General features: G+C 35.6%; 1 long non-coding RNA gene across 1 annotated transcript; it reads left to right on the top strand.

Moving 5' to 3' along the window:
- The first annotated feature begins 24,649 nt into the window (after positions 1-24,649).
- Positions 24,650-55,595, top strand: LOC135579041 (uncharacterized). Its single transcript, XR_010471307.1, has 5 exons — positions 24,650-24,720; positions 29,812-29,898; positions 45,735-45,851; positions 50,967-51,008; positions 51,767-55,595. It is a non-coding gene; the product is annotated as an uncharacterized LOC135579041 (long non-coding RNA).
- The last annotated feature ends 16,494 nt before the right edge of the window (positions 55,596-72,089 follow it).

Here is a 72,089-nt window from a genome sequence, read left to right as displayed (position 1 = left end):
CCTTCCCTTTCAATTCTCTCCCATATTTGGGGATGGGAGGTGGGGGAGTGAATGAGCAGCTGTAGTTGTTATATTGCTAGCTCGGTTTAAATCATGACAGACCACAGTCAGCTGCTTTGAGCAATGAGTCAAAAAATTCTGTATCAATTGAAAATAAAGTTAACATTCATTTCTTACAAAGCACAAATACATCATACATAAATCTGTAAACTTGCAAGGTTTTTCAAGAATACCATTAAGATCACAACCTTGCATAAGAGTAGTGATGATTTCTCAGGTAAATAGATATAAAATATAATTTTTAAAACTGTTTTGTTTGCAATAAATGCTGTTAGAAAATGGTCTTGGTTCAGTCCTTTAAAAATCATTACCTGAGAATCTAAATAATGACATCGTAAACTTTATCTGGTGCTATATCCAAAATATATGGAAAAGTGTTCAACTTTTCACTTTGAAAAAATCTGTTATTCTTTCACTTTACACTTTTTTTTTAAGTAATATCATAAAGTTAAAGGAATTCAACATGTTTTTTTTTTCTTTTATTATTTTCCTGTCTTTCTTTAACAGCCTGTTACCTCTAAGTTACCTTATAGTTTTGGTGGATAATGAAACAGTAGTATTCTATATTCCAAAAGACAGGCGTTTGTATAACTGATTTATGGAAATATGCTGAAGCAATTGGCACTGTAAAATATTATGAGTGATAAAGTGCTTTTTTCATTAATCACTGTAAACGGTTCTGACATATTTTAAGGGCAAATTTTATGTGGAAACTACCCAAACCCTTTGGGTAAAATGATTTGTTATTTAAAACCTCTTAACATGGAGAGGTGATACTACTTGAGCTTGTTTCAAGACAGGATTATATAGCCTTTTGAGGGAGAATAATAACTATATCCAAAGAAAGCATTTACTGAATTTAGACAATTTTAGTTATATTTGTTATCAGTAAGTGATACGTCAGCTGTGCTTTTCAATGCAAAAGTACAATTTTTATGGTACAAATGAGAAGAACAACAACCTTTCATTTCAAATATTTATTTTAACAACTTATTAACACATAATGGATTTTCATTAACCTGAGGCGTTCCATGGTTTTGTGAGAGGAATAATAGACAATTTTTACTCACCTACCTACTTACAACACTTTAGTTTGAAAATGTCAGGCTCATACTTTTTTTTTTTTTCATATACCTTAACTTTCCTCTCAGAAAACAAACTTTTACATCCCAAGATTGTCAATTAATTGAAAAAAAATGCTTAAAATAACTGGTTCACGATAAATATATTTACTGTGGGAATTATCTTTTGTGCTATCATTATGTAGATATTTTCAGCTCTTTCACAAATAAAAGGTTAAGTACACATCACATCTGCAAAATGTCCTGGTCTTGCCTACTGAAACTGAATATTCTTTCACTCAGATGACTTAATGAATTTGCCCACTGAAAAAGTCTGAAATGGGCATTAACTGAGATATTTCCCTCAGAGAATGGTAAGAAGAAAAGATCTCATCTCTGATCATCTGGAAATACTAGCATAAATGGCCTCGTAGGGCTAATAAGCACAATGCTTTAAAGGATTTCAAAGCATAAAGATTATAGTTTTACTTCTGCTGCTCCTTTCCTTACAGCACGAAGCGGTAAGCATTACCTCTTAATTTCTCCCTTCTGAGTGGCTTTTCTTCCTCAGTCTTTGGAAGTGAGTCGTTGGGTATAAAGAATATACCCCTGAAAGTGAGTGAGAAAAACGCAGAAAACAGAGAAAGAATTTTCAGAATAGGTTCATGGTCTATCTTCTTTCTAAAGGAAAAGTAATGCTTTCCTTGGCAGTTTCAACTTTGTTTACTTTCTCTAAGTCTTCTGCCTACTCTTCAGACTCAGTTTAGAAGGTCCTCAAGACCACACCAGCTTGCTTCTGTGAAGCCCTATTCTCTTCTTCCTTCAATGTCTGCTATGATACAATCCAACATTCTATTGCATTCTGTTGCAGCCACGTGACTCAAGGCTATCTCTGTGTAAATACAGGCTGTGTCTGTGTAAAAGGGATACAATGAGAATTAATTATTTTGCATTAAAAAAACCCAACTTTGGCAACAACTGATAAAGATCAAGCTTTGATGAAAACTGATAGTTGAGAAAACTTTTTTGTTTGTTTGTAAATTGTTGGATGGTTTTCTTCTATTGTAGCACTTCTCATGTGCAGTCCAAGATCATTCACACTGAAGACTGTGAATACATTACTGTGCTGGTTTTGGCTGGAACAGAGTTAATTGTCTTCATAGTAGCTGTTATAGTATGGGGCTGGTTTGGATTTGTGTTGAAAACTGTTGATAACACAGGGCTGGTTTCCTTATTACTGAGCAGTGCTTACACAGAATCAATGGCTTTTCGGCTTCTCACACCACCGTGCCAGTGAGTAGGCTGGGGGAGCGCAAGAAGGACATAGATGGAACAGCGGACCACAACTGGCCAAAGGGATGTTCCACACCAATAAAAACCTGTGGGAAGGAGGAAGTGGTTATGTCTGGAGTGGTGGTGTTTGTCTTCACAATTAACTGTCATGTGTGATGGAGCCCTCCTTTCCTGGAGATGGCTGAACACCTGCTTGCCCATGTGAAGCAGTGAATGAATTCCATGTTTTGCTTTGCTTGTGTGTGTTGGTTTTTGCTTTACCTATTAAACTGTCTTTATCTCAACCCAAGAGTTTTCTTATTTTAACTTTTCTGATTCTCTCCCCCATACCATGACAGGGAGTGACTGAGCAGCTGTGTGGTGTTTAGTTTCTGTCTGGGGTTAAACTACAGCAGTTACTTTCTCTCAAAATTGCTCTTTAATCCAAGAATAATCTGATGGGTAGGGATTGTACTTCACTCATTGGCCAAATAGCAAAAATGCCTGCCTTAGTTATCTATTTAAGATTATATTTCAGATGAATGTGATCATTGTTCAGCTATATTTAGTGGTTTAGGCAGGAATCAAGAAATCTGATTGTGTCTGTGGACACAATCACAAAATCATTAATAGTCAGTAACACCAGGTTTACTGTAAAATCTTAAAAAAAATACATGGAAAGTGAGTAATGTTAGTAACTCCTTCCAAAGTCTGCCTTTCTTACGGGCTACGGCCTGCAGCTCACACAGCAACCATTAATTTTAATAATCATCTACTCTCCAGCTGTTTGACTGAATCATCTCTGGTAGCTCAGGATGGAGCACATCACCCATCACAATGGGATGCCACATAATGTCTCCAGAAACCAGACTTCCCCAGCAGCACAATTTTAGTGAACACTTTTTCACAGACTTTTCTTCACTCATGTAAGTATGATAAATAGCAAGTGTATCACTTTGTATGAATGTCACATGGTGGGTTAAACTGTTCAGGAACTTGAATCCAGAGAATTCAACTATGTCTACAATTTATGCATTTTTCAATCAATTCTTATTCCATTATTTTAGGAATTCTTCTATTTGGTTAGTATTTTCAATATCATTCTATCATATGCTTTATATTTCTAATTTCTTCTTTGTCCTTAAATAAATATGTAGAAAAGTTTCAGAGACTGGTTGTTTTGTATTCAGTACATGCTAAAGGTCTTTAAAAGTCATATACAGACATTTAGGGGCTTTTGAAACCTCCTCTTCAAAATGCCACTTGTCTGTCAGTAAGCTTACCCTTTCACTGGTAGTTGGCTGCACATCGGAAATCTAACTTCAGTATCTAACTAATCTATCTTACTATAAAGCTGATCTAATTTCAGCACAATTATAATATTTAGCTTTCGTGGTTTTATACATACATAGGTTAAGTTACAATAGTTGAATATTTGAATTGTGAACGTGTCTTTTTAATCTGATTTCTTTTAGCCTAAGGAAATAAAGCTTATGTGATTCCATTCCTGACTGGATGTACAAAACTCTCTGTCTTGCTTCATCTCAGTATCTTTTGAACTCTGGTCAATCTCAATCAGAATTGCTAAAAAGATCAAGACATCGTGCAGGTCAAGATGACTGAGATGTCATTGAGATCATAGACATCAAGATGTGCTTCAAGGTTCTGAAGATAGCCAGCCAAATGAGAAGAAAAACTTACATACTGCCCTCGTACCATAAGACTTAGTGAATGTTTAAACCTAGTTAGACTCTGAAGAAACAAGTTTTTAACCGGATTTTCACCAAATACCAATGAATCCAACCACATGACAAAAAGCCATAGAAAATCAGACTTTGTCAGTTCCTGTGTGTTTGAAAGTCACTTCTATAGAAATCACCTGTAAAATGGTGCCTTCAACATTCACCTAAGGTCATGATGGACACTGCTGAAATAACATAACTAGCATATATTCTCCATTTTGCTGAATTACTTTGCCCAAAACTTCATCTCTAGAATCCTTAGCTTTAGCATTCATTTTTTTTCATTATCCTGCTTTATGCTTCTATTTGTGATGAAGTACATTTATACAAAGATCTGATCCAATAAACAACTACATTATATATATATATATATATATATATATAGTTAGTGATGGCCCAGGATAACTTTGACCTTTGTAACCCTGACAGAATATCAGACAAATGAAATGCCAAGTCCAAAACTCTATAGTGCATGTGACTTGCTGGAAACTGCTGAGTTGGAGAATCAAGGTAGCTGCCTTCAATCAAAGTGAATTGTCCTGAACATGTCAGTTGAGGCAGACCCTGGAGGAATTTAGGAATATCCAACTTTGGAAACAATGAGCTGGATCTAGCTGACAGTGAAGCTGACAGTTGCCATGAGTGTTGCCCAGAGAAGATGGTTTCGTGTTTGTTATTCACGTATAAGTATTTTACTCTCAGAGTTATCTCAGATTATCTATTTAAATTTGGCATAAGAGAAGCATAACTTGATGCATGACATACCAACTGTTTCTAAAGTCTGAATTCCAAACTTTAACTGTTCTTAATATATTTTGTTTCACGCAGGTGCCTGAAAAGCAGAGGAAATCATGCTATCCTAACAACAGGTATCTAAAAACAAAGAAATTCAGAAAGATGTCAGCCCTTTTCATGGTGCCTAGATAAAAGTGGCTTGTACTAATGAGGTGTGTTACTATTATGCTGGATCCACACAATTGGAAAAGCCACAAAATCAGGAGAAAAACGTTGTAAGGGTATTGATTGTAAAGTGAAAAAAACCAAACCAAACCAAAACAAAAACAACAAAAACGCTAACAAAATTCTATCTGCTCAGAAGGGTCAGTATTTTATGCAGGTTTTACATACAACTACTATTTCTGTTTGGTGTATTAAATTGCTCCAGAAAACCATCTGGAAAATACACTTATTTGCAAGTAAAAAACAAATTTAACTTTAGCATTCCTTTCTCTTCAGGAAAGGCGTTTAAACAAAATATTGCTTTTCACACTCAGCTGTCCTCTTTGTGTAACTACAGGTATGTCCCTTCTAACTTTTGCCCTCCTTAAAGTCGAATGTATCGTATATTTACAAACCCTGAGAAAACACATTATGAAATATAGTTGCTCAAAAGTACTTGATTACTAAATTATGTTAAAAGTAGATGTTTCAATGCAATTAGTAACAACTATATCACCCTCAATGTGGTTCAGGCCACTAAACGTGTCAACAGTGTTGTTTGCTTCTGAACCATATCAGCTATCTTCTTTAGGAAAGGCATAGTGCCTTAAAGAGTCAACATCAACATCAAAGACAGATTTGACTAGCTATCACAGCTGTATATTGCAAAAGTTTACGTTTGGACCAACAAAGACACTTTATCACTGAAGGCATCTTTCAAAACTAACATTGGACAAGTAGATTATTCCCTGAAATTAAAAGAGAAGGGTCAAGATTAATGGAATCACTGCCTGTGCCTAATTTTTTCAAGAAATTAAAGGTGCAAGCATAGTGTTGCTATTGTGATTTCAAGGACATCAGTCCATGCCATGGGGTGGTGTTTCATACACTTGGTTTCTAATATTTTGCCATCTCTCAGAACGCCTATTGCAGAGTACTACAATCACAGGTGATTTTCCTTCTTATAGAGGAGATGTTGAAAGAAATGGTAGTATCTAAGTCATGTCTTGGTATGGAGTCATGACATAACTGCAACATGGATCTTAAGCTGGGTTTCTAGGATCAGTTATATGCATGCAGCCTATTACAATAAGAGATACTTTGCAAAGCAAAATATTCTGGTATACGTCATCATATATGTGACACTTCTGGTAAACGTTTCAAGTTCTGTGAAACAGGATTTGTAAGAAAAAAAAAAAAAAACAAATAAAACCAAACAAACAAACAAAAAAAAACCCCTGAAGAATAAAATGTTTTCTGTAGTTACTTTTGTTTGAATTTATATGTGAGCTCCATCTTCTGTAATTTGGCAGCACTTTTTTCCAAGGAGGATATTACTGGGTTTAAAATAAAAAAAGAGAGAAAAACAGAGAGAAATGTGTGGCAAAATGTATTATTTATAGATCTGCTTCAAAAATATCTGGCTACTGCACAGTAGCTGGCAAATAAAAAGCCAGATACCTTTTTGGCCAAAATGCATATGCCGTATGGTTGCCAAAGACAAACCATCTGCAATGGATGTCCTTTGGGTAGGTAATATTCTGTTTCCTGAATTACCAGTTTTACTGTGTCTAGAATAAAGAAATTTATAGAAAACAAATAATAAATTAAAATAAATGTAGAGCAGCTTTCCATATTTGAAAGATAAAAACTATAAAGAAACATTAAAAAAATAAAAATTAAAAAAGGAAACTCTTTAATAATGTTTTCCTAAATACAGATTAAAATTTTAATGACATTTATTTCTGGTAAACCTGGAAAGATTTTAATGCTAATTATCCATTAAAGTTATTTTAACTTCTTTACTGGAAAAAATTCTTAGAGCCTTTACAAAGATTACACAGTAGCTAAATATTGGAGCAGATTTTTGTAATATAATACAGTCATAGAATCATAAAATTGTCTGTGTTGGAAGGGACTTTTAAAGATCGTCTAGCTCAACCCCCTGCTATGAACAGTGATATTTTCCACTATATCAGGTTGCTCAAAGCCCCATCCAACCTGACATTGAACACTCCCAATCATGGGGGAATCCACAGCTTCTCTGAGTAGCCTGGTCCAGTGCCTCACTGCACTCATAATAACAAAAGTTCTTCCTTATGTCTTATCTAGACTTAAAACTCCCCTTTTACAGTTTTAAATCTTTGTCCCTTGTCCTACCACTACAGGCCTTGGTAAACAAATCTCTCCATCTTTCTTATCAACCTTTTTATATATTGAAAGGCCACAATAAGGTCTCCCTGGAGACACTGCTGATTCATTATTTATGTGTTTCAGTAGTCAATAAGACTGTTTGAAATCCTCTTCAAATTCATGGTAAATCCTGCAAATGGATTAGAATGTGCATATTGTATAGAAATATCTATTTTTTAATGAATGAATTAGAAATAATGTACATATTACGTGGCAATTTGTTAAATAAAAATTTCATTTAAGTAATTACTTTTGATCATTTTAGATATCATTACTGTGGTATCATATTGGATATCTATTTCACAGTTTTAATCCACATATGTTTAAATTCTGTGTCCTTACAAATAGTGCTTGTTCTTTGTAGTTTCACACTGGCTTGCAAGATTAAAGAGAGTCTGATATAATGACTTCAGATCAAGCACAGTCATTATTACTGAAGCACGTAAATGTTCAAGTTCAAAAAAATGGTTTACTTGTTGAAATCCATTCTGTATTCTAGATAACTCTATGTTATTATTGTTTCATCTTCTTTTCTGTCTTCCAAGATACAGACAGTCATATGCACATTTTAGATGACTTGTGAAGTATTTACTTATTTCTCTTTTCATATTAGTTTTCAAATCTCATCTACTTTTGCCTTCTAATTTACTCCACCAGCAGTGATTGTTTCAATGTTTTTTTCTATATTGCTCTTGGATTAAAAAACAAAACAAAACCAAAACCCCAAATCACCCAAAACAGCCTCATAAAGGGCTTGCAAATGCATAGCAAATAAAACTACTTGCTAAATGTGGTCAATCTGCACTTTCAGTACATGGAGTAGTACAATTTACATGGTTACATGGTCCTAATTTGAAGATATGAAAATACCAGTTTGTTGGGGGGTTTGTTTGTTTGCTTGTGTTTGTTTGTTTTGGTTTTGGTTTTGGTTTTTGTTGTTTTTGTTTTTAATGAGATCTATTAGAATCATAGAATAATTTCAGTTGGAAGAGACCCTCTAGATCATCTAATCCAACCATAATCTAACTCTAGCATTAAACCATGTCCCTAAGAACCTTGTCTAAACACCTTTTTAAACACCTCCAGGGATGATGACTCAACCACTTGCCTGAGCAGTCTGTTCCCCTGCTTCCCAACCCTTTCCATGAAGAATTTTTTTCCTGATATCCAATCTGAATATCCCTTAACACAACTTGAGGCTATTTCCTCTTGTCCTGTCACTTGCTACTGGTGAGAGGAGACCAGCACCCTCCATGCTACAACCTCCTTTCAGTAGTTGTAGTAAGCAATAAGGTCTCCCCTCAGCCTCATTTTCTCTGGTGGTCTCACTCAAATAACTGTATTGAAAGAAGTCAATTTGAATACTAAGAGAAAAAAAAAGAAAACGCCTTCTGTTTGAATCTGGAAGCAAATATGGTAATAAATTACATATAATTTAAACGATCAAAAATATAGACTACAACTATTTAGTTACACATTTATAATGATATATTCCTATATATTTTAAAAAACAACTTGATTGTCCATAGATAAAAAAAAATGCTGTTGCATAATTCCTTTTTCATCCCATCCTTTCTATAAATAAAACTCACAATTTAAATCCAATATCTTGCTCCATAACATCTTGTTTTCTTCCTTGCTCTATGGACAGTCTACCATGTTGTATCACATGTATCTTCCTCACTTTGTCTTTACTGTTGCACAAGTCTTAACTAGTTCCCTGCCCTCATCAAAATTCAGATTTTTTTTTCAGTATGCATCACTGTTATCTTTAATATATTTCACACTCCTGAATATATCAGAAATACCCCAGAATATATATTTTATCAATCTAATTGTGATCATCCATGACACTTTCAGAAATATGCATCTTGCTTTTCTCTTTACTATGACTTTAAATATCTGAATTGTGACCAGTATTCAAGACCTGAAGTAGGTGGTGAAATAGACTACAGTATGATTTCCTTTATCACATTGTGTGAGGCTAGCAAGTAAACTTTTTATTCTTTGCTCCACATTTCTTAATCTGCTTTCTGTTGTTAAAGCAGGTTCTAAACTGTTGACATATTTTCTCTGAAAAATATCAATTTTTTAATTAATTGATTTTTTTTTTTTTTAGATAAACAAGTGTATTTGTTTCAAAAAGAGAGGGAAAATAAATAAATAAAAAAAAAGATAATATAGCATGCATACATCTATATCTTGAGATAACAGCAGGGGTGGAAATCAAATACCAAGGTATGTAAATTACAGAGCTTCTGTGTTCCACACAGACAAGAATAAAATCCTAGACCACATAGCTGAAAAGTTCCTCTTTGAACCAACATTTTCTGGCAGGCAGGTAACACAAGGTTATATGAATTTTTGAAATATATTGAGATCTTGGTAAAACCTGGTTTACGTGATGGAAATCTGAAAGAACACTATTATAGCTTTGAGGAAGGGAAAAACCATCCCACAAACAAAACAGGGATCTTTCCACAAACATCTTGCACATTGCTGCTAGTTTACAGGTCCTGCAAAAACCAATTTAAACAGATCTCTCTAAACAGTAAAAAAGAGCTTGGCTAAATCCATACTACTTGCAATTATTTGACTGCCACAAGTGTTAAATCTTTCCTAAAATAAAACATAACTATTTTAATTCAGAGGTACTTTAATAAGTATCACCAATATTTTACTGGAAAACTGTAGTGGAAAATATTTGGCTGTCTCTATTAGTAAATTAATTATGTCCAAGAATGTTCTTAAACACTGAAATTGCTTTAACAGGGTGGCCTGTGTCTTCTCTGGGATGTTTTCAGTGTACGGTTACCGCATGAAGACAGCCTATGGTGAATAGTCCCCAGAAATGTAAACCTCCTAGATCATACCCTGAAACTGTTAGGGACAACAGTAGTAGCTATAAGACAAAACATGCTTGTGGCACTAATAATAGAGCAGTAGAAAATGGAGTTGTATTTCAGGAACTGTATTTCAGTTGTACTGAGGAAGAAATTTTTTGCAGTGAGGGTGGTAAAACACTGGAACTGATTACCCAGAGAGGTGGTAGATGCCCCATCCCTGGAGATATTCAAGGCCAAGCTGGACGGGACTCTGAGCAACCTGATCTAGTTGAAGATGTCCCTGCTCATTGCAGGGTGGTTGGACTAGATGACCTTTGAAGATCCCTTGCAACCCAAAATATTCCATGATTCTATGATTCAGGGCACAGGAATGCTCCTGAGCATTGTGTACTTTATTATTAAAGGCATAAACCATGGTGTTTCCCATAAGATTGTGTTTAAATGGGTAATATGTTGTGAACAGTTTCCTCTCCCAAAACACAGTCTTTGCCTGAAAACTGGGCTGTGTTTTGTAAGATTTAATTCTTTCTGATGGCTGAGTCTCTTTTATTTATTTATTTATTTATTTAATTTGTTTCCCCTTCAGTGTGACTCCCTGGTCTATCAGAACTAAAAGAAGCCAAACATAAGAAAACAAAACAAAACAAAAATTAAACACAAATAAACAAACCAACCACACACATACACACACACACAAAAAAACAAAAAACAAAAAAACAAAAACAAAAAAAAAACTCGACATAAGGATTTCATATATGAGAGTTTTTTCATTTGTTTTTCATCTCATTCATTTTCTAGTAAATATCACAATATAATGGCATAGATGTTTTAGTGGTTAGTCAAATAAAGTAACAGAATATATAACTCCCCAGACTTCATATATCCAATAACCACAAAAAGGTTCACATTTTTATTATGAGTGCAGACTTTGCTTCCAATGACACAGAACACTGGTTGCCACAGATGTCATAGCTTAATTTTTGCTTAAAAATGGAAAAAGAGCCCCTTGTCAGTCATGATACAATTAAGAAGGAGAAAATGGGGGCGGGGGGGGGGAAAAGGAAAATCTATTAGTTTCCAGATTCTGCTCCCCTTTCGTGCCTGGATGATTACATTATTCTCATTAATCTTGATGCAACCATCTTAGCTAAGAGAAAACAGAACCTATATGTATGTGTATATGATTGTCTGAAAGTCTTTAAATTCTTTAGAAGACTCCTTATAAATATAAAATGTCTTGAAACAGCCTTGATTTTTCACAAGGTAGTTACAGAATTTTAAATCAGTTTTTCTTAAAAAAATTGAATCTATGGCAAGTAAGAAAAATATTAACCCACTTTTATTCCTCTTGTTACATGGTCCTCCAAAATAGAGGGAAAAAGTGGTCTTTGGTGTTTCATAGATAAGATTTCACAATTTTATCTGAACTTAGGGGAAGGCTTCCTTTTTTCCTCATCTTCTTCCTGTATTGAAAAAAGTCAGACCCCTATTTCAATAAAAATGGATAATTCTAATCTGTGTAACATGACTCTAGACAGGGAAGGAAGTCAAGCCTATCTTGATAATACAATCTACCATAACTGCACAAACATAATATCTGATTTGGATAAAACAGATATAAAACAAAGGCACAGAATAGTCCAAGTACAACAGAAAGTATATTAAACACCAGATTAATGCATTACTCAGCATCAGCAAATAAGTTCTGACTGAAATTTTTCATGGTAGAAATAGTAACATTAATAACACTAAGGTAGTAGAAATTCATTGGTAAAGTGACATGACAAAACAATAAGTGGTTTAATTAATTTCACTTTAATGATCTATTTTGTTTCTGCATCTTATTCCTTTGATTATAGTAATGAGAAATGTATTATTACAAACAACAGAAAAAGACAGAATGTTTAGAATACTGTGAAAAAATATTTTTAACAATTATATTTTGTATGAAATCAAGAAAAGAAAACTCCCAACAGCATCTGGGATAGAAAAAAATGAAAGGCAGTCAAATCTGAAGCAATAGTTTGAAAATTTCACATGAGCAGCAATATGGCCCTGTCACAAAGAAAGCAAATGACTCCCTGGACTGTTTTAGCAAAAGCAGTTTCAGCAGATCAAGGGAGGTGATCCTTCAATCTGCTCAACTGTGCTGAGACCACATCCAGAGTTCTTCATCCAGGTCCACATTTCCAATACAAGAAAGACTTGGACATACTGGAGGGAGTGCAGTGAAGGGCCATGAAGGTGATTAGGGGACTGGAGTGCCTGACATATGATGTGCTGAAAGAGCTGCGACTGTTTAGCCTAGAGAAGACTCAGGGATATATCATAAGAATGTACAACCTCCTGACTGGGAGGAATGATGAAGACAGAGCCAGACCTTTATCACTTGCACCCTGTGACAGGATGAGATGTATAGGTATAAACCAAAATACATGAAATTCCATTCAAACATAAAAGAATCCTTTTTTTACTGTGAGAAAGGTAGGAAGGTAGGAAGGTAGGAAGGAAGGTAGGAAGGTAGGAAGGAAGGTAGGAAGGAAGGAAGGAAAGAAGGAAGGAAGGAAGGAAGGAAGGAAGGAAGGAAGGAAGGAAGGAAGGAAGGAAGGAAGGAAATACATATCAAAGGTTCCTGAGTGTTTTACAAGGAATTTTTTCAAGTCTCTCATTAGAAAGGAACAAACCAAAGCAAAATAAATGTTTTAAAAATAGGCACTCTGTATAGACACATGCGCACCTATGTTTGCTATGTAATTTAGATAATTTCAAAAACATTTTTGAACATTTGCATTTCAAGTCTAATAATTATGAAGATATTGCAGAATCACAGAATGTTAGGGATTGGAAGGGACCTTGAAAATCATGTAGTCCAATCCCCCTGCCGGAGCAGGAACACCCAGATGAGGTTACACAGGAAGGTGTCCAGGTGGGTTTTGAATGTCCCCAGAGAAGAAGACTCCACAACCTTCCTGGGCAGCCTGTTCCAGTGCTCTGGCACCCTCACTGAGAAGAAGTTTTTTCTCAAATTTAAGTAGAACCTCCTGTGTTCCAGTTTGTGTCCATTGCCCCTTGTTACTGAGAAGAGCCTGATTCCATCCTTGTGACACTCACCCTTTACGTATTTATAAATATTAATGAGGTCACTTCTCAGTCTCCTCTTCTCCGAGCTAAAAAGACCCAGCTCCTTCAGCCTTTCCTCATAAGGGAGATGTTCCACTCCCTTAATCATCTTTGCTGCCTTGCGCTGGACTCTCTCCAGCCGTTCCCTGTCCTTCTTGAACTGAGGAGCCCAGAACCGGACACAATATTCCAGATGTGGTCTCACCAGGGCAGAGTAGAGGGAAAGAAGAACCTCTCTCAATCTACTAACCACACCCCTTCTAATACAGCCCAGGATGCCATTGGCCTTCTTGTCCACAAGGGCACAGTGCTGGCTCATGGTCATCCTGCTGTCCACCAGGACCCCCAGGTCCCTTTCCCCTACACTGCTCTCTAATAGGTCATTCTCCAATTTATACTGGAACCTGAGGTTGTTCCTGCCCAGATGCAAGACTCTACACTTGCCCTTGATATATTTCATTAAATTTTTCCCTGCCCAACTCTCCAGCCTGTCCAGGTCTCACTGGGTGGCAGCACAGCCCTCTGGTGTGTCAGCCACTCCTCGCAGCTTGGTGTCATCAGCAAACTTGCTGACACTGCACTCTATTCCCTCATCCAAGTTGTTGATGAATATATTGAATAGTACTGGTCCCAGTACAGACCCTTGAGGCACTCCACTGGATACAAGCCTCCAACTAGACTCTGCTCCATTGACCACAACTCTCTGGCTTCTTTCCTTCAGCCTCTTCACAGTCCACCTCACTACCTGATCGTCCAGACCACACTTTCTCAGTTTAGCAGTGAGGATGCTGTGGGAAACTGTCAAATGTTTTCCTGAAATCAAAATAGACCACATCCACTGCTTTGCCATCATCTATCCACCTCATTATGTCCTCATAGAAGGCTATGAGGTTGGTTAAGTAGGACTTCCCCTTGGTGAAGCCATATTGACTGCCCCTAATGACCCTCTTATCCTTGATGTGCCTTGATATGACACCAAGGATAAGTTGTTCCATCACCTTTCCAGGGATGGAGGTGAGGCTGACCGGTCTATAGTTACCCAGGTTCTCCTTCTTGCCCTTTTTAAAGACTGGGTGAACATTTTATTTAGAATAAAAGTCACATTACTAGTTGTTTCTGTTGAAATGGATAAAGCATTTTCTTGTTGTGAACTTTAAAGGTACATAATTCCATTATCCAAAACAGTTCAAAGCAGAATCGCTCACAGATGACTGAACAATCAGTACAAGAAAATGTACTTTAATATCTGTGTCGAAACACAGATGGTTTTCGTGTACACTTAAAGCTTTTTTAGAGGTAAAATGAATCTCTTTAGGTTTGACTTTAAAAAGTTATTTACATAGGTGACATTTCAAGCATCATACAACGTTTAACTAAAATGGACTTTAAAGTAAATTAAAAACAAAGTGTTTCAATTTCTAAATTAGGCCACAGCATTCAGTATTAGTAAAATACTGAATACACAGGTTAGTAAAATTAAGTTCATTTTAAAGGTGAAACAAATGACTCTTTACTTCCTGTACCTATATTCAGATTATTTTCTGAAAACAGCAGTCACCACTGTCATCAGAAAGGCAGGAAACCACATCACATGACTCAAATACAGACAAGGCAGAAGAAAAAAAGGAATTTGAAAACAGAATACACATATTTTAATCTTGGCGATAAAGAGTTTTAAACAATTATATTTTCATTTCTATTAATTTATAAAGTACGTAGAGTGTTCACAGTCAAATTCTGGAAATCTTTTCATCTAATGTCACATAAACTAACTGATGCTTACTGTCACAGTATGATTCTTGAATTATTCTGTTCATCTTCACTGTTGACCTCCATAGTGGACCTGGTCTTGCACAAACATAACCACAGGGTTATTTTTTGCACTCAGAGTAGTTCTTTTGCAGTCAGTAACTACATATTTCTCCAGTAACACATTTGAACTGCTGTGGGAAAAATCAAGATGGAATTACATGGTTGACATAATCAAATGCTTTGTGATAAAAAAGTTTCATTGCAGACTGCTCCAGCATATATTCTTTATTTTCTAATAAGGCACTCATTCAGATGGCAAATGCATGCTTATATCATGGACATTTTTAGTCCCGGTAGCTAAGCCTCTCTGAGGTAATTTCAAGGCATATGTATTTGAACTGTTATATTTCCTTTTCTTTGAACGCTTTTCAGAATATCAGACTTCTAATACTATATTTAGAATCAGGAAGACTGATTTAGAATAGAAATAAGTAACAAGCAGTTCTTCTTTACCTAAGTAAGAAAACTCTCTAATGAAAAAGTCTACCTTCCTTACTGAGTTCACTTCTTTTTTTTTTTCCTGAAACTTGTGTCCAGTATGTCCTTACCAACATTAAACTTGTCCTTGATATTTACTTACCCTTACAAGAGGAGACAGGATCTGTTTTTAGGGTCTCCAAAGGTTTGTTGTCACAAGATCCTGGACCATTATGAACTACTTTGGGGACAAATCTTGCAATTAGGTCTCTCCAAGCTGGGTTCTGCAGAGTCCTGTTAAACTTTCATGCTTCAAACATGTGCTCATGTTTATCCATATCGAGATCCCTACAGCACCATGATACTAGGAATTTAAGTTCTTCAATAAAAATATTATCTTTTACAGATTTAATTGATTACACAGTGTAATGGATTCCCTCACAGAGAACAAATGAAATTGATTCATACATACATATATACGTCCAGCTCCATAGAACTAAATATACTAACAAGGTATGCCATAAAAAAAAAAAAAAAAAAAAAAAAAAAAAAAAAAAAGGAGAGAGAGCTTTTAAAGTTATAAAGTATCATCAACATAAACAAGATATGGTCTTTGTAACTGTTAGAATCACTGACTCTAGTAAAGCAAGCAGAAGGTGAAGATGCTGTGAGAGACTTAAACTTCTTTTTGGAGATCTGCACACTGTAATAGACACCAACTTTTTTTGAACATTTACTCCCAACTATTTGATCTCTCCATTAACATCAGACAGTATTTGCGCTATACATTTTATTTTGTCATTATACATTTACAAAACATTTTCCACCAAAATAATCTAGATAATCAAGTTAAATAGGATATGTAAGCGGTATGTAATACCATATTAATTGTCACATCATATGTCACAGAAAGTAATGACCTTATTCACACACCTGAACATAACTCCATAACAAATTAAATCAAAAGTCATCCTTACCTGGCCTTTATAGTGCCTACAGTGAGGCGAAAATCAATATTTACCAGTCTGAAAAGAAAACACACATGCCATTACTCTTTCAGTATTTACCACAAAGAATCTTTAGTATTACTGAGTTATGAAATAATGAACCTCTCATAACAACCCAGCTAACAATCAAATACAGATCAGCTGCGACATGTTTTATTTTGGTGTCACTATAGAACAAAAACCTTACTTTCTCACACACACCCCAAAATAATTTATGAGGTACGTGTCATAGTTTTTATTTTAGTTTCAAAGATCATCCTTTGAAGTCAATTGCATAGGAAGAAACTAATATCCCTTTTCTTTATCACTGTTAGCCATTTTTAGTTATCTTTAGTATATTCATGACAGAAAGTACAGTTCACTGTTTCCCTGAGCAGAACTTGTATTATGATGTGGTATTTAAACTATTTCTACTTTTCAAATTACAAAGGAGAAAGATTTTAATTCTGGCAATGACATGGAAGTGGGAGAGACAGTTACTGCTTCAGGCCTGGAGGGCCTCTCTGAACTGTAATCAAGAAAACAATAGACCTTTTCATGGTCTTCTTTTAAACTGTTAAACTGTTATTTTGAAATCTACAGCACAGCTTGTTTTCCAGGTGACACTTTGATACTATGCATTATCATTTGCTAGTTGATAGCAAATGCTATCAACTGGCATGTTTACCTTCAGTACACTCGAATAGTGAACTGGAAATCCAACCAGTTATTCATTCAAAATATAAACAAGTGTATCCATTACTTGACTTAATTCTCACTCTATAGCTTGAGCCAGAATTTTAACTAATTTAATTGAAGAAATCCATGAAAGAAGAAGAGAGTCCTCTTACTTTCCTAACTGGAAGTCTAACTGATAGAATGAGTTCCTAAAGCAACAGCAACACACAAGGAAAGTATTGGCTTGCCCACACTTGAACTAAAATTTGCTTAGAATAAGATTTTCTTGTGTGAAGACTGAAGTATTGCATACCTTCAGTGAACCTGCTGAAGGCGATCAGTAACACACACCTTCCCTGGTAGCTATAGACAGGAACAGTGATGCTGCTTTTACTTTTAATGGTTAGAAACTCAGTTTGCTTTGCTCAGGGATCAATACTCTAACCTTAAACGCTGATGAATATTGCTAGCACAACATTTGAACAGGATATGATCAACAATACTTTAATAACATAATCACAAAAAGGTCTATGTGTAGTAAATAAGTGAACTAGTAATAAAGAGTTGGGATACGAAATCTATGCTAAAAAGAGTTTATTACAAGTGTCTACATGAACTGAAAATAAACAAATACAACTTTTATAGACCACTGACTGCCAAAAACAACTTTGTAAGCATGTTTTACAATACTTCACTTACGTCTTAAGTTTTGATTATGTAGTGTCACTGTTTAAGGCTGGCCTGGCAATTAAATGGAACAACTGCTGATCTCTGTTAACCATTTCCTTCCTCAGAAGAGAAAAGGAAAGGAGAAAAGGGAGAGAAACATATGTACTGGAAAATTAAAACAGCTTTAACAAAACAATAATGATGAATACTACTACTACTACTAACAGAAAATAATGAAGAATATACAAAACCAATATTGAGTTCCCTGATGATGATGACAGAATTGCGTGCCGCTGTGTCTTGCACCACTGACACTGCAGGTCAGGCACTGGGAAGTCTCTGACCAGACTCAGCAGCAGATGAGAACCAGATTCAGGAATGCATGGACTGGGATTGGAGGCAGGAGAACTGGCATAGTTCTCCAAGGATGCCAACTATGAAAGAAGAGAGCATGGCCCCTGTAGTCCCTCAGCTTTAAACCGAGTATGATGCATATGGGATGGAATACTTCATTGATCAATTTTTGGTCACCTGTTCAGTCTGGTCCTTCCCACAGGTGTGACCCTTTTACACACTTTCCCTTGTGGAACATAAGAGATTTAACAGTAACCTTGATCTACTTGGGGATAAGTATAAATGTAGGCCTCAAGCATCAAGCATTATCAATTCCTGTCTGGAAAAAAGGTAGTGAAGTTCAAAAAATGTAGTTACTTAGAAGAAGCTTAACTGGAAGGAAAATTTACTGAAAGAGGAATTAGTTCTGCCTGAGACAAAACCAGGACACGGAGGTCAAAATAATACAGGTTGCATTACTTTTTTTCTACTTAGAAGTCAGTTAAAGAAAAATTTTAGAGAAATATATTGTATTTTAAAGACTACTTCCTAGAAATTCATAAATGGAACGAGGGTCTAAGATCCTATCCTGAATAATCTGTTATTATCCTGTTGAAGTTCTATCATCTAAGGGTTACATGCTTTATTACCTTCCCTCTCATATAGTTGACTACATACATAAAAACTGAAAAGAATTAAGTGTGAACCTTTGTAACTCTGATGAATTTATTCAATATTTATCTAACAAAGGAAGTGTGAAAATGGTGAAAGTGTTGAAATCCTTATTCCTGGCAAAGAACTTCAAAGTAGAGTTACTGTCCAAAGTCACAGCAAGAAACAACAGAACACCCGAGAACCTTAGTCTCAGTGGTATCTTCACCAAAAGGGTCCCAGTCACACCTTAAATATTCCTAACATTCGTGCAGAATTATTATTTTTGATTTAGATCAATAGGTTGGGTGAAAATGTATGAAACTAATTGGGTTTAAGTCGTTTGAAAGCAAAGTACCTTTTGTTTGAAAGGAACCAAGTCAGAAGAAACGAAATATAACACATGCTGTATGTCTCTCATACAACTATAAAAATTTAAAAAAAAAAAAAAGAGTGATTTTTTTTTAAGAAGCACAAAAATATGCATAAAAAGCAAATTCATTTTTACTTCAGTGATTTTGTCTTTTGACTACCACAGTATCCCCTGCAGGGATGTTGCAGACATTGAGGAACTACCTTCCAGGGCCTGTCACATTCTGAACATACTTAAAAAGAAGCATTCACATTGACCCTGATTTCCATAGGAAATAAAATCAGACTCTCAATAGTCAAACATAAAAACCCCATATGATTTGAGGAAAATAATTTTTCTGTAAGTGTTCTCCAGAGACGGTCTGCAGGCTTCAGCGACTGAGCTCTCATTAAGCCTATTTCTAATTCAGCTGCATAAAATCTCACCTCACTGGCCCTGTAGCACATATAGCATACATAGGCTTGTTTTTAAAACCCTCTCATGCATAAAAATTATTTTGAAAATCCCCTGTCCTGACCAAGGTACCCCAGAAACTTCTGTTCAGATTTAGGAAACAAAGTGGGAATGCTAATAAAAACCCAAAACAAGTTACATTAACAGGAAGAAGTACATCCTATGAAGCAAATAAAACATACCAATATAAATGTTAATTTCCTTATTGAAATTCAGAGACAATATCAAGCTGAATAATTTCATTCATCCAGTTTCAGCTGAAAATTTGAAATTTCACTGCTGACATTAATTTAAACTCTGAGTCTGAGTTCTGGTAAACAGAATCATAAGGCTCTTGTCTGAGGACCTGACTTAAAAATTTGAAAGTCAGGGTGTCACACAAAATCTTGAAGATATGCTGCCTCTGAGGTGAAATTATTTGTTTCTTTTCACAGTCAGTCAGGCTCAACAAACAAGTAATAAATCTTTGTCTCAGGAACTCATGAAGAAAACTGTTCCTACTTTATTAATTCAATATTGCTCTTGTTAAAGACACATTTTGACCAGCTCATCCCTATGCAATACCATTTCTACATTCTAGGAGTGTATTCCTTACATCAGTTGTTCTTTTTTTTTTTTTGTTGTTGTTCCTGTTGCTTTTTTTTATTCTCTTTTTTAGGGGTAAAGGGAGGTTTAACTGGGGAAAACAACCAACCAAAACTTCCAAGTAATTAATGCGCTAATTTAAAAACTCACAGGTAAAATAAACACACACAAAAAAGGAAACTCTGAGATTACAGAGGCCTCTGATGCAATTCATATTTTTCCAGTGAAATAGGAAAATGCTGTTTTGAAAGAAGAAAAGTAAAATGATTTGCATAGAGAGACATTTTCCTTCTTTTTGCTTTAATGTACTGCAGTATTACCTCAAGGCTGAATTTTATTCATACTTTATATCTGGATGACTAAGATGTTTAGGAACACACTTTTCAATTAGATTTTTTCCTAACTGACATTTTTAAAGACAAATACCTACACATAATGCACATACTGGATAAATTGTTCTTGTAGGTTACCCAAACAAAGCATATTCTTATTAGCCTGTCTGGAAGCGGGGAAAAAAAAGACCTAAGAACTGTCCAGCTCTTATGTCCTGCAGGAACACATATGCCACCACGACACAATACCCTGAGTTGCAGAGACTATAATCTAGTCAGTTGCTTATCCAAAAACTTGCCATCCTTACAAACTTACGCTTTAGAATTACAACCCTTGGTACCACTAAAGAGATTCCTAAATTAAGACCTAAATCTTTCTTCATGTGAGTGCATTCTAATGGCTAGGGATGATATAATTTACATTAATCAAGCATACAGGGAGTGTGGCATCTTTGCAAACCTTCATTGGATCTAACAAAAGGTTAGATAGCTCAGTCACATGCAGAGAATTCCTTTATAGACATCTATATCTAAGGATCTAAATTTGAAGCTGGATTCAATTTTTAAATGTGTAGTGACTATGCTGTCCATACTGCTTGTTGGGGCAGTTCTTTGAGCCATCAAACTATGTAACTGCTCTTAATTTTGTGTGGGATGGTGCACAGTTTTAACTCTATGCAAAGGAATTTGTGGATGGTCTCTGGTATCAGGAATAAAGAAATTATGCTGGCAAAATAGTTGCTTACGTATTTAGGTTCTCTCTTCAAACTGGAACCTAGGGGGTCCCAATGCAGTCCTAAGCAGATCAGTAATTCGTCAACTGCCCAAGCCTGACTCAAATATAAATATCAGTATTTTTGCTCAAAACTAGTGAGGAACCCAAATAATTTGGAATTCTTAAGATACTAATTTAATGTATAGAAAAGAGGTTTTTCTTCTGTCGGTTCCTCAGATTTTTCAGTTTTAGTTTCTGGGCTTTTTTTTTTTTTCCCTCCTCAGCACTGAAAGAGATGACAAATAAGCTGATAATTTGTGATTATTTCTGGTGATGTGTGGTCCTGCATGACTGATAATATCTCAGAAAGCTAAAAAAATAGAGCCAAAATAGATTTGGTGCATCAGCAATTTATAAATTCAAACAGATTAATAACATTTAATCTTTTTTGGTTATTCATTATTGTTAAATGAATAAACTATATACATTTGCTTATATCAAAAATATTTCATACAAGGCATTCAAAATTTTAAGCTGATGGCCATGTTGCAAAAATTACGTGTGTAATTAGACATGGTTACATACTAAGTGCATACAATTCCTTTTCTTTCCATGCATCTCATTGCTAGAATGAAAAAACAACTTTTTTTTTCTCTGCCATGTGCCCAGATAGGCAACAGGTGTTGCCATCTGGGCTGTGAATTTGCTTTGCAATCCATGTGCAGAGCATTTTTTTCTCCTGCCTCTATACTCTCATGCAAACACCAAATAAAAACCAATAAAATGGTAAACCCTGAGCTGTCCAGATAACTTAGTGTATTTACTCGGTGCTGTTAATAGGAAGCTATATTCTATACATTGGGAGTAAATAAAAATAACAGACAACTCTCTTTTTCCCCTCAATATTTGCAATCTGGGCCTGTAAGGCAAATAATTCATTGCACATGAAAGACTTTTATAGAAAGAAAACTTTTTGTAATTTTCAGCCTATTTTTTTTGGAACTTTGTAGTTCTGTGAAATTCTCCTTAGCTGACAGGAAAGTAAGCTTTTTGTGAATAGTCCTAAATTGATTTTGTGGAGTCCCAGACCTCTATCACAATCTTTTAGGAAAAACAAATATATTGCAAAAATACACAATTGTGCAGCTAGCAATATTCATTCCTCTTTTATGAAGTTTTCAAAGTCATTTTATTCCAGAAGACAGAGCACTTTGATTACATATTATGACACTTGACCCTCTCAGACAAATTTCTGCTTTGTATAATTAACTGAAATCATTCAATAGTACATTTTGTTCATTTTGATTAGTCTCATAGGACTCTGATAATTGTTTATAAATAGACATTAGCAAAACTGACTGACTGAAAAAAACCCAGTTGCAGTAGAACTATATTCTTGCTTCAGATGAATTAAGATCATTTTGAAAACATTTTCTCTTAGTATCTGGGAAGACTAAATTTGTTTTTCAATACATTTAATAAGAATAATGCATATGACTTAACACTGCTAGAGCAACCTTCAATTTCCCTTATAACTTTTTCATCTATAAATTAGCAACCTGAAGGTTATCCTCATGCATATTGTATGTCAAGTGTCAAAAAAATGTCAATAACAGCTTGAAATAAGTCCTTATGTTATAAATAAGCATATGTTGCATATGTTCCACTTTCCCTAAACTGAAGATGTTTATTTTTGAAGAAGAGAATTTGAGAATTTAGGACTGCTATTTATTTTACAAATTAACTAAAACCACATAATTTTACATTTCATATATCATATTAAAAATGTCATTTTAAGAAATACCATTATTAGTGTATCCTTTTCACACTTCTGCTATAGTATAAGCTAATTTAGGTGATAACTGCCTCAAATCAGATAATATGACTGTATGTTATGATTAAATGACAAGTTTTTAAGCCATTGCTTTACATGATTGGTTTATGACATTAAAGGAATTCAAACTCTATGCATGCTAGAATTACAGCAGCTGAAAATACATCTTCATACATTAACACATATGTATTTTTAGGTTTAAATAACCATTAAGTTTTCTGGATTTGTCTTTCAGGATAATATTATGTTAATTTTTAAAAACTATACCGATATAACGGGCTTTAAATCTTGAATACAGTTTAACACAGTTTTGCCCTTTTTTTGTTGTTGTTTTTCGGTATCAGTGTTTGTTCCTTCTTTATACTTTTCAATACTATTTCCACATTCAACAATTATGTTTATTTATAAATGTACGTTATATATAATGTACACACATTTCTTTAGTAGCTTTCCATGTTAAGTTGTCCAAAAATCAGAAGTGATTCCTGGGTGTGACTAAAACCACAGAATTTCACACAAGGAATAATCAGAAGCCCAGAATGACTGTGTTCAGAGAGAAAATGAATCACTGAGAGCTAAGCAGTGCCATCTTATCTCTGTACAAGACAGATCTGTCATTGGTGGCAAGTTGCTGCAGACCAAAGCTGCCTTCTTCAAAGGGTTGTCAAATCATGCTGGGATTTGCTGCTGGGCATGGACTTAAATACTAATCTTGTCATCAGCAAATCAGAACTAGTTAGGTTCACCAGGAAAACAGAGTTTTCATTTTGTAATAAATGCAACTCAAACATACCTGTGTTGGTTCACACCTCACATGCACTGCTAACTACTGTCTGTTTGGCCACCACTGCTAGACTAGGCTGAAGGTGAAATTCAACGTTGCCAGCTCCCATCAGAGGTTCCCTATGTAAAGTTCAACATCCGGTTACATTTTGGAATTAATATGCATGCAAAAAGTGTATCATTTTGTTTTGCTGGTCATTTTTAAAATGGCTATCAACTTCAATAACAGCTGAGACCACCTCAGATAAGCCCTTTAACTACAAATTTTTGTACTCTCTAGAGAAAAAAGAGTATATAAAGCTTTCTTAAATAGAGGCAAAACAGAGAAGATGGTGAAGAATTGTTATCCTGTTCTTTGTTTACACTGGAATTTACTGTAACATCAAGTATTCCACACCATTTCACGAAGCAGCACATTGGACTTGCTGATAGAATGTTTGATGCAAGCTGAAGAAATCTGCCTTTCTCACTTTGCAATTAGATAGGCAAAAACACAGCACTAATGATTGGTGAGCTGCTTCTGTTTGTCTCATCTTTCACTTTTAATTCTTAAGGACAGTTTTGTTATCTTTTGAGAATACTGACAGGCACAGGAAATGTAGTTGTCCAAGAAAAAAAAGGTACCTCAGTAACGGTATAATGTGTGATTTTAGTCGGGGCATTTAATATACAAAGCAGAATAGAAATTAAGTTTGATGAGATTAGGTTTGCAATCCTCAGACACTCCACTTGTGAGACTGACAAGACAATTCACTCTCTGTCATGAATTCTACAGCTTGTCTCCATGTGACTTAGAATTCTGCTGTGCAACTCCTGAAAAGACAGAACTGGAAGTATAAACAGATCTCATGGATTTTCTCATAATGGTAAGTTAACTTAAGTTTTTGAACAAAATTACATAATACAATAATGAAAATGCCATTGCCAGTCCTGTGGGCATTTGTTTGTTTGTTTGGGGTTTTGGTTGCAGGGTATTTGTTGTTTGGTTTGTTGCTTTATTTGTTTGTTGTTTGTTTTGTTTTTAACAATCCTGCTGCTCCAGCAGGAGTCAGTAAGAATGGCAGATGACACAGTCTATGAAAACAATAGACTTCAATCTTCTTCATGGGTTTATATACGTATGTGTGTGTGTGTACAAATAGTGAATATATAATGCACGCATTTATTATTTTTTCTCCTTTAATTGATATAAACAGACAAGAATTGGATCTTCTGTGCAAATTATGAGGGTTTTTGAAATAAATAATAAATTTCAAAGATTTTAAACAAAATTTGGAAGAAAATGCATTTCAGATCAGTGAAAAACTTTCTTTGTAGTTGCTACAACAGAAGATGTTTTGAAGTGAAAAGTTAAAGTAATATATTTTATGAAAAATCAAAATATTAACAAAATACTAATGTATCTGCAATTATTTATGTGTTATTAAAAAAACAACAGCAAAGAAAAAAACAGCTCTTGCTAAAATATACTTAATTCCTAACTTTCAGATTTCAGTAAAACAAGTCTTCTAAACAGAAAAAAAAAAAAAATTGCAGTCCATGAACTGTCAGTATTCTTTTCACCTAAGGAATATATAATGAATCAATCAAAATGAACTCGCAAAAGACAGAGAATCATGTTTCAGGACATAAAGCAAACTGTCGATTTTGTGTTTTGGGAGAGAATTGCTTTGTTCTGGTTATTTTTCATAAGTCTGTCTTTTACACCCAGGCAATCTGTATGAGACAACAGACTTCAGGGGAGGTAGCTGTTGCACTGCTGCTTAATTTTGCTACAGAAGAACCCTGGAAAGTAATGCCTCCTGCTGATATGTTCCTTCCTTCAGTGTCCCTGATTGAAACTATGTGCAAAGCATATTCTATGTAAGCTCCTCTGGGAACTTATGTGGAGGATTAGTGCTTATGATGCTCCACTTGGGCAGAAACACTTTTACCGACATGGCCTCAAAAACTTGTACAGAGGGGTAGACCATCCATATCTTCAGAACCATCAGAATGTGGGCTCTTAGACTTGAAGGTACAGTCCTAAGTCAGGAAACTTTCCAGATATTTTCAGGACTGGAGAGTTCTGCACCAGTGCACTGACCACTGCACTGACCTTTCAGTGAACTGTAAATAATACATTTGACCTTATGTAATCCAGTATAATAGGGTGAATTTTGCATTGAAGGAATAATTTTTAAATCTCTTCCCTTTGACTTACATGAGAAACCATGATTTACATGACCTTGTTATGCAGTTTATTCTTGTGAAGATATTTTCCCTCACTGTTTAAAATCAGCCAGTGTGTGTAACTGAAGAAACAAAGATTTTTCCATTATTTGGCTTAAACAGAGAAGTAAACCCTTCCATTGTTTTCTCCTTTTTTTTTTTTTTTTTTTTTTACTTTTTAAAGACAAGTTCATGAGTACAGAATTTGTCCAAAACAGTAGAAAACAGTATTTTCACTCATTCTTCCATCTTCAGTATTAAAAAAAAGTAGTTTTAATGTAGTCCTCTGGCAAAATCAGATCTAATTTAATTATTTCACTATACCTGTAACTATATCAGCCAGCCCTGCTTTTATTATTATTCCATTTTTATATTAAATATCTCTAGTTTTTTGAACAATGTCAAATTCTACTATAAATCTTCTAAAAGAATTTTGTCAAACTTTCCCTTATTCCTTTGACATATGCTTGAAAACTATATTTTTACAACTCTTCACTGGTAAGGATTTTCATATGGGGTCTTTTGTCTCAAAATCAGAAGCTGGTTCAAAAGAAAATGTGAACATGTTTTCAGCAATTCCTGATGGTTTGAGCAGCTAGTGACCTCTGGGTAAAGAGAATAAACAGCAGAGCTGAGAACAAAAGGAGTCCTCAGGCTACTATTAACTCACAGTAATAAGGCAGACATGATGTTCTGTGGTCAGTACAAGTCTCATTTGTAGATAAGCCATAAAGAAAAAGCATTCCATCACCAAAGAAATGGCAAAGGTCAAAGTATGATATGATTGTTTTTAACTAATCTTCCAGCGACAAATTTCTGAAACATGGAGTTCTTACATTTCTGAAATACATTTCAGGGTCTTTTTATATGGCATCTGACATTTTAAGATGTACATAGCACAGAAAAAGCCTTTTTGTAGATTTTAGAGGAAAGGGAGGTCTGAAGGGAAGAAGGTGTTAAGTTTCTTTCATAAAGTAGTCAAAGTAATGTTTACATCAAATCTTTACATTTTTTTGGTACCTAATCTTTTAGAAAATAAAAACTTTTACCAACTATAGCTTATTTCAGCAGGAACATGAAATTTACTTTGACGATTGATAGGAATATATAAAGTACCTCAAACAAAATTAAATTACGTCTGGTTATGTATGGTTCCTTATTTGGACTTGGTCCTTCAATGGTATTCCTGTTCTTATGTAAATTTTCACTTTTTTCCTCATAACTTCAGGACTTAAAATGTTATCCTTGAGAAAAGGAAGAAATAAATAAATTACATATGAAAAGCCCTCAATTTCCTTCCAATCAGAAGCTGATGGCTGAATATCTGAAAAAACAAACCACTGTTATTTTATTTATAGTTACATTTTTTTGTTGCAGCCCTATAGAACACAAGCCGTAAAGAGCCTTGGGCCAAGATATTATACATGCCTTGACTATTCTTATCCAGCAATCACAGGTATTCTCCCCACTTTTTAAAACCAGGATATGTTAATAAAGACTCCGTAGCTGAATCCTATTTCAGTGCTTTATTGTAAACCTCCAGAAAAAATGCTGTCCACCTTTGTGAATATGCAGACATTCATTAAGGAATATAAATAGAAGGACTACGGCAAGAATGGCCACTTATGATGTTTAATAGAAGTGGAATCTTGAAAAGGGAATGAAGTACCTTTCCATTGCACTTCTGAAAAACTCTATAAGGCCTTATGAACATGATTCACCACACCTTTTCATTGTAATTCAGAAATTATTCTGAGATAGGTGTCCAGATTCCCTCAGTAGATAGTGAAGAAAACTCTACCAAGAAGTAGAGTTGGTTTTTGTTTTTTTTTCCGTTTTAAAAAGAGTGTCAAAGGGAAGTGAGATGAGCCACAGGAGTTACTGTTTTGCAACATCAACTCACAGGAACAGCAGCTTGTGCCAAAAATCTGTCTACCATCAGTTTTAAAGTGAATACAAATGCTATCTTTTCTGAAATAACATGAAATAAGACCATAGCTAAGAAGAAAGTCCAGACATTGAATTAAATAAAAAGTTGGTATATGAATTGTAAAATCCTAAATTTGAAGTTGTCATAAGAGGTTTTCCAGGCCATGCTATTCCATCAATAATGTTTATTCTTTCTCAGAGCGTAAGAGACCTATTTTCATATAATTGTCAAAATTTCATTTTATTTTCTGCTGTTCTTCAATATTTGTTGGTGACCATCTCTCTCTTATTTCTCATAAGTCAGGGGCCTGATTCACAACCTGATTCATTTATTTTCATTGCTCAATTCTGTCAAGAAACTTAAGAAGAGATATTTAGGAAATCAACTGCAAGCTTCATATTCAAATACCTACCTTTTATGATCTCTCAGGCTATATTCTTACTGTCTAGACTACGTAGAACACTTCCTTTTAACAACTCCATACTAGTAATTATTTTATGATCAAACTTCTATGTTGCTATAGTTTGGCATGATGTTAACATTAATTTTGAGCTTGCAAGTTCTAGTTTGAAAAAATTCTAATACCTTTTACTCATCAAAGTGAATATTAATAATTCTACGGCTTCTAGACAGAATTTTTGTCTTTTGCAAAGCTAATCATTCCCCAAATGTCCAAAAATAATGAACTTGTTAAGTTACAAAGTCCTGGCCTCTCTCTCTTCTCCAAAGTTATATATTAAAAATATTAAAAAATTGATGTTAATTAATTCAAGTTCTTAATAATTCTGCCTGTCCAAAATAGCTGCTAATGCAAAAATTCTAAATAATTATGTTCCAAGGACATAATTACAACTCTAGTAGTAACTTTTACAGTATCAAGAAGGGCTTCATTTGACTTATTCTTTCCCCTCAGTACTTTTTTAATGTATAGTTTAAGAATTGCTAATGGTAAATTAAAACTAAAACCCTAAAAGCAGATTTTATGAGTTGGCAATTATCTGATTTGGCTGAAGCCTCCAGACAAATTTGACATATTCTTGTCTTTTAAAATCTATAAAGAGCACAGACTGTGCCAGAATAAACATCATAGCTTTACTTTGTTGTACAAAGAGAATGAAAGTTATTTTTTCCTATCTCACTCACTTCAGATAAATGTCTTTAAGGCTAACATGCTTTGGAATGAATTAAGGGATATTCTAAGTTGCATGTTGCCCTGTCAAGCAAGGAACTGTAGCACTAATAAAGACTAGAGGAAGGATAAACCTAAATCAGATGCCAAAACTTATTTAGCTTTGTCTCAAGCTATTCAGCTTCTGAAGGATGAGTCGAAAATGTAAGATAATGAGCCGAGCAAGAAAGACTGAAGAACCGCTTCCTTATGACATTCTTTCTCCTCTTCATTGTAACTGTAATAAACTTCTGAGCACTGCCTGAAATGTGGCTTTTAGCCCCAAGAACAATTTCAGCATAGCAAGATGCATTTCTCAGCCTCTGTGTTTCAGCAGTTGAGGATGATGCCTTGCATGAGAAAGCTGATTGATGGACTCAACATAGTCAGTCATATGGGTGGAGCTACTCAACAGGTTGCATGAGCCTTGTTCTGTGTTTCCCACCTTGGCTGCGTGTAAAGGCTGACAAACCTGGCATTACATAACCTAAGGAATTCAGAGGAAAATTTTCTGAGATAGGTACTATTAACCTGAGCTTTACAGAGGAGCTATTCCATGTCTTTTTAAATCAAGCACAGTAGAAACAGTCCCTAATGGCCCTATAGCATGGTAATCAAATTTCTTCATTAAAATGTATTTACCTACAGGCCAGGTCTCAAGACCTCAAACGTTATTGCAGAGATCTGCAGTATCACTTGACTTCTCAGAGGAGGGCTGCTACTTTGGAGGATAAGGTAACATTTACATAACAATGTTATACAACTCCACAGTCAAAAAAATCAACAACTCCTGACTGACAATGAGAAACAAGATGCAAGATCAAAAGAAGTGAAGTAGCAACACCATTTCAAACCAAGTACTGGATTGCAATGTGCCTTTTTCCCCCCTCCCTCAAAATACATATATAATTGGAGAAAAGGGGTTCTTGCCAGCCTATTTTGTGGTGTAGTTTACCTGAAATGATGACACTTTCGTAGTCTGGTAATGTTCATATGAAAATATACTTATTTAAAAAGTAAAAAAAAAAAAACCCTGCATATCGTATTTCCTATCTTAACTAAAGTGTAGATAAGTTTCTGGTTTTCTGTCCAATCTTAATCTTCATGTCACTTATTCTACATTAGAGTTTTCTTTGTGGTTTTGAGATTGATTACAGTTTGAAGAAAAAAAAATGCGGAATGTGCATGAGATATTTTATTCAAAAATCATTTCTCCTCTCTCCTGAAGTTGTTTCTCAGCCATAAGTGTTCTTCAGATGTGTACAAAACAAAAATCCAAATTATGGTCACAGTGAGTGTGTTGATCATCATGTGTTGATCTTTGCTCTCATCTTCCTGGTTGTCTCACTACTGACAGGAGAAATGCCTCAACCCTCGGTGCTTCTTGTGTTTGGCAGAGTGGTATGTGTGTTTCTATCTGAACTACGCAGTAATTTTTTCCTATTTCTGTTAGCAACAGCTCAACAACCGTAGGCAAAGAGCATTTACAGGCACTTTGCCTAGTGTCTGACTGCAGTGAAACAAGCTTCAGCTATGGCTTTTTGCTGGAGTTACACAAAGATATTGCACAAGAGGTAATTCAGTTCAGTGTGTAAACAGGGTGACGACAAGAATAGCAACGGAATAAAGCTATTACTTCATGGCTTCTCATTTACTCATTACTTACACTCCAGCAGGAAGATTTTTTGAAATTCTATACACTATTTCCTGCTCTTTTGATCTAAAAGGGGAAAATGATCTTCTCTGTTCAAAGAACCAATGCTTAAAAGAATATCGGAATGAACATTTTACAACTGTAAACTGTAAGCATGCAAATTACTGGGAGTAGTTACAGCCTTTGTTGGTGGAGGAAAAATGAGAACTTTGTTTAGCTGGAGGCACAGTGACTGATAAGCTATTCTGAAGGCTTACTGGGGTTTTTTATTTTGGCTTTGTTTTTTGGAGAGGGAGCTTTTTTTTGTTTGTTTGTTGTTTTTTTGTGTTTTTGGGGGGTTTTGTGTATGTTTTTTTTGTGTGTGTGTGCTTTTTTTTTGGGGGGGTAGTTGTTTTTTGTTGGTTGGTTGGTTGTGGTTTTTTGTTTGTTTTGGTTTTGTTCATTGTTTGTTTTTAATCTAAATCAAGCTCAATATGCAGTGGATTTTATTAGTTTGCAATAAAGTCACACATCTCTCACAAATAATTTCTGTGAGCCACTCATTGATGTGCATTATATATTTTCATTTCTTCCTGATCATCTCATTTTAGTGTCTGCTTTCAGTTTTGTTTGACAAGTGTATTCTCATTTATTTTTATAGACATAGAGGTCCTTTTTCAAATGATACTGAGTTTGCAATGAAGTAGTATTTTATCCAGGACAAATGGGTGAGATCACTAAAGATCACAGATGCCTTGAAAACACAGATAATTTTCTCCTAAGTTATCTTCTCAAAAATCAAAAATGTAATCCACTTTTATTCCTGCCCTCACTTGTCCAAGAGAATGAAAACACTGACATCTGTCAGCCCTTGATGTTTCATAAACTTACTAGCTCTTACCCTGTTGATCTGAAAGTTCTCCAGTTCTTTCATACCTATCTAGATGAAGTTGTCTGTCTCTCAGCTGAACCATAAAAAGATCCATAAAGTAAACAGAACATTGCATACCTCTGTTGTGAAACAGAGATGATATACTCTCGAAAGTACTCAGATGCATCCTTTTAAAAATGAGGTAACTGAGAGAAAAGTAAATTATGCCCACTTTGTACATGAAGTTTACAGCTATGACATTTGGCCAGGAATAAGGGATCTTAAATCTATGCCTTCTCCAATATATATGGATTACATACAAAATTTTTCAGTTTTACAAGAGTCTTTAGCATCTAAACTACTGATTAAGTATTAAATATGATATGTAGGGTACTCTGCATCCTACCTGTTCAATACTGTTATGGAGAAAGAAGTGTAATTTCACAAAGTCACTGGGAGTTTGAGAGAGACCAGGATGTATGTTTTTGTGTTCTGCAGAGAACAGAGTTCTGGTTGCTTCTTGCAGTTTTATCTCTGTTTTGTTGTGGTTTTGTTTGTTTGTTTTCTCTTGTTTAATTGGTGGGGGGGAGGGTTAATTATTATAATTATTTATTAATTGCTGATTTAATATAATATGTTGTTACCTAGGTTTCTTGTTAGCTACTTCTCACTGACTTCTTGTGCTGCATGAGATTTAGTTGAAGATTCACACTTGTATCTTTAGGTAAAATACCTCTGTTCCCCTGTGCACTATAGTGTGTCTAGTGCATGATTTTTCTCCTTTTGCTGTACTTTATCCATTGCAACAGATGACTTAGGAATTCCAAACTTCTAGTTTGAATCAAGTTTGGGGGAGTTCATTGATTGTTTCACTTGTTGGCATGAATAAGATTATTAAATACTTCCTAATGAAAATGCTGCAAATAGAACAATGCCAAGTTTCTGGTACAATAAAAATAGGGAAATGCATATGTTCCTGCTTTTGGAAAGTATGCTAATGGCTTGGCTTCTCTTGTACAATAATTTAGCACCATTAGTCCTCAAAAAGCCTTTATCTGGTAATCACAGTTCTAACTGTTTGCTTTGCTCATCAAGTATTGGTAAATAGATCCATTCTTTACACAGTGTAATGGAGGTATGTCTCCTGACCAAAGTCAGTTGCCACATGTATCAGGGACAAATCCAAAGACTTGAGCACCACAATAGTTTTCTGCAGAGTCAAAGCATTAGCTTAACTTCAGTAGTGTAGGAGGAAGAGGAGAAAATAAAAATTGAGGAGCAAGGAAACTGAAGCAACTGCTCAGTCTTTTCTAAGTTGTTGACATACATTCTGCTCTTGTCAGTGTCTGGGGCTGCCGCCCACCCACAGTCCTCAGCTGCTTGGCAAGGCAAATTGCAGCATGCACTGTAATGGCTGATAGCAACATCAGCATCTCTGGCTGCTGCTTCTCAGTGCAGGGTTTGGTAATAATCGTCTTTCATCTGATGGAACATCGATTAGGATCTCTGCCCTCCAGCCAACTGCCAACTTTCCCAAACCTATTGGGAAATGCCTTATCTGTAAGACATCTAATACTGTCAGTTTTGGTTAATGAGCCATCAGATTCAGAAATTACTGATGTGAGACAGATAGATGACATGAAAATGTACAGTGTTTGCATAAAACAAACCTATTTAGAAAAGGAGGTTAATACAAAGTAAAAAATAAGGTAAAATAAATCAAATAAATATATATATATATATATAAAATCTGAAACTAGTGAAATGAGAGAAGCAGAAATACCACAAAGGAAGAAAAAAAACTTGAACACAGATAAGTGAAAAAGAGATATTAAAAGAAAGAAAAAGAAATAAAGAATTTAAAGCAGGAAAGGGAAGTAGAATAGAAATAAAAATAGACAGCAAAAGAAGGTAAAAAGAGATTGTGGGCTACAATAAGGATTATATATATATATATATATAATACAAAAAGACCAAAAAGTTTTCAGAATTAAATGGAGGCAAAAATAAGACAAAGGTGTGAGCTAAAACTGGAGATGGACTGTTAATTTTACTTGCATAGCACTTTATTTTGCTTGTGCCAGGTTAAGGATTTCCAGAAAAGCTTCCCTTATTGTTGGAGTGCCCAGCTTTCCTGGATTTCTTCACTGTCTCAATCTACCTACAACATTAATCTTTCAGATTCTTAACTATGCACTCTTAAAGTCTTTAATTCTCTATTACTGCAGTACCTGTGAGCTATAAGATTCTTTTTTTTTTTTTTTTTTTTTTATAAAAAGGTATCAAACATATCAACTTGCTTTACACAAACTTGATCAAAACATACAAATAAATTAAGCTGGCCTAGGATCCAGTCTGGAGCTCATTGATCCCCAGTTTCAGAGACCTACTTTTTTATTTACTTATTTAGTTACTTACCTGATAGACTATACTTTGTGGAAGGCCTTTTTCATTAAAATTTACATCCTCCTGATTTTGAGGCTGAATCTGTAAGTTTGTGTCATCCTTAGAATCATCCACCTAATCATAATGTCACCTTCTAGTCTCAAAAATCTTGAATTTTTGTTGTAGTGCAGCACAAAAGGTAAAATAATTCCATTTCTCCCACCTTTGCTTCCTTATAATGTTTTAAAAGGAATATTCCTAGGAGATAAATTTATAGACAAAGACCAATGATGAGTAAGCTTACTTCTAATTGTGTTTTTGATAAATACCATGTGATATCATCCCTTTGGTCAGTTGTGGTCAGCTGTCCTGACTGTGTTCCCTCCCAGCTTCTTGTGCACACCAGACCATTCACTGGTGAGGTGGTGAGAGAAGCAGAAAAGACCTTGAGTCTGGGTAAGCACTGTTTAGCAATAATGAAAACATCCCAATATTATCAATGCTGGTTTTAGCACAAATCCAAAACATAGCCTCATACTAGCTACCATCAAGAAAATTAACTACCCCGAGTAAAACTAACACACTGCTCTAAGATAGATCTAAGGTAGTGCAGGCTGATCTGTATGGAGCTCAACAGAAGAAGAAATATTAGCGATTCTCTAAATGGACTTAACATTTTAATGACATTTAGTCAAGTATTGGGTTATAATTTGCATTATAGCAGCTTTAGCCTTAAAATTTAATTCTTCAGGGGCATAATTACAAGTAGTGATGTGGAAATGCATCAGTCTGGCATTTTGTGACATGCTGGGGTACTATAAATTTTATACCTAATGCAGGACTATTTCTTGCAAAGATGTCCTTCTCCTTCTCCCCACAATAAAGCTGTTAAGCAGGATAAAGTATGTCAATCTATTAAGCCAGGATGTGTAATCTGTTTTCACTTACTCTTTATAAATAGTTCAGCAAGAGGGGTGGAGAACAGTGTTTACTGGAGAAAACTCAGCTGGCATGTTGCCCCTATGAAACGTCAAGGCTATTTGGGCTGAAGGACCTTTACTGTGTGAGGAAATCGGAGGCAGTTCTTTGAAAGAGGGTTGACAGAGCGCTACCAATGAATCAAATGTGAAACATGAAACATTTATCTGAAAACTTCAGAGAACCTTCACTTCTCCTTAGTTCTGTATGACCAGTGGTGAAATATATTTCTGTAAAATTATTCTTTTCAGCCTTCTCAGTGTGTAGTCTCTGCTTCAGTATTCAAGGGTAGCCTTGTAATTTAAGGTATCTAGGACAAGATTTTGTTTAAGACTTCTGCATTACCAATGGTGGTACATTTTTCTTTAACTTTAGTTTCATGTTTTAGCTTTATAAGTCTGTATGTATGACTTTGTTTTATGAAACCTTTGTCAAGAAGGCATTTGGAAAGAAAAAAAGAAAATAAATTATTGTTGTTGTTGCTAACATAGCAAAGATTATACTGAAACAGAAGATTGACTGAGGTACAGATTTTGCAATCACACAGAAAGTCCCTTCTCTGAAGGAAAACAAAATCTGAACATGAAATAAAAAACATTATAGTCGCCTTACTGTTTGAAAAGTACATCTAAGTGGCATAATGACAAAGATCACAGCAAGGGAGTTCAGTCATTGTACCTTGCTAACATTACTACACTGTTTTTGGGACTTGAACCTGTAACACTGACATACCCTCAATGTTATCTCAGCCAACAAATCTGTAGCAGAGTGAGATTTAAATCTAGATATCCTGAAGTCTAGTTTAGAGTCAGACCAGAAAACAAACACTCTTCCCCTTGAAGGAGTAAGATTCATCACACCTGAATTTAGAAATCTGCAGTGAAGATTAGATGCAAGTAGCTATTCTGTAATCTCCTTAGTCACTAGAAATGGCACTTTTAGGATCTTTGTCTTCTGACCTATTTCAAACATCTGTTTCCAGATGCAATTATATGAGTTCAAGAGGTATTTCTTCTCCAGTGTTTGTGCCAGGATAGACACCTGTCGACTTCAGGACACCTAGATGTAAGGTTACACTGAAGTGTCGATGCCTAAATTTTAATTTCGGTCAGTGATAATCTAATCAGAACTGCCAACAGTATTGCATTGAAGTCATTCAGTTGACTAGGTTAAGGTTTTTCTTTAAAGATAAAATGTATAAATCTGGACTTCCTTGAGAATAATGGATCCTGGATCTCATAATATTAAATACTAACAACTTGCATACAAAGATAAAACTTTATTGATTTTGGTGCTGACACCCAGTGGAAGATTTGAAAGCAATTTGGGTCATAGGTTTAAGTCAAACAGACATCAAAAACTCAGACAGATATTCAGAAAAGATTGCATTTGATAAGGCAAAATGCAAATTTTTTATACTTAATGTTAATTGGGTGAAAAAAACACAAGGCAACATTAATGGATAAGCAGTAAAAATGAGCAAGGAAACTGTGAGTCCCAGTGAATAATAATTCGAATGTTCTCCACGTTGGAAAGCAGTAAGTCATCAACTCCAGTATCGTATTTAATTTTGGAACAGACACAATTCAAGGATACAGGCCAATTGAACTCAATGAGAGGAAAAAAAATGATCAGAGATCTGGAAAACTTGATGTATACAGAATGGATTAAGGAGCAGGGAATATTTAGTTTAGAGAAATGGAGACTCTAGATATGAAGGCTTGATGCATAGAAGAAGAGAATAATCTGTTCTCCAAACCTATGCCAGACAGCACAAAGAAGAATACATTAAATTACTGTGAATGAGAGAGAGATACAGAACACTTTGCCGAAGGAAATGTAAGGAAGCACTGGATTTGATTACTTGGAAACTCTCAAATTTCTCTCACAAGTAGTCTTTAGAAACAGTCTAGACAAGCATATGTACTGAGTGAACTTGGTGAATGTGATTTTTGCTTCTAGGCTGCAGCAAGGGGTAAATGAATTCCCATGGTCCTTTTCAGATTTCTTAAATGATTTTTTGTGGTGTTCTTAAGACTGCCACTCTTTTGAAATATTTGAACTAGTTTGAAATAACCATAAAAAATGATTTTTTATTTTTCTTTTTTTTTTTACTATCATAAATCTGTCAGGTCATAAAAATTATCCTCATAAAATTTTCTGATATACTTGAAAGTACTAATTCCAGTTAAATAAACATAGCCTGTGTTTATTTTTAGACTCTTCAAATACTATTTCCTCTCTAGTGAATACTTTCATTCATTACCAAAGTTTTCTAAATATTAGGAGGACTGAATAAGTATTAGCAGTCTTTGACATCAGCAAGAGCTGGATGTTTTCCAGGCTTTCACCTCTGTTGAAAGTGATAAGTAAACTTTTAATGTCTTCTTTTATTTTTTGGATCTATCACCCTATTTGACAGAAGAGAGGCAAGTTCTGTCCAACTATCAGTCCAGAACAGTAGGATAACATTTCTTTGGAAAATTGTGGCTTGTGCTGTCCCAAGAGCACAGCAAAATGGGTGTAATTATTTATGAATGAACTAAAAGAGGAATTTTGGAAATGAATAGCAATGCTCCTTATGTAGGGAACACAGATTATTTTCAAATATAAACAGAATACTAGGGAGACTTGGAAACAATTACTAATATGCAGAGAAAAGTCCCATCAGAGTTCCAGACCCGAGCGGACGGAGGAAGAAATGCGGCCGACCCAATATGAGTGATAAAGCATACTTCAACTTTATTGCCCGAGATAGCGTGCATTTATACCAAATACCATAATTATGCATACTTGTCTCTATCTAATAGGCTAAGCACATTTACTTACTCCACCTACTTGGGTTTAGCTAGCTATGCGCATCCCACATTCTTCTGACTCTTATCTCTTCAAAAATATCCTAACCCTGCCTTAGTTAGTACTTTTCCGTTCCCCCCTTTCCCACGGCCTAATAGACAAGCTAACTAAGGCCTACTTATGTCAACTAAAATGGGCTCTGCTCGTACAGTTGCTTGGTGGACTCATGTCTGTGCTCCTTGAGCCAATCCCCGACATCTCCCCCTTTTTCTTTTTTTTAATGAGCAGAGCCTGCCCAAGTGTCTGCTCTAAAATCTTCTTAATACATGATATAGCACAACTGAAGCATATTAATGCAACTACTACTATGATTAAGATAGCCAGAGCACTCTGCAAAAGCCATTTTACCCATCCTCCTAGTCCAAACCAGTTCATGAGGCCGTCTAAGCCAAAGAGGCCCACATCCTCTCTGATCTTCTGTGAATGGTCCGTAAGTTGTTTAATCTCCTCGTGGATGGATCTCGACTTATTCTGTAAATCCATAAAAGTGTTTTTCTCGTCTTGCTCTTTTGTGATCTATTATCATAGATACATTGGACGTTAAGAGAGTTAATAGTCCCAAAATACACAGTCCTCCAACAGCGTTAGAAGGAATTCCTGGTCAGGCTCTATCTTCACAGATCAAGAATACACCATACAGGAGGTTTTAGGGTCGCTGTCAATGATATCCCTTGCATTCTTCTGTGAAGCATTACACCGTCGAGTTTCATTTCTGTAGTCACCAAGAGTAGCATTAACATTTTGTAGTTTTGTCCATTCATGTTCTTGTATACTGTTCTGACACTTTTCACAAACCGGCTGAATACAAGCATCCATGGGCATAGATGCCAGCAATTCCAGTTCCTGTGGTTCGATGTCTGCTTCCAGGTGGCAATTAATCCAAAGTGCCGTGTTAGTATTATTACAGTTCGTTGCAATGCCTCTGCATCAACCACTATTTGAAACAGTTGTGTGATGCTGCTGTAGTCATCAAGGAAGACACCAACCAAGCATGTGTGGAACGCCCTTTCCAGAGACATCGCAGCCAGGCACATAGATGGTCAGTCATGTTGGCCAAAGTAATCCACATGCTAGTCCCTGTCTGCGCAGGCATCCAAAACACAGCAGCTGCAACAATCACTGTCAGGAAGACAACACAGGTCCCACGCCTCGCGCCGGCAACCACCGCAGCTCCCGATCTGCAAAAACACAAGAACAACCTCTCCCCCAGGTTATCAACCGGTGCGGCCCCCTCCACTGAACGCCAACCAGTGACCCGACCACAACCAATGCAGGCCCCCTCCGACCCAGCATGGCTCCGGGTCACAGTCACAAAGCGTTTTATCACAGGGCAAACCCAGGCTGCACCACTTAGATACAAGTGACTCACCACACACAACCCCCCTGACAATTCCCCTTTTTGTTTAAAAAACAAAACAAAACAAAACAAACAAAACAAAACAAAAACACGGTCCAGAATCAGATACGTGCGTTGGATCTTGACTACATACTCAAAATCGCAAATCAAATTCAGAGGTTCCTTAAATTTCGCAAATGGTACATATATGACAAAAGGATCATGGCCTTAAATTCATTCCCTGCATTTTCTTGATCAGAGTGACAATTGGTATATTAGTCTGTTAGCATTCTCATCATACTGTCCCACAATAGCCACAGGTTGTTTCATAGACAAATCTGTAAGTCCAATCAAATGCAGTCATCCTGTAAAGTTGTCATAAATTCATTCCTCAAAGTTTCTAACTCCATTTTGGCTGTCATATTTATTGGATATTGTTTTCCCTTACCGGATCGAAGTCTTGTTTCAGATTTCTCAGTGTAGTATTTGCTTTATCAAAAACATTGGCTGCTAAGTTCCTTGAAGATTTCTCACTTGCACAAGCAGATCTGCACCATCCAAGCACCTTCTTGTAGGATATGCAACTAAACAGAATTCTCAGAAAACGTTATTTGAGCTTACAATTTACTTAACAAATCCTGACCCAAGAGAGGTATAGGACTTTTGGGCAAATACAAGAATTCATGTATTAAAACTTTGTTCCAAATCTGGCATTCCATTTGTCTCAAAAAACGGCCTTTCTTTCGTTGTCTCTAGCATGGTGAATTTACTAAGAAGTCTCGTACAATTAATTACCATAGGATAAGTCCATCAACAAATTTTTGGTTTAATTGTCCAGTTTAATTAAAACTATGGGTCTGCTCAGGATGCCTTTAAACTTCACCCTCGGACGGCTCCATTCTATTACATCGCTGCAGTGGGGGGAGAGAGAACCCCCCTTTCTCTGCTTTAAAAGCAGGCAGCCAGGTTTTTCCAGTTGTTTTTTCTTTCTGTGCAGTGTAGATATAACCAAGGTCACGCAGCTGGCACACTGGCTGGTACGAAGTAGGAGGCTCTGGGAAACTTCTCAGTTACAATGAGCTACACACAGGCCTGGGATATTTTGCTCTTTTGTTTTCCCATTTCATTCCAGCCATAATACACTTTATATGCAATTTCAAGTAGCTCAGCAATAGTCACATTCCTTAGCTCCATTTACCTTTTACAATTTAGAGATGTCAAAAAACAGTATAAACCAGTATAATAAACATAAATCCATTATTCTATTGTCCTAGATCCAAATCAGTTCACATTCCAGCAACCTTTAAATACAACTTCATAACTTCATACAATACCCCAAGTTCACATCTATCATAGTATTTTAACAATTTAAATGCTTTTCTAACAATATAAGCGATTACTTTAATGTGTAAGGATGCATCCTAAGGGGGAGCAAGGTGGAATTTTAGCAGTGGAACCGGTTCCCATTGTAATTATCTCCCCAAACAAGATTCTTTTGGTACCGAATATGAATATACAAACTAAAATACTGAGCTCAGATACGAAAACCATATACCAAGTTCAAATAAGCAGATGGATCACACACCAATTTAAGACAATATTTCAATTTTTTGCATTGCACCTTGAACCGCTTACTGCTCAGCCAGGTGGAGATACCTCTGGGTCTCCCTGACAAAATGGGTCAGTGCGCGCTGGAGGCCCATTTGGCATTCCCCCCCCGCAGCAAGCTGGACTGGGCAAGGCCTTTTTTTTTTTTTTTTTTTTTTTTTTTTTTTATAGTGTCTCATCTGGTGCGCTACAACTGTTATTCTAAAACCATGATTCTTCACTTGATGTGCATACAAAAAGGCCAAATTTAGTGCACCGAGATGAGAGACAGCCTGTCACAGAGTTGCGCAAGTCTGGATATTGGAATAAAGCTAGTACGCTAGAAAAAAAAAAAAAAAAAAATATAACAGCTACTACACATAAAATCTTAACATCACGTTCACGCAGTAAGGAGCTAAATTACTCATGATCTTTTATACTATCACAAAACGCACCTTTTGAGTCAACCGATTCTCATGATTTAACAGTCTGTGAACTTACTCTACCATATAACAAAGACCTACCAAAATTGCAACATGCTTAAACAGATACCCACAAAGAAAACAGGCTAATAAGGAAAACATTGTGCAGACTTCGGCAAGTTTACTGTGACCTGTGTGTTATCAGTTAACTCTCTCTCAGCTGTCTGAAATGATTTAATGATCTCTTGTAGGGATTTATTTTGTCTTACTTTTCTCACCCTAAAACCAACATTAATTGCAACAAGGTGTTATACTTCAAGATTCTATTCCCCGGACACTTTTCCCAATCATTTAACTTATACAGCAGCCACCATTAATTACAATATTTTACAAGATCTTCTTTCCTCATATTTCCAAGTGCTTCCCTATGTTTTGAAACACCTCCCAATACCGATTTTTTATGAACACGACTGAAAACAGTAATTTCTGACCCCACGGAAAAGCACAGGGCTGCTTGCAGCGTGAGTGGGAAAAGTGGAGAGAAAGTTTTACGGTGCACTTATACCACAAAGAAACAATTCTAACAACAACCAGTAAAACAATTAACTCACATTCCTGACAAGCTGCTTGACTTTCAGAGAGGCAATAAACAGCAGCACATAATATGCACTGTAAAACTCGCAAATAACATGTTGATAGCAAACTTTAGCATTCTCTACTGCCAATTCCAAAACCAGTGCTTCCTTAACTTCTAAGTTTTATACCCTGAGTCCCCAGAAGCACCCCCTTTCCCGTCACGATTATCATGACCACATTGCCGACTGTCAGATTCACTTGCTGTTAACTGATCTAATCTGTCACACAGTTCTGTTGTCCAGTTCTATTTTCAGTGACTTCTTCTGTTCTCTCGTGGAAGTTAGAGGGTTAAAATGCAGGAAAAGCAGATTGGTAAAATTGGTAAAAGGAACTGATAGTACACTTGTTTACGACTTTAGCATTCTCAGCTTTCACAGGTTCTTTGAGTAAGTTGTCTGACACCAATCCTCTGGACTTGCTGTTCTCACCCAAAGTTCAAGTTTTGAGTCACTAATGCTCGTAACAGTCTTTTCAGGTTTTAATTGCTTCACTGTAGTATTTATCAGTTTCCAGATGGTTACAAGGCCGAGAATATATCTTTCGCGGTGACTAATTGCCTTCCACAACACAGTTCCCATCTTTTTCCAAGTCTCTATTCGAAAAACTCCTGACAGGTCAGCAGGATACCTATTGCCTCTGCACCAAGTTAATAGTCTTTTAAGGTTCTTCGCTGATAACGCAGATATGCCCGTTTCCATCGGCGGAGCGGAAGGCTCCATTTTGCCGAGTTTCTGTGAAGCTACCGCGGCTAAATTCTTTTTCACTTTATGACGCTTAATATTATTAATTACTTCCCTCCACGGTTTCATCAGTTTCTTAGCTGTTTTATCCTCGTCTATGACCATATCCCACAACACGTCCCCTAATTTCCTCCACTCTCCTTCATCAAACAATAAATCAGGATCCTGAAAACACCCCTTAGTTTTCCCCGTTGCTACTAGACCAGCTAGCTGCTTAACGCAACTATAATCAACCCCCCGCTTTTCTAAAAAGCTTTGTAATAAATCTAGGGCTACTTCTAAATCCATTTCTCTGTTATTCATCATTTTAACCCGTTTCTCCGTTATTCATCACTTTTAATCCGTTTCTCTGTTATCTATCACTTTTAATCCGTTTCTCTATTATCTATCACTTTTAATCCGTTTCTCTGTTATCTATCTCTTCGTTATTCATCATTTTTAATCTATTTCCCCGTTATTCATCATTATAGTACGGTACCTCTTGCTAAATTAAGAGACCTCTTGCAGCCCTTGTTTCCTGTAGCCCAGCACTGGCGAACTTCAGTCGGTTCAGGCTTCGGAGACGACACACCGCAGCACAGTGTTCGGTCGCTCTTGCCCGCCGGTCGCTGCTCTCCCGGCGCCTTTTGCTTCTATCCGCCGCTTCGGATCGCCGGTTCGGGCGCCAATTGCAGAGAAAAGTCCCATCAGAGTTCCAGACCCGAGCGGACGGAGGAAGAAATGCGGCCGACCCAATATGAGTGATAAAGCATACTTCAACTTTATTGCCCGAGATGGCGTGCATTTATACCAAATACCATAATTATGCATACTTGTCTCTATCTAATAGGCTAAGCACATTTACTTACTCCACCTACTTGGGTTTAGCTAGCTATGCGCATCCCACATTCTTCTGACTCTTATCTCTTCAAAAATATCCTAACCCTGCCTTAGTTAGTACTTTTCCGTTCCCCCCTTTCCCACGGCCTAATAGACAAGCTAACTAAGGCCTACTTATGTCAACTAAAATGGGCTCTGCTCGTACAGTTGCTTGGTGGACTCATGTCTGTGCTCCTTGAGCCAATCCCCGACACTAATATAATTTTTATGGTGTAAATATACTGGTACTAGGAAAACGCTATATTTATTCTGTGTCCAAATAAAGACTGAATCAGTATGTGTACACCATCCATGCCAGCAGCAACTTAAAGGAATAAGATTTGGGTTTGTTTTAATTTTTACATTAGATGTTTATACTGAATTTTCCTGGCTTTAAGAATAACTGTTAATAAAACTTTTCTGTGTGAGATCTAAACACACCAAAATTGGTAACCCAAAACTTCTGTTCTGACTATTTGAGATTTTCCTTTAATTTTTAAAGGGGAAAAATACAATAGAAACAATATCTCCTTTTTTTTTTTTTTTTTTTTTACAGATGTATATAACATATATATAAATTAACACTGTATTTTATCACTTCTGGGAAAACAAAACAAAACAAAACAAAACAAAAACAAAAACAAAACCCTAAGCAATAAATGTTTCTGTTGAGAAAAAAACACTCTGTTGTTTGTATTTTTTTTCCAAAAGTCAGCTATGAAATATTATTGAAGCAAAAGAAATATAACAGCCCATTAAACACCAAATGCAAATGATATTGTATCTCTTTTATTAAAAAAAAAAATAATATATATATATATATATATAATCTTGGAAATTCTGAAAAGACAAAATAGATAAGCTTATATTTATACACATAATGATATTTAGATATTATGTTATCTCACTAGAAAGCAGAATAAAAAACATCACAGAAAGAAAACACTAGTCGTAATTCCTACATTTATTTTATTTTACACATGGGTTTGAGCAATATCATTTCCTTTTCTACTTGTAAGAGCTTTATTTATGCTTCATGAAGAATCCCTGCTGAAACCACTGGTCTACCACTTCTGTGAAAATTCCTATTTTTGGACAAGAGCTAAAGGAAAAATACGGAAAAAAAAAAAAAAAAAGTCTTTCTTGAAGTAAAATGGGAAAGTTATTGATTTTCAGGATTCTTTAGTACTATTATTTGGTGTTCCTGAAGGACTTCTTTAGCATGAATATGTGATCTTAGATTTTGATTTTTAAATAGTGAACTTGTTACATAAAACATGAAAAAATCTGGAAAAGCATTTGGTTTCTTTAAATTTTCAAGAAAAAAAATAGAGGTAAGTCAAAGAGTTGTGTTGTGTCCTAGGTTTTAACAAACTGAAAAATAAAATATTTTTGGCATCGGTATTACTTCTTGGGGGTTTGTTTGTTTGTTTTTGTTGTTGTTGTTTGTTTGTTTAAATTATTTAAGGGATCAGACAGAGAAGGGACCAAGAAAAGACAGAATTATGCCGATCATTTATGTTCAGCTTTATTTACTGTTAATCACTGCTTTTTGTACCTTTCAAGAATTCTTGAAATATGAATGAAAGAAAAATATGTCTTAAAGCCTACAGGATTATGAAGTGATATAGCATATGGAATAAGCTTAAATGATGACTGTGATACACCTAGAAATACTAAGTGTTTTCAGATGAGCTGGTATCAGACACTTGAGTTTCTTTTTATTGATTTAATTAAGACAGCAAATAAAATGTAAACATTAAAGAAAAAAAAGTTGAACATTTGTACTAAGGAAAGAGTGCAAGCTCTTAAGTAATACAGAGGATTGTTATATCTGATTGAAATAATGTATCTTTGGTTGAAAGTTCTTTATTATTATTAATTTAATTAAGAATGCAAAGAAACACAGCAAATGTAGCTAGTTTATTAGGCTCATGATAATTATAACAGTTTGCAGCTTCCATGAAGCCCAGCTGACTAATGGATGGCTAGCAATTTGTGTTTCTGGCATATTTGTACTTTATCCCCCTGTTATTTAATAATCATTAAATACCTTAAGTGTTTTTTTAAGGAAATTTTTAAATAATTTACACTGAGTTTACTAACAGCATTAGTCATTCAGCTATTCTGGAGTAGATGGAAAGACACTTAAGCAAGTACACTTTAATTCTTAATGACTTTCACAGGTTCCTGATTTTCTTTCAGTCTGAGCTCATATAACACAGTAATAACAGAAGTATTGATTTAACAGTTATATCATGCTTCACAGATCTCATATCCTTCTCTGATGGCATGACTGGCTGGGTAAATGAGGGAAGAGCAGTGGTTGTTGTCTACCTGGACTTCAGCAAGGCTTTTGACACTATATACCATAACATCCTTACAGGTAAGCTCAGGAAGTGATGGATGGATGCGTGGACAGTGAGATGGATTGAGAACCGGCTGATCAGCAGAGCCCAGAGGGTTGCGAGTATTGGTGCAGAGTCTGTTTGGAGGCCTGTAGTTAGTGGTGTTCCCAAGGGTCAGTACTGGGTCCAGTCTTATTCAACTTGTTCTTTAATGACCTGGATGAAGGGACAGAGTGCACCCTCAGCAAGCTTGCTGGTGATACCAAACTGGGAGGAGTGGCTGATAGACCAGAAGGCTGTGCTGCCACTCAGTGAGATCTGGGCAAGCTAAGGACTTGGGCAGAGAGGAACCTAATGAAATCCAACAGAGGCAAGTATGGGGGTCCTGCACCTAGGGAGAAATAACCCCATGCACCAACAGAGGTTAGGGTTGACCTGCTGAAAAGCCACTTTGCAGAAAAGGACGTGGGAAACCTAGTGGACAACAAGTTAATCATGAGTCAGCAATGTGCCTTTGTGGCCAAGAAGGTGGATGGTATCCTGAAGTGTATTATGAAGAGTGTGTCCAGCAGGTCAAGGGACTTCATCCTTCCCCTCTACTCTGCCCTGGTGAGACCACATCTGAAGTACTGCATCCCGTTCTGGGCTCCCCAGTTGAAGAAAAACAAGGAACTACTGAAGAGAGTCCAGTGGAGGTCTACAAAGATTATTAGGGGACTAGAGCATCTTTCTTATGAGGAAAGGCCAAGATAGCTGGGTCTGTTTAGCCGGGATAAGAGAAGATTGAAAAGGGTTCTTGTGAATGCCTATAAATATCTTAAGGGTGAGTGTCAAGAGGATGGGGTTAGACGCTTTTCGGTGGTGCCCAATAACAGGATAAGGTGCAACAGGTAACAACTGAAACACAGGAAGTTCTATCTGAATATGAGGAGAAACGTCCTTGCTTTGTGGATGACAGAGCACTGGAACAGGCTGCCCAGAGAGGTTGTGGAGTCTCCTTCTATGGAGATATCAAAAACCCACCTGGACAAGATCCTCTGCAACCTGCTCTAAGTTACCCGCTTAAGCAGGGGGGTTGGATTTGATGATCTCCAGATGTCCATTCCAACCCCAAACATTCTACAATTCTGTGATTATATCACTAAATGAAAAAGGTTCATGAACTTGCTAGCAACCTAATTTCTAAGGACTTTCTCTAGAGCTGACGGATGGAATCCATACTACAGAGCAAATATTTCTGCATTTCTACTACAGCCCATGTGGTGCTCCTGGGGTCCTAGACAGTAACTACAACATTCTGTATAATTTTCTGTTGTAAATTACTTGATAGAATGTGAGGAATGTGTAGCAGAGCCATGTGAAAAAAAAACTGTGTCCCCTTCCTCATGAAGATGAGGGCATAGCTCTTGCAGGGTTGCTGAGATAATGCTGCAGGTCTGGGCAGGAAGACAACGGAGATGTCAAACTCATCACTGTCTAATGTCAGGTGTTATGGAAACAGACGCTTGGGGTCATCATCTCCACACTGGGACTGGGAGTTGTGTAGGAGAAAGGAAAGTAGAGGAGTGCAAAGCAAAGACTGAGTATGGCAGCAATCCAGCATGCAGGTAACCTGGATCTCACCTTTCCTTCCTAGCCCTCTTCTTCTGCAGTATGGTTATGTCCTGAGACTTAGTGTAACCCTCAGAAAGGTGGCGCACTGCAAGCAGAGGCATCTGGACTTGTCACAATATAGTCCAAGTGCATTTTAATATTTGTGAGAATATAAGATATTTCTAAATACGAATTCAACCTTTTTTTTTGTTATGTAGGTAGCTACTACAAGTATCACATTTTAATTGTGCTTATTAGCACTACATAGTTATTATAGCTGTAGTAAATGAAATTTAATAAAAATATATATAATCTCTGGAGTAATAGAGTAATAGATCACAGAATTGTGATAAAACTGTTCAATCACACTGATACTGCAGAAGATTAAAAATTAATATTATACAAAACTGAGAAGACAGGCCCTGTTTCCATTGTTTGATTCTTATGATCTGTATCAACATGTCTCACAGTAAATTAGTATTTGGACAACTCCTATTCTTTTATAACTTTATGAGTGCATTTTTTTCACATAGCAAAAGCATAACAGATTATTCAAAGACTGTTTCATTAATTGGCTTTAGGAAACTTTCTATAAAGTTTGACAGACATAAGCAAGTCAAACACACTATCTTTACTAATTGGTCTAATAGTTTCAGTGCATAATGGAACATATAAATAATTTTCCTAATGTGTTTGGCCCCAAAGTGTCTTTTGAACTTTGAAAAAATATTTAAATAAAATAAACCTCTAATGATTCTGAGGGTCACCTGACCAACCTTAAAGGAAAATTTCTTATTTATGCACTTATTTTTTAGTTTCTTGGTCACAGATGTTCTGTTTATTTTAATTAACTAATTATGTCAATTTATCACAAAATATATAAAATAAAACTGTTAGTTTGGGCCCTATTAAATAGTTAACTGAAACAGTATTTTTTTTATTTACTTATTATATGTTGCAATTTATTGTTGTTTTGTGGTTTAACAGAGTTCTTGTGAAATAAATGAATTATGGACATTTACTTGGACATAGAATGTCTAGAAGTTCAAAACTTAAAAAAAAAAAAAAAAAGCAAATGACCATAGGACTGTGAAGTAATACAATAATTTTTCAATGGTCACTGATGAAATCGTAAAAAAACAGTGTTTCATTGGCAGACTGGAATGGTGGCAAAATACACGTAAAAGGACAAAACATAGTAAAAAGCACACACTAGAGAAGTTAAAGTTTTTCAAGGAAGTAAATCACAACATAGATATAAAAATAATACTGTGTGATGGGAAAGAAAAAAAGGAGAGTGAAGAGGAAGCACAGTCTTTGATATAAAGCACACATTGTGGTTTAACCCAGCAGGCAGCCTAGCACCACACAGCTGCTTGCTCACTTCCCCCACTCTGGGATGAGGGAAAGAATCAGAAAAAGGTAAAACTCGTGCACTGACATAAAGACAATTTAATAGGACAGTAAAGACACGGAAAATAATAATAAAAAGGAAAAAAGTGCTGCATAGAGCTGGATGATCACATCTTTATATTTGCTAGTACTGCCCCTGTTAATGCAGCCTGGGATCTGATTTGCCTTTTTTACTGCAGCTGTACACCACTGACTCTTGTTCAGCTTGTTGTCTACCGTGACCCTTGTAAAATGAAATACGACATTAACATGTATTTATAGCTTACAGCTTCACCTGACTGATTGTTCCTGACCCACATGACTCTGCAATACATTACTCAGTGCTTGCAGTGCAAAATTTGTCAAAAGAGGGAAATAGTCTAAGTCCATCTGAGTATTAATTGCAGAAATATTAATAAAATTTGATATGCATTCCAACAACATAAGGCATTTTAAAAAATATTTTCTAGCTATTTCTACACAGAGATATTACAAAATCATCAAAATTACCTAAATTTTGTAATATCCTTTTCCTTCCTTTAGAGCTTCCTAACTGATGTATTAGTTTGAAAATCTTGCCTTTTGCATATTACTTTTTCTTGATGTTGAAAACGAGAACACAAATGAATCATACGAGTGAAGGAGGTTCCTGTGATTCAATTCCATTTGTCCAGTCAGAGCAGGATACTATTTACTACTCGATGAAAGTACTGTCAGGATTGAAGTCACACTGTAATTTCTATGCCTAGAATAATGAATTGTGTTTTATGCTCAGATTTATACACCAAACAGTGTGTTTCTCCCAGTTGTGTCTGTCTGGACTAGATGTGTCAAAATATTTGTCTAGGAATACTGGAAATAGCAGGACAGAATATTGAAAATGAAAACCTTCAAACACAATTACTTCACTGGCGTGAAATGCTTTAACAAGTTAAACCGAAACATGACAGAATGCAAAATTTTGGTTGGTCTGAATACATAATAAAGGCCTATCATGGTGAGAAAAAATATCCACCTAGTCCAGTACCCTTAACAGTGACAACAGGAAATGTTGTTTGGGGAGTGTACGCAAAACTGGCTTCTTTGTACCACCAATTCCATCCATTCCCAATGGCATCCAAAATGGATGGCAATGGTTGGCAACAGTCAGCCTTTACCCACTTTCTTTGAGTCCAGCAGAGGCTGGGTACACTTTGCACAGCAGGAGGAGAAGCATTTCCCATGGCTACAAACCCACCCCACCCCAGAAAACCATGAAGCCTCCAGCTTGGCCTCAAGTTTCCCAGGAGAAACTTGAAGATCCCTCTACCAGTTTACCATGGAAAGAAGTTGGACTCATTGGCTTTCAGCTCTCAAGAGCTCTTTTAGAGGGAGTTCTGTAACAGTAAAAAAGTTATCTGCCTGCTCTGAAGTTTTCATGACCTTTTAGATATTATTTGGACTCTATTTCTAAGATCCCTGACCTGGACAGTTATGTAAACTTAATGTGCCTGCAAAATAAATTATTTAATTTTTTTAAAGTAATTATAAATTAGTATAAATGTAATATGCATCCAATGTTGATACAACACTGGGTACTGTAATAGTATAAAAGTATTGTGCCACAATACCAAGATACAATATAGAATCTTAAGCAACTAACTAAACTGTAAATATGAAGTTGTACAAAACTTTCTTACATAACAGAGAAAAATAATAGTATTATTGTGAAATAAACAAGTTCAGAAGGTAGTGAACAATTTGGTTTTAGGCCTGATCCGAACTCCTAGAAAGGAGGTGTGGGATTTCTTCTATAATTCCCACAGAATAATTTTTTCCTGGTGAATACATATGGTATTATTTGTGCATCTAGTACCCTTGTTGTGATGATGGGTTGCCCCTGTGAGTTCCAGATAATCAGAAAAGTACTATATTTATAAAATAATGTTTGGAAATGTCCAGAAATTATGCTAGATTCTCTGCAATAAATTTGTTTTACAGTTTGGCAAATGTTAGCATAATCAATGTTGATGAGGTTGTGAAGGTTCAGAGTTACACGTTGCGTGCTGATTCCCAGCACAGAAAATGATCACACTGTGTTTAACTGCCCAAGAAATCTTATCTGAGTCCTTCATCTCCCCATTTTTTTGTTTTCCATCTAATTGGGATACAATTGCCTTTTGCCATAGACAGTGACAATTCCCCTGCCTCTTAGGACCCTTCTGTGTTGGGTAAGTACTATGTATTGGTCTTTCTTTCAGATTTTATTTTTCTTATTCTGTCACAGTAACAAATATCTATGTTAGAGATTTACTCATGATTTACTAATGATTTTTCCAGTGCTTCAGCACAGACTTTTGTTTTGAGATACAACATTCCAGAATTTTTATTCTCTGTTTTCCTAAGAAGCTCATTCTAACAGTTCTAAGTACCACGTTCTCTTAAATCCAGTTACCTTTCCTCACATCCATCATATTATACATTAGTTTTTGGATGCCTAGTTCCCAAAATATATTCAGGGCAGACAGATATCTGAAGAATTTTTCTGAAATATCCAGTAGATATGCAACTACAAAATGGCAAATCTCTTTAATATTCATGGTTTAAGATTTACCAGTTTGCTGGTAATTTTTGTGAATTTCTTACGTATTTGACTGAATTCAAATGTTTTTCAACTTCTCAGCTTCGTCCTCCCTTTGTTTGTTCGAGTTTTAATCTATTTATTCCCTGAATCAGAACTTCAGTCTCAGTATTCATTATGTCTAGTAATTAAGAACAGATTTCTTTTATTCAGTCTCCTTGCTTCCCACAGATGAACATGGTTTTGCTCTAGGAAGCTACGCCACATTTACGATAATTCTTCTAGTACTGTTACTGCAACAACAAATTCCATACATTGATAATATGATCCACACTCAGTCTACCTATTTTTATCAGAACTCCTCTTTTTCTTTTGCTTACTGTTATATTTATTACTCCTCACTACTAGAGGCACAGACTACTCTTCTGTAATATTTCTGGTTGAAGTCAGTTGCTCAGAAATCATTCAAGAAAAAGAAATCTGTAAGTACTCTGTTCAATTCAGTGTCAAAATTTGTAACAACACAATATAGTTCTTATATTGATCAATGTCTCTATATGGTGAAACGATACAAAGAACTTAAACTCCACTACATAATATAACGCATTTCAGAGGACAACAGTCTCCCTCATGTTATCATGAAAGCATATTGATCCACAAAACCACCCATGTTTGTTTGCATGCATTTAAATAATTAATTCACCGTATCCTTTAAGCAAGGTAAAGTAATACTAGAATACAACTGCACATATAACTCACGACACTTCTAATTCTCTGTGTGGAAAGAAATTGTTTATTGATCAACTTGTACGTGGGAGACTGGTTCTAGAACATAAGCTCTTTTAAAATTTACCAGACAAATATGTTAGTAATACATTGTGAGAATAAGAGTCTTTGCACTGAAGGGAAACATGTTTAGGAAGACCCATCATAATACCCATCTGTAAAATCTTTAACCTTTGCATTTTTACAAATAATTGCAGTTTTACATATATGTGCTAACATCTTTTATTACCCATAGCTCTATGGGCTAGCTGAAACATATTTGTAAATATATTTCAAAATGTTCATACTAATCAAAGTAACTATAGGTTACTGTGTCTGTTAAGTAGACTAACAAAACATTACTTGAAAATTGATGGCCTTTATTTCCAAATACAATAACGAAGAAATAGCTCAATTGGAGTCCACATAAAAGTAATGAAAAATTAACGCATTCTATAAGTATTCCTATTCCTATGAATATTGCAAACAAGAAAGTCCAGTCTTTTCCTTTAAGATTGTTTCACTGAATATGAAAGCTGATTGTGTTTTGCTTTGAAAAAAATGCATTAAGAAAATGAAAGAAAGCTTTTTTTTTCCGTGTTTAAATAATGGTGTCCAATGCTGAGAGGTTCTCCTATACTACTTTGACATCTGCTCTTCCACCACCACAGCACATCGGCACTCTGTAGAACAGTAGAAATATCTCAGTCTTGGAAGTCTTGTGTCCTTTATGTGAAAGAACTGAAGATGGATGATAGGCTGAAGGAGAGTTTGTGGGTTAGCATTAAAGAGAGGACTGGAAAAGGTGGCATTATTGGAATGTATCCTTGGTGAAAGAAGATCAAGTCTGGGAATGTTTAAGCAGCTTGGACATCCATAGGTACATGGACCCTGATGAGATGCCCATAAAAATGTTGAGCGAATTGGCAGATCATTTCAAGATCACTGTCAACAACCTTTTATCAATCATGGCAACTGGGAGAAGTGCCCGAAGACTGGAGGAAAGAGAATGTCACTTCTGTCTTCAAGGACAAGTAGGAAGACCCAAGGAACTACAGTCTAGTCAGCCCAACCTCAATCCCTTAGCATGTGATAGAGCAGCTAATCCTGGAAACGATTTTGATGCATATGAACAACAAGAGAATCATGAGGCATAGTCAGCATGGCTTCACAAAGGGAAATTCATGATTAACCAACTTGATTAACCTCTACAATGAAGTGTCCACAAAGATGATAAGGGACTGGGGTAGGCATCTCTCTGGTATACCACTGGGATCATTTAGCCTAAAGAGGGCGCAGGAGGGGATCTTGTTAATGTACACAAATAACTAAAAAGAGGGTGCAAACAGAATGAAGATAGGCTCTTTTCAGTGGTGCCCTGTGACAGGACAAGGCAATGGGGACAAACGGAAACACAGGAGGTTCCCTCTGAACACAAGGAAACTTTTTTTTACTTTAAGGGTGACTGAGCACTGGAACAGGCTACCCAGAAAGACTGTGAAGTTTCCCTCCTTAAAGGTGGTCAAAAGCTCTCTGAACACAGTCCCGATCAACTGGCTGGAATTTGCCTTCCTTGAGCAGGCTGGTTGGACCAGATGACCTCCAGAGGTCCCTTCCAACTTCAGCCATTTATTTTGATTCAGTGCATTGAGAATGAGGCTTCTCTTCTGTTGTGGCAGCAATGCTACATAAAGGAGTCTCAGCCTCTGCCTTTCTCTCCACTGTCAGAAACATCTCCTTTCTTGGACAACATGCCAGTGAAGTGTTTAATTTCCTGACAAATCAGAGGATTTAACAACCAACCCATGTTCTTTTCCTTCCTGACTTCAGAAAACTGAGAAAAATTAGAAAGGTGAGAACAGACAAAAGGTGGAAAAGTTTGGAAATATTTTCTCTCTTAATACTTTCATGCATGCAATGTTTTTAGAGCCCGAGCCTAAAAAAATGCTGTATTTACTTTCTTGTGCATATAAAACAAAAAAAAATTCTTTCACATCTGGGGCCACTAAAAAAGACTCTGAAAACTGTGAGCAGAAAAATGTGTACAAATGCTCCAGACAAACATGTGAACACTAGACTAGCTGCTCACTTTTAATGGATTGTCTGAGCTTCATTTTCTTCTCCTGTTCACTAGTACTTTCAGTCACCCATTTCTTTGTGCTGTTTTCACTTGTCTCCCTGCTGCTACATTTTGATCTCTGCTTCCTGTCTTTCTCCCCTGCTGTTCTTTTCAACAGTGTCGTGCTTTCAGTTTGATAAGCAGTGAAAATTGCAAGATTCCTGACCTCTGAAGTACAGACAAAACTTCAGAAATCAGGAATCTTGTAAATAGTGCTTGGCTGCTGATATATGGAATACTATTAAACATCAAGGATGAAAAAAAAAGGAAAGATGTATATAAAAGTTCATATGCTGCATTATTGTGCATAAAATAACTTCAGACTCTGGCATTCATTAGTCTACACATTCCTGGCACAGCTTGTTTGCTTTTAATTCTGCAGGACAAAAGCAATTTCAAGTTAAAAGTTGAAGTAATTTTCCCCCCAATTACAAAACTTCCAGAAGTGTTTATCATTTACAGTATCCAAATTTTTATTACCTTTCTTTTTCTTCTCCCTATTTGGACAATAAGAATGGAACATTATGAACAATAGATGGTGGTGCATTCATGATTAACTTGTGTGATAAAGAATTCATTTTTTTCTGAAAGCCTGTCAGGCATGCCATAACTTACATCTAGTCTTTGCTATATGTGAATTCTGGTGTATTTGGTATTCCATGGTATGCACTACTTGAATCAGACAGAGAAGTTAATGAGCTTAGCACATGCACATGAGAAATAATTCCTGGAATGTTAGCTACAAGGTAGCATGCACATCTCTACAGAAAAGAAATAAGCTCTTTTAAGAGCATCTTTACATAACACATGGCCACTTAGTTCACTTCATTACTGGGATGTCAGTGAAAACTAAGTTAAGTTTCTACTGGTAGTCCATCCATCAAATCCATATCTTTCCTGTTTAGAGAGAAGGATGTTGTGGGGGACTGTGTCAAAAGCCTTACTGAAGTCCAGATAAATGACTTCCATTCCTCTTCCCTTGTCCACTGATGTAGTCACTCCATCATAGAAGGCCACTAGGTTGGTCAGATAAGGTTTGCCCTTGGTGAAGCTAAGATGATGCCACTTACCAAAATTATCCATTCATCTTACACAATACTAGTATATAAGTATTATACTAAATCTTTAGTTGTATGTATTCCTCCATGTTTGAAAGAGAAGGAAGTGCTCTGACAGCTACCATGCTTTCTGGATCATCACAGCTTAAAGTGGAAGACTAATTTCAGGTTTTCCATTTACTATCTGTATGTCAAGGTATCAATATTGTGTCATTACTCTATATTATGAACACTATTAATGTTATCATTTCAATGTATTTCAGAATAAACTTTCAGGTCAAGTAAGTTTTCTCAATTTTACATGTCTGAGTGGTTATTTTCAGGATACAGAAATCCATCATTACAGAACTTTAAGCTAGATCAAATCTGCATTAGTCTGCATATTTCAAAGGCTTACTTGAAAACAAATAAATTAAAAATAAAATCACCTTGCATATGAATACAGAAAATCATAGTACATATCTGTATTTAATGAATAAAAGTGAGGATACAACAGGACAAAATACATGGTAAAGTGCAAACAGTATGTCAGATAAAGTGCTTTGTTATTCTGTCTTGAGTCCAGACAAATTGGCTTTGTATTAGGTGTGTCTGCATCTGTAGATTTCTTTGGCTTAAAGAGCCACAAATCTGTTAATATGCAGGAAGTTAGTAACCTTTTCCAGCTGCTTACATGTTGCATCTGATTTTCTCTATCATCCTCACAAACAATAAATAGGACCTGTTAAATGTGGAGTCTAACCTTTCAAAATGGGCAATGCTCTTCCAGCTGAGGTCAGAACAAGTATCCAGTGTTAACTGTCATATCTTTCATTGCTTGTGGTTCTGCAGCAAGAGAAAATTGCTTAGCTGTTCACAAAGTAAAATTTGCAATGTATTTCCACTCCTGTAACCATGATCTCTGAACTGTAATCATCTTTTTTTCTCTCCCTGGTCTTTTAATGTGAACAATAAATTAAGCAATCAAGATTCAAATGGGAATAAATAACCTCTCTACCACCTGATGTTTGGAAATATAAATACCATTCTTTATTCAAGACACTTTTCTGCAGGTTTTTAGATATCTAGTTCTAATTAGAACTTTTGAAGTGTTATGTAATATTTCTTCAATCTTCTCTTTGTAGTCTGGGGCTCAAAATGGTTCCTGATACTGCTACATGAGGTTCTAACAGTGACGCAGTTATGCCTATAAGATTTTGTTTTCAGTAACATATATAGAGAAGTGCTTTAGTCTCACCACGGGTGAAATATTCCTTTTGCAGAAATAAGAACAGTGTACATTTTCTTGGCAACCACAGTTAGTTCATCCTAGGTTTTTCTAGAGTCACATTCTTCTGGGAATCTCTGCACTGAAGCTAGATATCAGAATGGAAGTGGAAGCATTGGCTAACTCTGCTGAAATTATTCCAATTTTGTATTAATGCAGTTGATTACTAGTTGACTCCTTATTTTTTTACATGCAAGTGAGAGCAGATTCTAGATTCCTGAATGGCTAATGTAGTTGAAGGCATATAAAGCTGTGCCTGAATTGTCTGTGCCCCTGCTTGTGCTTGATTCCTTAATGCTTTTGATCTTGCACAGGAGTTTAGAACAGTAAAAAGGAGATAGAAAATGATCCCACTCCGATTGCTAGTATATCTAACATGTCTATTTGATGTAAAGGGCACAAAGAAGGTTCCTCTTGTACCAATTCAGTGGATACAGAGAGATTTGTTGAGTTCTGTCCCTTCTGTAATTGCTAAAGCATTTGAAGAAACACTCTGAAACCCCTGATCCCCTCAGGTCCTTGAATTATAAACAGGTCAGGTATTTTGTAAACTGCCTACATTCAGCTTGAGCTCTGTCTGAGTACAAATCCCATCCACTCTTGCAGCAAGCAACACCAGAACACTTCTAGGAACAACCAAAGATTTGCAACTTAGAGCAAGCTTACAGGGTGCTCTAAATCCAGGACATATCATCCCAGCAAATCTACAATACAAGTGTCCTTACAGACACCCTCAAGCATGCCAATTGCTAAGTTATGTGGGAGTGTCATTGTTCTAGCCTGGAGAGTGCCCTAGGCTGCACATTGTTAAATGTTAGATCCGACTTAGAACTATTGGTAGCAAAACTCATTCTGACAAAGGGATGCAGGTTGGATAATTTTCCTTACGTATTTACTTTACTTACAGTTTTGAAACTGACAGGAACACCATGTTTTTTAGATTTATAAATTATTTTCTGTTTTTGTTTTCTGAGAAAGTTCCTTTTAGGTCACTGAGGAATTTAAAGACTCCACCTAAAAAGAGCAAGAACAGAAGGTGAGGGGAGAAGAGAGCTCCAAATATACTAAATATGCATATAGTGACTTAAATTCTTTCAAAGCACTTACCTGCAGCCGTGTGTAATTTACATAATGGAGACTATAGATTCAGAAGGATAAGATCAGTGTGAGTACTGGAAAGAATAATAATGTTATTTATAAAGAGCATAGCATATCCCATTAATTGTATATTTAGTAGGATGCTGAATTTGGCTTTCTAATGGTTTTAATTTCTTGCTCTTGTTTAATTTTCACAGAGACAAATTTTGTGTGTAGATTTTCAGAGATTCTTTCATGGAAAATTTTTTACATATTTATTTTAATTACACATAGTGGTGGCATGATGACTATTGCAATTCCCTTTCTGAAGCTGCATCAGACAAGCAGCTGATCTGAATCCCTTATCACAGTTCCTGTGAGGGACTGAAAAAGTCTACATTTTAAGGTCACCCAACAAGCTAGCTGCATACTCAGTCCATCTCCCTGATACGGTAACTTGAAATTCACAAGGGTCCATCATGTTGTCTGCAAACTCTGTTCCTCTGTTCCTTGTGATGTTTTGCAAACGCGCCTTTGTTGACATAAAGATTTTAGTATGTTGATCACCTATGCTGTATCATGAAGAATATTATACAATTGTAAATGAATGTTTCTTTTAAACCTTTCTTACTGACATCTGAAACTTCTTGGTTGGTGTATCTCCTTTCTGTATTTGCTAAAGAGTAAAATAAATTCTTAAGAGTAAGCTTCATGAAGTTATGATGAAGGGAGGAGACTCATAACAAGTCAGGAAAATAACACTCATCCGAAATCAAGAAAACATTGGAAACCTGGAGCTTAACAGAAAACAGGCTTCATCTGAAGCTAAAGTGGTACAGAGGGAAGAAAATATTGGTTAATGTTCTGAGCAGCTGAGGGTGAGATTTGTATGAAAGTATACAAGAGATTTGGAAAAGAACATGCCAGAGGACTGGCCTCAGATCTCAAGCAGGAGGTTAAGGAACGCCACTGCAATCAAAAAACAGTCTCCTGTCCAGTCTGTGCAGTCTAAACAGAGAAATGGTGGCACAGCAGGGTGCTGTACCCTGGTTGTAGCTGTAGCTTTAGTAATTGAATTCAAGGACTCAGAAAGAGCGGGTCCATCAGCGTGGAAACGATGAAGATGAGTCTCCAAAGGAGTGTCACATTAAGCACAACATTCACATTATTTACCTGCCTTTTGAGTAATCAACTGTTGAGGGCAACACAGTCACAACCTGAAATATAATTTCATAATCACAATAGCAGAAGCACAAATAATTTATTCCTGTGACTTTACTATAGTCTGGTCATTAATTTTATTTTAAGGACTCAGGTATATGTATTACTTCTCATTATCTTCTTAAGTATTTTGAGGAACATAACATATAGCATAAAAGTAAACTTAGTTAAACTACGTTGTAACTTAAAGGCAAAAAAAATATTTGAAAGAAATCTTTCTGTTGTACCTGGCACTTCTTGTTTGAGCCAAGCTCTGTGTTGTGATATTAGGATTTTGCTCACTTACATGCGTTGCCCAGTTCTATTTAAATTCCTACATTGTTATGGTTAATGCTTATACCAGACTAACACAGTAGCAGAACAGATGACTCTCAGTCATCACTGTTGTGATTCAGAGAGAAACCTGTCTCTGCACTATACAGTCTTTTCTTTCCAGTACTCAGAATCTGGGTTTTCATTAAACAACTATTTTAAACCATTTTATTGTACATTAGCTAATGCTACTTGAATTTACTCTGAGATGGGTCTTAAGTCATTTTGGGAACATAAAAGTGTAAACCTGTGAATTCTAGCTTCTGCTTTGTTTAAAACTGATGTTTGAAAAAAAAAAATAAAAATAAAAGAGTAAGCACATTACTTAAATAGCAATATCAAATGGAAGGAACTGAAAGCAAAATTCAGCATATCCAAAGACTAAAGTTTTAAGTAATTGTTTATGACTCATGGTAGCCACCACCTTGGCCACTTGTTTTTCTTTTTAAAACAAGATGCTTAAAAGCCTGATATATTTTTTCAAATTAAGCTCAAAACCAGATGTATTTTTGACCATTTTAGTTTTCTCTGTGTACTCTGATGGAAAAAAAAAATAGTACAGATACAATTCATTTACTTTCAAAAAGTATTTAATTATTTAGAATTCCATAAATAGAAGAGCACTAACAAACAGCAGGGTATTCATAATTTCTTTATTTTACTTCCCTGTTACTTTTTAGATCTTATTGGTTTAATATCTCTTGGACAGCACTTCTAAAATACTTATCATAACCAGAAGGTAGTTTATCTCTTATTGAAAGCAGTGAGATAAGCATCACCACTCTGAGATAGGCTAGACTACACAGGCAGAGGAGGAGATAGTGCTGCTGCTTGATGAAACACAGGGAACATTGATGATTCCAGCGGTCTCTTTTTGACATCTCACAAAAAGAGATGTCTTTTGACTTGTCTCTGTTGTACATTTGCTGATGAATGGTTTTTCAGGCTGATCACTTGAAGCTGCTGAAAGTAATGACATCTACCATTTTTATGCTTATGTGGTCTCAGACAAAACTCCCTTTGTTGTTCACTTGACAGAGGAGTATGCAGCTCACCTTACTGCAGAAAGCCTGGGACCAGACTTTCAACATCATCTTTTTGCCAGACAATACCTTTTCCTTGATCAAAGTGTACAAGAGATGTGGCAGTCACATTCAGGTTTGTGTTCACTCTCTTTTGCAGACAATGGAAAGGAAAACGAAGAAAAACATTTAGCCTGAAGAAACAATCTAATTCTTTTCTAGAAATCTGAATTTTTAGAAGAATATGATTTCTGATCAAAGATATAAGTAAAAGCATTTGCTTAAATTCCCCTGTTGCCACCCGGTTCACCAACAAATATTCTTTTCTACAAGGTTTTCTTTGATATTTTATACCCAATGTGACTTTTCAAACACTATTTTGAAATAGATCATTTTTTTTCTCTAAAGCCCTTTGTTAAAATAAATAAGTATAGAAATATATAAGTTTAGAAATGAAGCCGCTGAAATCCTTTTCACTGATATGGTGTGCAGGACATTCATTCACCAGGTGATAAATTGATACCATGCATATTTAGTCAGAACAATTTATTTACTATGACTTTTTACCTTAAAAACTCCATTTTCCTTCAGCATCATACAGTCTTAATTCACTACTGTCATCCTGATATGCTGTTTGTAATCTGTCTATGAAATATCTTGGGAGTATATGTTAACATATTTTGTTATTATTAAAATTAAACAACGTACGTTAATAAATTCTTCTTTATTGCAGCCTAGATTGTCTTCAGTCATACACTGTATTATTGAGTTCTTTTAGCAGAAAATTATTTTAAGCCAAAGTCATTTACTAAGAGTAATATCCCATAAAACAAACAAATTAATAACCAATGTAAGGTTTGTATACTAAAGAAAAAACTACTACAGGCTTGTATTCTAATTTGAATATCCAATTCCATTATAAATAATTAAATCTATTTTTTATTTCATGCGGCTTACAATAGAAATATGCAATACTATACACATGCACAATACATACATGTATACATGGATAATATATGTATAATTATTAAAAATACACCAGAATTTAACAAACTATTCTAAGTCTTTCCAATCACTTAATTTTAAGAATTTAATTGTTATGCACTCAGCAGTAAGCTAGCTAACCTTAAATAAAGTGCCATTAAACTGTTGATTAAAGCAAGTTTTAACAATCAGATTTGAATTTCAGCAAGATTTTTTCAGTTTCTTAGTTTCTTCTCCCACTATTACAAAATGTTATTGAACATGGCTTGAAGGCACATTAATGCCTGCCATAGTTGTTTGCAGTTGAATAATAGAAGGATTTCTGCCCATGTAGTTTTACACATGTGGATGGTATCAGCCTCACCTGCTGGGGATAGCATGATACCATCAGGATGAAGACACTTCATATTTCTAAGAGCAGAATAATACTTTTATAATAACAAATGTGTAGATCCAGAAAAAAATCATACAAATTACTGAAACTGAGAAAGCAGCTGAGACCTTTGGCAAATGTTGCTATTCTTGCCTGCCACTGTGTGTTCATTGTAAAAGCATCTGTAGCACTGCAGGCAACGTTTTTTTCTGAGTGAAGAATCCTGTGTCAAGTGTTGAGTACATAGCATTTCCTTCAAAATCAACATGTACACTTTCCTGATTTTGAAAGGTTTCCTTTATTTTTTTGTGAGTGAGACAGAAGATAAAATCCAACACATGTAAGACTACAAATACACTGTATGTTTTTCCATTTAGAAATGCAAATTGGTCATTGTATCAATTATTTGGGATTCCTATGCTGATGTTCAACTATACAAATTAGTTTTTCTACAGCTAAAATTGTTCTTTCGTTCTTAATTAAACTTCTGTCCACTTTGTGTCTTCTTTTAATATCACCTTTATTATGAATAGTTTAATGAAATATGAAACACTCTAAAACTATGGAGCAAAATTTCATTTCAATTTGGCTGTGTATATTCAATAAATTCCTTGTCTATTTTTTTCTGCCTAGATTCTTGTTAGTTAATGAAGCATAAGCACTGTATGATAAAGAAAGAGGAGAAGGTAATTTTGGGAGTCATTTTAAGTGGAAAATAATGCAATATTTACTCAATAAAGATGTTTCACAACAGAAGGCTTTAGAACACAGAATAAGGAAAATTGAAGAAACTAAGATAAATTAAATGCAAAATTATAATGTTTTTCTCAGTTTTCTTAGAAAAGTTGTTGGTGTTTCTATGAACCTTTCTGACTGGGCCTGTGGATTGACTTGTATCCATCTCATTTAATGTTCTTGAGAACTTGAAACAAAAAACCTTGAAAGAAAACTTTCAAAGATAATTTTTGAATGATGCTGAGCTTTTTCTCCTGTTTATATGTTATTTTTTTTGTCTTTTAGGACATAACTTCTTGAAGAGTAAACAGAACATTCTCATGTGTCTTTACTGATTGCTAGCTGTTTAAGAGGCTACTAGGTTCTCCAGTTCTGAACTGTTTATTTAAGTTTTTCAGCATTTCTAATGGTTATACTACACATCTGGGGCAATGTGGGGCAACACATCTTCTCTGATATTTTAGTAGAAACAGTCTGTTACAGCAGAAACACAAGTTGCATGTTTGTTCACAACATCTCTTCCCCCACAATGCTCTTCTTCCAGAAAATTTCTTCAGAAAGATTTTTCATTATAATTACTAAAGCAGTATGTTATCTCAGTTCTGTTTCTCTTTTGGAGCAAAAGAAAATTTATTCAGTAATACTTTCCAGGTAATACTGATTCAGCTTCCTCAAGATTTTTTTGTTGTTGTTGCTGAATATTCAACTTTGGTTTTTTTTTTAATTTATATGCTAATTTAGAAAAAAAATGTGTATGAATAATTAAGAAAGCTATAAGGAAAGTAGTAACTTCTGCTGTTTTCCATTCTCCTTCATCTTTCCAACCCACTACTTAAATAAGTACTGAAAAACAGATATTAAAAGGGGGGACAATCTATCTTCAAATACCTTAATTGTGGTGAAACAAACAACATCTGAAAATAAATAAGTAATGTATTTGGAAGATTTTATTCCACTGTTTAACTGGATATTTGACTCAAGGTAATTTGTAGTCTCATGAGGCTCTAAGTTTTCCATAATTTGTAGAACTGATGCTCTTACTAAGGTTTCTGTCAGAGAAAAAAAAACAGAAACAAAAGCAACAAACCAGAAGAAAACTACCGGTTTTTGCTAAATAAACATGATGATCCAACTTCATCTTTCCATTATTCCAAAATATTTCAAGTAATTCGGAGTTCTGTCTCATTCCCTTGTTTTCTGTCTCTTATCTGACCATATTCTGGGCCTATATTTAGATCACCCGAGTCAGCAACCTCGTCAGAAATTTTGGGTTTTTTTCTTGTTTGTTTTGTTGTTGGGGGTTTTCTCTCTTCTCTTCTCTCTCTTCTCTTCTCTTCTCTTCTCTTCTCTTCTCTTCTCTTCTCTTCTCTTCTCTTCTCTTCTCTTCTCTTCTCTTCTCTTCTCTTCTCTTCTCTTCTCTTCTCTTCTCTTCTCTTCTCTTCTCTTCTCTTCTCTTCTCTTCTCTTCTCTTCTCTTCTCTTCTCTTCTCTTCTCTTCTCTTCTCTTCTCTTCTCTTCTCTTCTCTTCTCTTCTCTTCTCTTCTCTTCTCTTCTCTTCTCTTCTCTTCTCTTCTCTTCTCTTCTCTTCTCTTCTCTTCTCTTCTCTTCTCTTCTCTTCTCTTCTCTTCTCTTCTCTTCTCTTCTCTTCTCTTCTCTTCTCCTTCTCCTCTCCCTCTCCTCTCCTCTCCTCTCCTCTCCTCTCCTCTCCTCTCCTCTCCTCTCCTCTCCTCTCCTCTCCTCTCCTCTCCTCTCCTCTCCTCTCCTCTCCTCTCCTCTCCTCTCCTCTCCTCTCCTCTCCTCTCCTCTCCTCTCCTCTCCTCTCCTCTCCTCTCCTCTCCTCTCCTCTCCTCTCCTCTCCTCTCCTCTCCTCTCCTCTCCTCTCCTCTCCTCTCCTCTCCTCTCCTCTCCTCTCCTCTCCTCTCCTCTCCTCTCCTCTCCTCTCCTCTCCTCTCCTCTCCTCTCCTCTCCTCTCCTCTCCTCTCCTCTCCTCTCCTCTCCTCTCCTCTCCTCTCCTCTCCTCTCCTCTCCTCTCCTCTCCTCTCCTCTCCTCTCCTCTCCTCTCCTCTCCTCTCCTCTCCTCTCCTCTCCTCTCCTCTCCTCTCCTCTCCTCTCCTCTCCTCTCCTCTCCTCTCCTCTCCTCTCCTCTCCTCTCCTCTCCTCTCCTCTCCTCTCCTCTCCTCTCCTCTCCTCTCCTCTCCTCTCCTCTCCTCTCCTCTCCTCTCCTCTCCTCTCCCTCTCCTCTCCCTCTCCTCTCCCTCTCCTCTCCCTATCCTCTACCTATCCTCTCCTCTTCCCTATCCTATCCTATCCTATCCTATCCTATCCTATCCTATCCTATCCTATCCTATCCTATCCTATCCTTCTTTTTTTTTCCTTTTTTTTTTTTTCCCCTGGGGCTAAATTATTGCTGGTATAGGGAGCTTAGTTTAGCTGTCCTTCTGAAGTCAGTAACATTGGTAAGATGTCAGTTCACTTGACACGGAGTATAATATTGCACAGTTCATGTCTATTAAACAAGCTAGGCTGCAAATCCAAGGTGGTCTGTCACAGTGATTTGTTATAAGCATGGGAATATTTCTCCTTTTGATGTGTGTTATTAGCCAACATTTGGAAGCCAGCAGATTGTATCAATCAGAGAATAAACTTCCTCTAAGGAACTGTTTAATTTGATGCAGTCCTGTTTATTTATAAACAAATAATGTTTTAACCCTGATCACTGCAAAAAAAAAAAAAAAAAAAAAGAGATTTGGAACTATGCCACAGAAATCCTAATCATAGCTTTCTTAATTTAAACATTAATAGAATACCTATTCCCAGATTGTTTTCAAATTTTTGAACCATTCCAATTCTGTTTCATATCCATGGGAGTCTGCATCTTCCAAAGTGAAGGGTTTTGGGGGTGTTAAGGAGATAGATGAATCATTTCCCTTTTTAAGCTTTTTTTAACATGTCTAATGCAAACATATAGTTGCAAGTAAAGAGCTGACATTTAGTCCAGTGTAATAATAACTTCTTTAGAGTCTAGTAAGTTCTATCCTTCATATAACATGAAAAATGTGAACTTTGTTGCAAAAAGTTGTGATTTAAGTAAAAATCATGTAGAAAACAAAACAAAGCAACAAAAAAAGAAGACGATGAGAAAGGTATTTTAAGAAATAGAAATGCATATGTAGCAAGCAGGAAGCACTAGGACTAGATCTTATGATTGAATCTATCAGTGATTAGAGTTTGCTCAGTTTAAAACATCTCTCAGTATTAGAGTACATATGGTATTAATATAATATTATGGGCTACAGAGATTTAAATGTAAGAAAAAATGTCTATTTTAGAAAAAAAAATTGTGTGCTACTTTTCTTGATTAATTAGTTACTAGATAAAGTTGTAATTAAATTAAATATGTCTACCTGCCCTTTACAGTGATTGCTAGCACTACTAAAATTGTACTTATAATCAGAATGTGCTTTTTAAGGTCAATATATAAATTCTCTTAAACACTTCAAACCCTATTTCTTTATTTTAGTGTTGATTCGGCACTTTAAAATGTAAAGTTACAGATCACTGGAATAAAGTTTTCAAAAACTTATATCAGAAAGCTAAACAAATTTGCAATTACATTCATTTCTGCTTACTATAAAAGTACATTTAGTGTATCTACTGTTAGGTTTAATAAATTCTTTTGATGGTGTTCAAAATAGAAATGGACAAAAAAAAAAAAATTAAAAAGCTCCAACAAAATAAACAAACAAACCACATTCCTTACATCAATTTCCACACTAATGTTTTCTAAATATGGATAACTGCCACTTAGGAGCTAAGTCAACTTCATAAACTTCCTCAACAGTTAGTGGAAAGAGAATTCTTCTAGCAAATAATTGATTTCACTATTTTCTTCTTTTTCTCTATACTTACAAAATTGAAATGCTTTAGATTTAACTTCTGGTGTGGGTAGCCAGACTTAGGAAAATTTTGTTAGCATAGGTCTTGTGTTTTTTAACGCAGAATTTTTATAGTTCAATTAATTTTTATCAATATATGTAGGAAGGTATGTATCTACCACCAGGGTAAAAGCTGGAAAATGAGGTTGATGAACATATAACATTAGTAAAATAATACAGATGTAAGGTCTTGAAAAATACCTATTTTTCCCCTATCTATTAATGTTTTACTGGAGACAAGACTGAACTCAAAACTGTCTTGCATATAAAATTATTTTTATATGAAGAAGTCTTAGTTTCAACATGGGCTTCTTAATTTTACACAGCACTCCACCCAGGGATCTTGGAGGAGAATGAATCAGTTTTCTTTCCTTTATTGCCAGCTTATTAAATGAGAGAATTTACATGCCACTACTACAAGAGCTGTGCATTTCCCACAGTTGGGAAGAGTTACATCATTTTCATGATAATGCCACTTTGTGATAATGGTTTGAGAAATGTTATGTTGGTTATGAAATAGTACTAACAGCAGTTCCTGAAGGATATGGAGCTTGCTGTAAAAGCAAACACTAACAAGCTGCAAAAGTACTCTCTCCTTATGGCTGATGCCTTCTCAGAAACAATACTATAGCCATGGGCTCATATTTTTCCTTCAAATCAAAGAATATGAAACAATATTGTTTAGAGTTTTATTTGCTTCAAGCATTTGCAATCAAAAATATATTGTTATGTGTTCAGAGAATGCTTCAGGCCTGATCAGCTTCTTTCTGAATAGATTTTCACTCTTTTATCCATATAAGTTATGCAAGATCTACCTGAAAAAAAAAAAAAAAAAAAAATCTACTGTTCCTTGCAATGATGCATTAATAGGGAGAACAGAGAAGAAAGTCTTTTAACAACAAATTCACAACATAATATTTGCTTCTTTTTCTCCCACCATATCTAGCCACAATTCTATTACCTTACTTGTTATAGCTGCCAGTAAAATACTGATATTTTTTGAAAGTTACCATGTAGCCATACCTTAGAAATTAGCTGTTTGTTATCACATGGATATACATAACCTATAAGGTGGCATTAATACATTTTCCTACAGTTTATTTTAGTCTCCAGTAATGACTACCACATTTGTAATATCAATGTAGAATTTTAATACATTTAGAAATCAGTGTCAAAGGCAATGTAAGGTGACATATATTTTACACTGATGAGCTCAAATAGACAAAAATGTATAGTAGGTATTTTCTCTGAAGTTTATTACAAAACCAGACTTTGCGTGTTGCATCAGCATGGTCATCTATTCTGGAAAATGTTCTGGAAGTATCCATGGGATTTTCATCAGTCAGGATCAAAGAAGCTTAAATCCAACCAGTAATAATTGCAAAATTACTGAGATAATCAATCAACTACAGATTGCTTCATGTAAGAAAAACAAGAATGAGGAGAAAAAAAGAGAAAGCTTGTGGTTTTGCCAAATGAAGTCATAAACCGAGATAAATTTACTTGAACAGATGGCCATAAACTGGACAGTAATAAACTGAAGCTGTAAGTTACATGGTATCTCACTTTCAGAGCACTGAGTTTCTGAAACAATTTTCAGGTGGATTTATTGACATCCTGTTGTTCGTATAATAACACTATATATAGCAATGAATACATGTATGTACCTGTAACAATATTTAAAGACGTCATAGATCCTTTTAATTCATTTTTTTTAAAGAGATGTGATCAAATCAAATCCATCCATCTCTGGTATTTAATAAAGATATCTCAGTGAGGGTAATATTTTTGTATTTAAACAGTCAGTACTCAGATTGTTAGTGTTCATCTGCTCAAAGGACGCAAATAATTTTCATATGGAAGAGCATGTATTCTTAATGTTTCTACTCTTAAATGGCTGACAATTTTTTTCAAAAAACCCCAAATATTCAGAACCAATAATTTTCTTAAAGAGAATGTGAGTTAAATTTTCATTGAATAAGAAAAAGACTGAAGAAAGTGCAGGACTGAAAGCATTATCCACCTATATTTCTCTCACCTGTATTTCTGGTTCTTGTTCCAATATAATTTTGAAAGCATTTTAACCTTTTTTTTCCCACTAATATAACTATAAAAAAAATATTCTCTGCATATCACTTAAACTCTATGCATATTAAATTTAGTATTACATTTTTCCTCGTTCTTTTCTATTGATTGTGCTTTTATTTTCCTTATACATAACTTATAGACCCACATTACTTTTCTAGTTGTCATCTATGTTCCAGATACTGCTTTCATGTTCATCTTTAGTTCAAGAGGACTTAGGGATTTTCTCTTCAGTAGGTTAAAGAGCAAAGACATTGATGGTCTTTAATTTGCCGTTACTTCATATGAAATGCTGTACAGATTCACAGTTCTTTTAAATATAACAAAAAACAGAGATCTCTCTTGACCTTTGGAGAAGCTCTGTCATACTTCAAACAACAGCATGAAAAAAAATAAAAGTAAAAAAGAAAAAAAAAAAGAATGAGATCCATAATTTCCCTAAATGTTATTTTCTCCTAATTCTTGGGGAGAACAAAAAGTCTGTCAGCTTCTTAAATATATATATATATAGATATATATAGTCATCCTGCAACTATATAGTTAAAGTCCAAGATAAATAAGTTTGTTATGAACACACATACACACCCATAAATACATTTAATTCTTTCCTGCTGATCCTCTTTCAAAATTAATTTCCCAAAGGAAAATTAATACCCAAATAAATCAGCTTTGATGTAATATTTTAATTGGTTTAAATTTAACATTAGCGTGTTTACTCATTTCCATTAATTGCCAAATTTCTAAGTCATGTTAACATATCCTGTTAAATTTAATTTACCTATGAATAGTGAAATCTACAAATTTCCATTTTTACCACTTGGATAACAATAATTCTAAGTTAGTGTCTATGTTACAGGTATTGGCATTGAAAAGTTTGGGACATTTTCTTCAGAATTAAGTTGATACTTTTCTTAGAAACTCAAAAGACTCCTATGGAGCTGAAGTAATCACAGCAAGCAGTCATGCATAAATGTAAACAGCATTCACCTATTTTCTAATTGTACAATTTACAGTTTGCCTCTTTCTCATTTGCATGCCTGCAACAACAGGAAAGAAAGCCTACCGTAAATACTACAAGCTCTGCTTGAGAACATAACTGTAAATTGAGTTTGATGTCGCCATAAACAATGAAGACATTTTCTGCTATCAGTTTAGTATAATATAAGCTATTATTTTTCAGTACCTAGCATGTTGTTATTTTAAGAACTAGTAAATGAATCTAGGTGTTGTGGCTTAACCCCAACTAGCAACTAAACACCACACAGCCACTCACTTTCCACCCTGGTGGGATGAAGGAGGGAATCGGAAAGGTAAAAGTGAGAAAACTCATGGGTTGAGATAAAGACAGTTTGACAGGTAAAGCAAAAGCTGTGGTTGCAAGCAGAGGAAAACAAGGAATTCATTCACTACTTCCCATTAGCAGGCAGGTGTGCAGCCATCTCCAAGAAAGCAGAGCTCTATCATATATAAAAATTACTTGGAACACAAACACCATCACTCCACATGTCCCCACTTCTTCCTCCTTCCCCCAGCTTTCTATTGTTGAATGTGATGTTGTATGTTGTTGAATATCCCTTTGGTCAGTTGACATCAGCTCTCTCAGCTGTATCCCCTCCCAGCTTCACGTGCACCTCCAGCCTATTTAGGTGATGTGAGAAACAGAAAAGGCCTTAACTCTGTATGCACTGCTCAGAAATAACCAAAACATCCCTGTATCATCAAAACTGTTCTCAGCACAAATCCAAAACGTAGACCATACTAGCTACAATGAAGAAAATTAATTCTAACACATCCAAAACCAGTACACTAGGCCTGAGTCCTTAACTGTATCGGCACATCCTCTTTACATTTAAGCAAACCAGATGAGACACTCTTTAATAACTTTTACCCAAATCAGATATGGCTTTCAGTAGATTCCAAGACTGTTGAGCCAAAAAGACAGAGAGCTCATATATTCCCATTCAAACTCTTTGTGGAATCAGGACTGTTTGTGCTTCTACACCCAGATTTGATGTTCTAAAGTGTTCAAGTGTTTCAAAATTTAGCATTATAGATTGAGCTGGCATGATGTTCTGTTGCTACTTTGGAACATTATACTGTTTCTTCAACCTTAGCAGAAGGGGTGTTACTATTAAACATACTTCTGGTTAAATATTTTACTATTGCATATTAATGTCTTTAGAAAAACAACACAGACTCTTCAGTAACATGCTTGTGTTCTGCATGCTGAAAGTACATCTGAAAGCCATTAAAGGGCATATCATCTCACAAATGTACAGGCAGTAAGGTTAAGTCTGCCATTTCCAGATCCCTGAAGATAGCTGCTCGTATGCAGCTGAGGTCTGAAGAGAAAACATCCCTGGAACCATTCTCCATCCCAGATGCAAACTGAAAGTCTTGCTTTTCCATTCTTTATTTGAAGAGCTTCTAGTCCCCGTCCAAGTCTAAAGAAGACTGTCATGGTTTGACACCAAATATGAACAACGGGTCTGGCACATAAACTACTCACATTTGAAGAATGAAAATCCGTCTTTTACCAACAGCTGTTCTTCAAAATATGTATATACATTCTTGACATTCCTTCCTATCTCTTTGTCTTACAATAGTTCTAAAATTTGGAACTTTCTAGCTGACAGCAAGCGCAAGGGGAGACCATGTGTTGTACACACAGAGGAAATGGAGCCTCAAATGCAAATTTAAGAATAATTCTACAGTAAAAAAACAATTTTATAATTTTTTATGCATAAAGAACCACAACTTTAATTTAGATTCTACTTACATCATTGCAATTCATGACCTCTGATGACACTACCAGCAAGACTGGCAACTAGCATGAAATATAATGACTGTTTAGGAGATGTGTGTAATTACCCCTTGGAAAGTGTCCTGCAGCAATTAAATTTATTCTTACAAGCCCTCAATTAACAATAAATTTCAGTCACTACTGACTTGGGATTAGTTAAATACAATAGCTTAACAGCTCAGGTTAAATAAAAAAACACAGGAGAACAAAACCATTTTTGCTCTTTTAATATAACTTAAAACGTGCCTGCCTTTTCTTGCATAGAAAGATCTTAATAGCAAGTTTCATTAACAGTGAAAATAGTATCTCTGAAATAAGAAAGTTTAATCTTGTTGTCTTAAAAATGAAACTCATAATTAATTTTTCTCCCTTCTTGTGATAGGGACTGAGTGAATGGATGGAATGCAGATGCTAATCACCCTTTTCCCGTAAGTGTAATTTCACAGCTATGAGCTGTTGTGGGCAAATTTCACTGGAAATCATAAAATCTAACTCTGTGAGTCCAGTGCTCTGCCCATAATACAAGGTTTGAATACACAGTTCCTCCCAACTCACCAGAGAAATGCTTATTCTAAGAAAAATACAAATTTGGGAAGTATTTTTTCTTATTAAAATCCCTAACAATCCAATAAATCAAATTAATATTTTAAGTACTTTAGTCTTCCTTTTCTTATCCATTTTATCCCTGTCGCACATATATTATGGTAAACGTTTCTAAAACTAAGATTTTCTTTGCTTTTTGTTACCTAACTGGAGATATCTTTAAAACAAACAAACTCAACTTTCACAAATTTATGAGGAAAGTATACTATTTTAAAAGCCTCAAGTTGGATAAGTGTGTAGAATGCAAGCATATTAGATTTCTTACATTGTTGCTTCAAGCCACTATTAATAATGGCTTATTTTGATAGTCTTGAAGTTGGATCTCAGTTTGTCATATTTTATAGTGTGTTACCACAAAGTAAACAGTATAGTC

Source organism: Columba livia, chromosome 1 (assembly GCF_036013475.1).
Source record: "Columba livia isolate bColLiv1 breed racing homer chromosome 1, bColLiv1.pat.W.v2, whole genome shotgun sequence".
Taxonomy (NCBI): domain Eukaryota; kingdom Metazoa; phylum Chordata; class Aves; order Columbiformes; family Columbidae; genus Columba; species Columba livia.
The sequence above is the reverse complement of the archived record's forward strand: the minus strand, read 5'-3'. Positions and strand labels throughout refer to the sequence as shown.